At 37.6% G+C, this 60948-nt stretch overlaps 1 protein-coding gene across 1 annotated transcript; it reads right to left on the bottom strand.

Moving 5' to 3' along the window:
- Positions 1-5984: 5984 nt before the first annotated feature.
- Positions 5985-26542, bottom strand: si:dkey-33c9.6 (active breakpoint cluster region-related protein). The gene is made up of 22 exons (XM_067401738.1): positions 26383-26542; positions 26135-26247; positions 25748-25852; positions 24639-24896; positions 21440-21547; positions 21035-21089; positions 20905-20957; positions 20677-20814; positions 20445-20560; positions 20168-20324; positions 18469-18594; positions 16891-16966; positions 16707-16802; positions 16521-16592; positions 14215-14312; positions 13998-14102; positions 13487-13653; positions 12431-12570; positions 12192-12326; positions 11956-12061; positions 11673-11793; positions 5985-9698 (listed from the first exon to the last, which is right to left on the bottom strand). Exons 1-22 carry the CDS (start codon positions 26435-26437, stop codon positions 9609-9611), a joined length of 2490 nt encoding a protein of 829 aa, XP_067257839.1. The 5' UTR covers positions 26438-26542; the 3' UTR covers positions 5985-9608.
- Between the last annotated feature and the right edge of the window lie 34406 nt (positions 26543-60948).

The raw sequence follows: 60948 nt of genomic DNA, 5'->3' as shown, positions 1-60948 counted from the left end.
TTGTGGCTTGATTTCGTTGTGTTGTGGCTTGATTTCGTTGTGTTGTGGCTTGATTTCGTTGTGTTGTGGCTTGATTTCATTGTGTTGTGGCTTGATTTCATTGTGTTGTGGCTTTATTCCGTTGTGTTGTGGCTTTATTCCGTTGTGTTGTGGCTTTATTCCGTTGTGTTGTGGCTTGATTTCGTTGTGTTGTGGCTTTATTCCTTTTTGTGTTGTGGCTTTATTCCGTTGTGTTGTGGCTTTATTCTGTTGCGTTGTGGCTTGATTTCGTGGTGTTGTGGCTTTATTCCGTTGTGTTGTGGCTTTATTCCGTTGTGTTGTGGCTTTATTCCGTTGTGTTGTGGCTTGATTTCGTTGTGTTGTGGCTTTATTACGTTGTGTTGTGGCTTTATTTCGTTGTGGTGTGGCTTGATTTTGTGGTGTTGTGGCTTTATTCCGTTGTTGTGGCTTGATTTCGTTGTGTTGTGGCTTGATTTCGTTGTGTTGTCGCCTGATTTCGTTGTGTTGTGGCTTGATTTCGTTGTGTTGTGGCTTTATTCCGTTGTTGTGGCTTGATTTCGTTGTGTTGTGGCTTTGTTCCGTTGTGTTGTGGCTTTATTCCGTTGTGTTGTGGCTTTATTCCGTTGTGTTGTGGCTTGATTTCGTTGTGTTGTGGCTTTATTTCGTTGTGTTGTGGCTTGATTTCGTTGTGTTGTGGCTTGATTTCGTGGTGTTGTGGCTTTATTCCGTTGTTGTGGCTTGATTTCGTTGTGTTGTCGCCTGATTTCGTTGTGTTGTGGCTTGATTTCGTTGTGTTGTCGCCTGATTTCGTTGTGTTGTGGCTTGATTTCGTTGTGTTGTGGCTTTATTCCTTTTTGTGTTGTGGCTTTATTCCTTTTTGTGTTGTGGCTTTATTCCTTTTTGTGTTGTGGCTTTATTCCTTTTTGTGTTGTGGCTTTATTCCTTTTTGTGTTGTGGCTTTATTCCTTTTTGTGTTGTGGCTTTATTCCTTTTTGTGTTGTGGCTTTATTCCTTTTTGTGTTGTGGCTTGATTTCGTTGTGTTGTGGCTTTATTCCTTTTTGTTTTGTGGCTTTATTCCGTTGTGTTGTGGCTTTATTCCGTTGTGTTGTGGCTTAATTTCGCTGTGTTGTGAACTTATGTTTGCTTTTTAATTTTGTTGTGTTGTGGCTTTATTCCGTTGTGTTGTGGCTTTATTTTTTTTTGTGTTGTGGCTTGATTTCATCGTGTTGTGGCTTTATTCCGTTGTGTTGTGGCTTTATTCCTTTTTGTGTTGTGGCTTGATTTCATTGTGTTGTGGCTTTATTCCGTTGTGTTGTGGCTTTATTCCTTTTTGTGTTGTGGCTTTATTCCGTTGTGTTCTGGCTTTATTCCTTTTTGTGTTGTGGCTTTATTCCGTTGTGTTGTGGCTTTATTCCGTTGTGTTGTGGCTTTATTCCGTTGTGTTGTGGCTTTATTCTGTTGTGTTGTGGCTTTATTCCGTTGTGTTGTGGCTTGATTTCGTTGTGTTGTGGCTTTATTCCGTTGTTGTGGCTTGATTTCGTTGTGTTGTGGCTTTATTCCTTTTTGTGTTGTGGCTTTATTCCGTTGTGTTGTGGCTTTATTCTGTTGCGTTGTGGCTTGATTTCGTGGTGTTGTGGCTTTATTCCGTTGTGTTGTGGCTTGATTTCGTTGTGTTGTGGCTTTATTCCGTTGTGTTGTGGCTTGATTTCGTTGTGTTGTGGCTTTATTCCTTTTTGTGTTGTGGCTTTATTCCGTTGTGTTGTGGCTTTATTCCTTTTTGTGTTGTGGCTTTATTCCGTTGTGTTGTGGCTTTATTCCTTTTTGTGTTGTGGCTTTATTCCGTTGTGTTGTGGCTTTATTCCGTTGTGTTGTGGCTTTATTCCGTTGTGTTGTGGCTTGATTTCGTTGTGTTGTGGCTTTATTCCGTTGTGTTGTGGCTTGATTTCGTTGTGTTGTGGCTTTATTCCTTTTTGTGTTGTGGCTTTATTCCGTTGTGTTGTGGCTTTATTCTGTTGCGTTGTGGCTTGATTTCGTGGTGTTGTGGCTTTATTCCGTTGTGTTGTGGCTTTATTCCGTTGTGTTGTGGCTTTATTCCGTTGTGTTGTGGCTTGATTTCGTTGTGTTGTGGCTTTATTCCGTTGTGTTGTGGCTTGATTTCATTGTGTTGTGGCTTTATTCCGTTGTGTTGTGGCTTTATTCCGTTGTGTTGTGGCTTGATTTCGTTGTGTTGTGGCTTTATTCCGTTGTGTTGTGGCTTGATTTCGTTGCGTTGTGGCTTTATTCCTTTTTGTGTTGTGGCTTTATTCCGTTGTGTTGTGGCTTTATTCAGTTGTGTTGTGGCTTTATTCCGTTGCGTTGTGGCTTTATTCCGTTGTGTTGTGGCTTTATTCCGTTGTGTTGTGGCTTTATTCCGTTGCGTTGTGGCTTTATTCCGTTGTGTTGTGGCTTGATTTCATTGTGTTGTGGCTTTATTCCGTTGTGTTGTGGCTTTATTCCTTTTTGTGTTGTGGCTTTATTCCGTTGTGTTGTGGCTTTATTCCTTTTTGTGTTGTGGCTTTATTCCGTTGTGTTGTGGCTTTATTCCGTTGTGTTGTGGCTTTATTCCGTTGTGTTGTGGCTTGATTTCGTTGTGTTGTGGCTTTATTCCGTTGTGTTGTGGCTTGATTTCGTTGTGTTGTGGCTTTATTCCTTTTTGTGTTGTGGCTTTATTCCGTTGTGTTGTGGCTTTATTCTGTTGCGTTGTGGCTTGATTTCGTGGTGTTGTGGCTTTATTCCTTTTTGTGTTGTGGCTTTATTCCGTTGTGTTGTGGCTTTATTCCGTTGTGTTGTGGCTTTATTCCGTTGTGTTGTGGCTTGATTTCATTGTGTTGTGGCTTTATTCCGTTGTGTTGTGGCTTGATTTCGTTGTGTTGTGGCTTTATTCCTTTTTGTGTTGTGGCTTTATTCCGTTGTGTTGTGGCTTGATTTCATTGTGTTGTGGCTTTATTCCGTTGTGTTGTGGCTTTATTCCGTTGTGTTGTGGCTTTATTCCGTTGTGTTGTGGCTTGATTTCGTTGTGTTGTGGCTTTATTCCGTTGTGTTGTGGCTTTATTCCGTTGTGTTGTGGCTTGATTTCGTTGTGTTGTGGCTTGATTTCGTTGTGTTGTGGCTTTATTCCGTTGTGTTGTGGCTTTATTCCGTTGTGTTGTGGCTTTATTCCGTTGCGTTGTGGCTTTATTCCGTTGTGTTGTGGCTTTATTCCGTTGCGTTGTGGCTTTATTCCGTTGTGTTGTGGCTTGATTCCGTTGCGTTGTGGCTTTATTCCGTTGCGTTGTGGCTTTATTCCGTTGTGTTGTGGCTTGATTTCGTTGCGTTGTGGCTTTATTCCGTTGTGTTGTGGCTTTATTCCGTTGCGTTGTGGCTTTATTCCGTTGTGTTGTGGCTTTATTCCGTTGTGTTGTGGCTTTATTCCTTTTTGTGTTGTGGCTTTATTCCGTTGTGTTGTGGCTTTATTCCGTTGTGTTGTGGCTTTATTCCGTTGTGTTGTGGCTTTATTCCTTTTTGTGTTGTGGCTTTATTCCGTTGTGTTGTGGCTTTATTCCGTTGTGTTGTGGCTTTATTCCGTTGTTGTGGCTTGATTTCGTTGCGTTGTGGCTCGATTTCGCTGTGTTGTGAACTCACTGCAAAAAATGCTGCTCTTACTTAGAATTTTTGTCTTGTTTTTAGTCAAAATATCTTAAAGTTCTTAAATCAAGAAGCATTTTCTTGACAAGTATAAATTATTTTCTTGTTTTCAGGAAAAATAAATCAAAATTGAGTACTTTTTTCCTTAAAACAAGCAAAATAATCTGCCAATGGGGTAAGCAAAATAATCTTAGTCCAAACTGAAAACAAGATTATATAGCTTATTTTTGGTTTGAAATAAGATTATTTTGCTTACCCCATTGGCAGATTATTTTGCTTGTTTTAAGGAAAGATTTACTTAATTTTGAATTATTTTTCCTGAAAACAAGAAAATAATTTTTACGTGTCAAGAAAATGCGTCTTGATTTAAGAACTTTAAGATATTTTGACTAGAAACAAGACAAAATATCTAAGTAAGAACAGCATTTTTTGCAGTGCTTATGTTTGCTTTTTAATTTCGTTGTGTTGTGCACTACTGGGCTACCGTAGATAATATACCCACATTAAACTCAGATTCACAAAACCAAATCCCAGCCTACATTTTGTCTTGTTTGAGAAGCCATTTTATATATGTCACAATAGGGAAGAAAAGACCATCACAACTTCCGTTTCATGCTGACTTTAAAGAAAAATGGGGGAGAGTCAATTTTATTAATTAATTAATTTATTCTAAGGAAATCAATATTGTGCTACTATGCTGTCAACTGGGTTTATCTTGTATTGAACCAGGAATATTCCTTTAAGAACATAGAGAGTGAATGCATGTGGAATGAACTCTGAGATCCCGTGTGTTTACTGGCTGGCAAGAGGAATTTTTACGAGACATGAGGCCTACAGTACATTACAGAGGCAAAGTTCAACAAGCTCTACCGCACTCACGCTCACTCACTTTCCTCTGTTCTTTCTCACAGTGTGAGTAATGATACCGCAGATTGAACCTCACTCTTTAATAAGCCTTCCCGAACATGTTGCTAACACACTTTTGTTCAGATCACGCACACATATGCATAGACGGGCACAGGGAACCAGATACACACGCGGCTTCTGTTAACCCGAGAGTGAGGAGGTCAATCTAGTTGATCCCTTGCATGCATGCCTCTCATACGAACACATTGCGTCCATGGCAACAAGATTCCTGCTCGCTGTTAGCTCTAATAAAACTGGTGCCATCTGTGGTACATATATATCGTTCACTGTACCACACTGATAAACCTCAACAGAACATATACATACATAATATGTCAAATATACATCCAAACAATGACAAAATGGCAGTCGCGAGCTCAGTGGATTTAGGTTTGTAGTGGATCTGTATGTCATCAGGTTGCTCTGCTAGTTGGGTTTGCTAAAGTTAAAATGAACTTTGACTTTCCAAATCTTGATTAAGTGATTAGACGGACTGAGGGGTTATACTAAAAAAGAATGGAAACACCCGCCTTTCAGAAATGTTACTCCCATAGGGGGATCTTGTTTTTTCCGTACAGTATGTGCAAGTGAGAAAGCTTAATTTCAAGCCCCAGAAACTACATTTTCTGCAAAGGGAAAAATCAGTGTAAAGTTGATCATGACATATTGAATCTATTTTTATTCCAATAATATTGATAAATAATCATTATATATTCCAAAATGTAGTGTGCTTGTCTCTCCTTCATTGCAACAAACTTTTCAGTAAAGTTTTTTCTTTTTGTTTTAGTTTCCATTTTATGTGTAAAATGGAAATATCACATAGCTACAGAATGAAGCAGCGTTTCCATCCCATGTGTTTAAGAGGACAAAATTGTCACTTTCTGGGAAATTTGCGCAAAAACATGGTAAGGACTGCAGCTATGGCCAGATTGTCCAACTGGGCATGCGCACATCAATACTGCTTAATTTTTGTCACGCTGAATATCTGCATTATTGTAAAGGGTAGGGGTAGGTGTGGAAGTTAATAAAATTAATTTATTGTTATTTTATAGTGTGATTTTGCATCACTTCTGGCCACAACCGCAAAACATTTGTAACAAAAATGGAAGTTACTGCAATCGGGGAAGCCACTATGCCTCGTTTTTCCTCCATCATAAAAGATTTGCTTCTCAAGAATGCTCAGAGGAAATGCAATAAATGCTGTCATGTTATCTTGCGTTCAGATGTCTGGTGTTTGTGAACACAATCATGTGAGATGCTTCTGGGAGGGAATTAAACCAAATCATTGATGACTCTCTCAGGCTTTTCAGAATGATCAAACTAACATTTAAGATGCTGTGAAATGAAATTGGTCCACTGGTTAGTCCAGTTATCCAATCACATCCACTGAGGCAAAGACAAGGTTTGGTAAGAATCCAGGGATTTTATTCGGTAAATGTGTTTCCACTGAGTAGACTGTAAAAAAAAATCCATAATTTTTACAAAATAATTTTGGCAGCTGTGGTTGCCAGAATATTTTTGTAAAAAATACAAAACAACACATTTACAGAACTGTAAATTTTACAGTATAAAATTGTAATTTAAGGAAAGTTGAATGTAAACCAATAAATTCAACAAAGCAAGCACACAACTACTGAAATCTGTTTTGTACCTTTAACATATAATGACAACCACCATAATAATGCAGGTGGTAAAAGAGAAAGCCACATGAAGAATCAGAATCATATTTATACAAATATAAAGAAGGTGCAAAGAGTCATTCACACCAACGCAAAACGCCATAATGGTAACCTACAATACTTAAATAATGCAATAAACATTCATTAGACAACAGAAGATGTAAAATAAAACCATGTGCATAACTGATAACAAAAACTATTAAGAAACATGACTATTTAAACAAAATACTTTCAAATGTGGAGTGTCACACAGGAAATTGTGGGAATATCAGTTTACAGATTTTGACTGTAAATTATACATTGATTTTGTATTTTTTACAGTATTTTACTGTGAAAATTGCATAAATGTCTAGTAAGTTTTTCCCTGTATATAATACAGAAACTTACTGTTAACCGATTTAGCGTTTTTACAATATTTTATCGTTAAAATCACATTTTTTATGCAATACAAAAGCACGTGCTTAAACTATGATGTGATATTCCAAATTTGCGCATAAGTTAAATTTGCAACTTTGGATATAAACCTAAGCCGGGTTTCCATTACAGATTCGCGCAAAACTTTTGCAATAATTTCTAAATGTCGATAAAAACTATTGTGAATTTTTTTTCCTCTCGCAATGTCATTCCAAAAATCATGGCAACAGATGTTAGGTTTAAGTTTGTTCGAGATGCATTGGCGCTTTTTGTTCGGGATGCATTAGCGCAGACTGATCGGCATATGACATCAAAGTACCGCGAGAGCAATTCATAAGCAAGGAGTCCTATGTTCTCCAAACTCTCTTGCGGTACTTTGATGTCATATGCCGATTAGTCTGCGTAGCGCCGATGCATCTCGAAAAAGCCTACTGTTTTTAATCTAATGAGACGTAGGCATGTAATCCAAGCATTGATGGCAAAGAAACTTAAACTTTTGTTTCTGGGTGTTTCTCCCTCCTATCTGCTTCGAGGTCTTGATAAATTGTGGTGTTTCTTTGTTGTTTAGAATTCTTTTGTCTTATATGAGTTTATTAAAGAACTCTTGTCTCATCTTCTGTCATACACACTGCACCATCTTTAAAGAATGATCAACTTTTACATAGGCTACGCCAGGTCTGTTTCTTTTGCAGTTTTGCGAAATATTCCTTTTTTTCCGAATTGCCTTAAAAACCACCTCATGTGAGCATCAAAACCTTTTTTGTGATATATGGGAGTTTTTGCAAAATTGGGCATTGGATGTATTTTCAAATTGCAATTTCAATTTGAAGGGTAATGGAATTGAGTGCTAATTGAGTGCTTAAAGGGTTAGTTTACCTCAAAATGAAATTTCTGTCATTAATTACTTACCCTCATGTTGTTCCACACCCGTCTTTAGGCTTTTACTCGCATGTAAACATTGATCAGCGAACATAAGCAGAAGCTCAACCAAACTTGCTACACGCGCGAGAACAAACCTCTTTCAGAAGCTCAAACGTGCTGCATAACACACAAGAATGAACCTTATTAAATCATTTCAGATCTGAACCTAAATTAAATCTGTTCATCATAACAAGCAATAGATTCTCTTCTTAAAATTTGGACTAAACCACTCGATTCATATGGATTAGTTTTCCGATCTCTTCATGAACTTTTTGAAGTGTCAGTGGAAGTTGCAAAGGCAGTCAATGGAAGGAAATCTGAGCATTCTGTCATCAAAAAATCTTTATTTGTCTTCCGAAAAGAATGAAAGTCTTACGTGTGTGGAAGAATTTTCATTTTGGAGTGAACTAACCCTTTAATGAGCATTTTTAGAATTTATGCCCATCTTGACGTTTCCATCCAGCGTGTTTTTATGCGAAATCCTAAAATGCATATAAAAATAGAAGGAAACATAGCTAATGACTATAAAAACTGAAAGAAAAAAAAATGTTGTCTTTACTATTTTTCTAACAGTACAAATGTGTCATTAACATTTAGAGCTGATCTCTATATAATACATGCTCTCTCTATAAAAGGTGCTCCCTTGCATGCGGATTATCTTATTTAGAGGATGATCTTTCCTTGGCATCAAGATGTTTGAAAACCCCTGTACTAAAATGATCTGATCATATTTCATGAGGCTATTTTGTCTGTTAGCATCTGATGTACATTTCAAACTATGCCCTCAAATCCAAGTTTCAGTTCGACCCCCAAGAGAAGTACAGCCGTTGCTAATAATGTCCGTATTTCATTGTGCTTTTCCCATTCGATCCATCATTCACTCCTTTTTATTCTAATAGCAAGATCTTTTCCGATCATCCCGTCTGCGTTAGTGCTTAACCGCAGGAACCTGTTTTATTGGTGGCCGTCTTAGCGTGGGAGCACTGATTTTTTTCCATAACTCATTTGATGCTACGTTGTAACCGAGGCTATGTCTGGATGGCGTTACGGCACACATCTGACATCACTGCACTTTTCCTGACTGGAACGCTGGGAACGGGAGCGCTTTTCTGAGTTTGGATTATGGATCAAAGTCAAAATCAGGCCGAAGGAGGGAGAGAGAATCCCAGCCCGGCCAGGTGGGGCATAAGCTGAGGTGAAAAGCAACACCCAGCAACCGCGGGGGAGAGGTTAGGAAGCATGGATCTCTTTGAAGTGCTGGTGCATGTCATGGTGAACTTGGTCTTGTTGAAGCTGAACCGTAGCGGATTGATTTGCATGGAGGTGGGGGTAAGGGGGTTGGGAGAGTGGCAGAGTTATTGGTGACCCCCACAAGTGTGTGAGAATTGGCCATCTGTGGTAGGATATTACAAGTGTCTCACTTCACCTTTCTCCCCTTTTGCCCTCTCGGCCCACCCAGAGTCTCTGTTTCTGAGGTCCTAGTCGGTCGAGGCCTTTACATACGATACAAGAAGAAAATACTTTTCTGTCCTGGATCAAAAGACACTGGGGTTTCAGATACTCTCTCACTAACAGTAACCAGTTAGTCGGTTACATTTCAAAAGTGTCCACGATCTGACCTGTAGCTAAAGAAGTGGTCACGTCAACAAAAGTTAGGTGAAATTTTGCAGGCAAAATTGTCAACTCACAACACCTTTTAAACCAAGCAGCTTTCTGTTGGTCAGTGAGGCAAACTTTTTTCAAACTTGAAAATGAGCATAATTTGTGTGGAGAAATCTTTGGCTTTTATATGAAACTTCTGATCTCACACATGATTTTTGTCCCCATAAAATTTCACAGAGCATGTACTGAAACATTAAAACATGGTCAACTTGTGATCATGTCATTTTTTAATGACATTAAAAATCTTAAAATAAAATAATACACTGATAAATCTGTAAAATAAGGAGAGTTGAACATTTTTTTAAATAAGTGTACAGACAACCGTGAATACTCAGACAGATATGAGTATGGTTGTTGAAGGCTCATGTCTCTAGCTCATCAATGTCCAGATGTTTTGTGAGAAGAGCTTCTGGAAGGTTCTGACACTGTAGATAGAGAAAAATCACCTGAACCTGTGACCAGAAAAACAGAAACACAGATGTGTAGATGTGAAAAATCATGTAAGAGGACACAGGGCTAGGATTGGCTCATTACCCTGTCAATTCCCACCAATCGTAATCTCTTCTTTACTGTGATTAGCTGATTAATGTGATAAGTCACAACTGGTCTACAAATCATCCTGAAAGGGTTAAACCATTTTTTACCAAAAATAACTAATGGTCTGCAAAAAAATCTAAATAACAGTTGCATGGTTAATTAAAATAAAAAACAAAATCAGGATATTTTCAAATCAGCATGAATGCAATTTAATTAATTTATATATGAACCATGTTTCGCGGAGTGAATGTAATGAGAAGTGCTTAAAAACTGGATGTGGTCAACAAAAGTGAAGCTTTAATAGCTCCCTGTGGTTTTCCGGCAAAATACAAGATTGATATGATTTAATGTTTGAAAATAAACAAATTAAGCTATTAGTATTTGTATTGTAATTTTACAGTAATATATTATTATTTTTTTTTTTTTTTTTTTTTTTTTTTATTATTTAGATTAATATTTTATTTATCATTATAAAATCATTATATATCAAATTGATATATGATGATTTTTCATTCGGAATTGCAATTTTTATCAGAAAAATTGCAATTAGAATCATGCAGGCCAAAAAACCTATAAAGAAATATCATTTTTACTGTATTATTGTAGAAAAAGATTATTCTAAAGAAGATGCATTAAAGGTGCCCTAGATGCCCTGCTTCCTCTGCATAGTCAAATAACAAGAGTTCAGTACATGGAAATGACATACAGTGAGTCTCAAACTCCATTGTTTCCTCCTTCTTATGTAAATCTTATTTGTTTAAAAGACCTCCGAAGAATCTCAACATAACACCGACTGTTACGTAACAGTGGGTGTACCCCCCCAATATTTGCATATACCATCCCATGTTCCCAACATTATGAAAGGCATTCGACAAAGGCAGCCAGTAACGTCTGTATGTGCACAGCTGAATCATCAGACTAGGTAAGCAAGCAAGAACAATAGCGAAAAATGGCAGATGGAGCAATAATAACTGACATGATCCATGATATTTTTAGTGATATTTGTAAACTGTCTTTCTAATTGTTTCGTTAGCATGTTGCTAATGTACTGTTAAATGTGGTTAAAGTTACCATTGTTTCTTACTGTATTCACGGAGACAAGTCGTTATTTTCATTTTTTAAACACTTGCAGTCTGTATAATTCATAAACACAACTTCATTTTTTATAAATCTCTCCAACAGTGTAGCATTAGCCGTTAGTCACAGAGCACAGCCTCAAACTCATTCAGAATCAAATGTAAACGTCCAAATAAATACTCTACACTTTGTAAAGATCAATTTTGAGGGTTATATTAGCTGTGTGAACTTTGTTTATAGCTGTTTAAGGCAAGCACGAGCTCTGGGGGTGGAGAGCACAAGATTTAAAGGGGCCACGCTGCATAAATCGGCGCATTTATAATGATGCCCCAAAATAGGCAGTTAAAAAAATTAATTAAAAAACTGAAACTTCACAGACACCTTCAGGGGACACCTAAGACTTATATTACATCTTTTGAAAACATGTTCTTGGGCACCTTTAACTTGCTAAGATTTTAATGTGATTTTTAATTGGTTGATTGCTAAGATAAATAGTCCATTAACCCAAAATTGTGTAAACAACAAATGGAAAGAGTAAAAAAACAAACAAAACAACAACAACAACAACAACAAAAAAACACAGACAGGGGACTTTTCAAAGTTATAGTAGGGAAGATACGCTAGTATCCACTATGTGTAGAAATGTGCTGTTTCACTTCTTCTAAAATAAACCCCAGATGATCAGAATAGAAAAAAAATGCATGCATGTGCATCATTGGTCAGGCTTCAAGGAAATGTTCCCACTTATAATACCACAACCCAACACTGGACACATCAAATATTTGTTTTGTAATGAAGTAACATTAACTCACCTGAACCTCCACTTCTTGAGATATGTCGACTCGAGCCACTGGGGGGCGCAAAAGGCTGGGGCCAAACACTGTGGCCAAATTACTCAGAGACATTTTATTCTCTTCCTTCCTCTCTGCAACACTGAGGAACCCAAAAGAGAGAGAGAGAGAGATAAAGAGATAAAATATAGAAACATCTTTTTCTTATTTACATCCATCAATGGGAAAAGTGATTTCAGGTCAGTCTGGGGGTGAAACTAAATCAGTGTTTTGACAGTTACACAGTTCAAAGGATGTTATGTACCGTCTCAGGTGATGTAAGAGGAAGAGGAGAGTGTTGCGGTTAACATCTGGTAGATCCTGCAACAGAGTCAGCATGCTGTCTGCTCTGAGATATGGATCAGCAATGTCTGTCACAGCCGGATAGAGAGAGAGAGATACTGTCATTACAAATGCTTCAGAATCATGTACTCTGTTTTCATGTTGCTTGTGTAATTGCTGACCGTGGCAATTTTGCATTCTGGTAAGTGAGGGGCTCACCTAGTGCATCTGAGAGCTCCTTGAATTGATCAGAGGGAATAAGAGGTAAAGGAAGTTCTCTAAAGTACAGTTTTAGAGTGCCTGATACAGCGTTCACATCGACACTCCTCAGTTTACTCACAGCCTCGCGGTAATCTACAGTGAGAGAGAGAGAGAGAGAGAGAGGCACTCTTTAGAGATAAGTACTGTGAAAATCTTCTGACATTTTAACACAAACACACACACACACACACACTCACTAGTGTTGAATGCATGTTTAAGTGCCTGTATCTCGCTACTGGCTCCTGATATTCTGTAGATGCCCTCTTCTTTCAGGCCCCTCCTCTCAACCTCCTCCACACAGGAACGGACGATGTGGGGGACCAGCACGCTCTCATGTCTGTGAATACACAAAGACACTGTTAAGTCTTTAAACACTTCTTATTCTGTTTTCATTTTCCTCTTCCTTTTTTGATGACAAAACACCTCTATTTCTACATGTCTTAAAAAGCAGAATCACAAACGTGACCACCAGCACATGAAAACCTCATGACAAAGGAAGGAAGCTTATTAAAACTGTAACATACTTCTTCCTTCTAATTTACAGATTATTTCAACAATTATATCACCCTGAAATTGTATGAATATTAAATTAGAGGAAATTGTTGCGCTCTAAATTGACAAAAAGTTCCTTTTCTTTCAGGTGCGTAAAGCAAAGGAAATATTTGAACATGCAGATGGTTAGCATTCATCACATTATGGACATTCCATTAATGTTTCATAACCATGAAGTGTGCATCTACTATATCTAAATACACTACCGTTCAAAAGTTTGGGGACAATATGATTTATTTTTAAAGAAATGAATAATTTAATTCATAAAGGATCAAAAGTGACAGTAAAGAAAATAGTAAATTATGCAGTACTTAAATTAACTACAAAAATATCACTTATATCACCAAATCATGTGGCTGGAGTAATTGCTACTGAAAATTCAGCTTTGCATCACAGGAATAAATTACATTTTTAAATATATTACAAGAGAAAACAGTTATCTTGAATTATAACATTATTTCACAATATTATTGTTTTTTTTTTACTGTATTTTTGATCAAATAAATGCAACCTTGGTGAGCAGAAGAGACTTCATAAAAAAAGACATATTAAGATTTGCTTTGATATGTAAAGCAATAGCATTTACACATTGTGGCTTAAGTGTTTAAATACTTTATAGACAAGGATATTTAATAAATTTGGCAACTTCTTCACTGTATTAGTAAGTTGTGATCTGTAATAAAGATTTGGATCGTACTCACATTGCCACTTGTTCAATCGGCACACAGAACACTGGTTCCTGTACGAGAGGGCTGCTGCTAGGAGGCTCGAGAGGGTGGGGCACATACTTGATTGACAAGGTTACATCAACTTGGCCCAAAGAACACGTGACTTTCTTCCACTTCTTAAACATGTTGTCAGGGTCCAGCTGTAAAGTACACATATACAGTTCCTTTATACATTACATCACACATGATCCTTTAAAAATCATTAAATATGCTGATTTGCTGCTCAAGAAACATGATTATCAATGTTGGAAACAGTTGTGCTGCTTAGTATTTTTGTGGATACTGTTACATATTTTTTGGGATTCTTTGATGAATAGAAATTTTGAAAGAAGGGCATTTATTCTAAGTTCTAATTTTCTAACATTATGAATGTTTACAGTCACTTTTGATCAATTTAATGCATCCTTACTGAATAAAGGTATAAATTCCTTAAAAAAAACTTACTGACCCCATACTTTTGAAAGGTAGTTTATGTTAAACTCACATTTAATACCGCCCTGCCCACAATGTCATGCTGTGTGTCATTCTCATTCTGAGACACAAATACCAGGAACAGCTGCTGAGCTCCATCCACTTGAAACACAAGCTCCTATACATAACACATAACATTCAAATCAGCTCAGTAAATTAAATACATTATTGTAAATCACAGATTGCATGATCTGATTTCTAAAAATGTATAATGGCTTCCCACCACTCACTTCATCCCATTGTGGTGTGACACTGAAGGCTGAAAGGCAGGTTTGTTTTCGTCTTTCGTAAAACTCAAAGCCGTCTACCTCCACGCACACATACGCACCTGAAAGGTCAAGTGAAATTAAGACGAGGCTTATTGGAAGATACTGTTCATTGCCTACATATATTAATTAAAATTTCAGTAAGCAATTTCTGAGAAACACTGTTTCAAAGCCATTCAAACTCATAAACTAACTACCTAACTATCAAACTCTCTAACTATCTATCTATCTTAACTATCTATCATCTATCTAACTCTCTAACTAATTTAATTATCTATCCATCTATCATCTATCCACACACACTCACGTACTCACACACACTCACATCTATCTCATAGCAACCACCCAGAACTCCTAAGCAACCATATGGCAACCGCATAGAACATTAGAGCAATGCCCCAAAATACCCTAGCAACTGCATAGCAACACCCTAGCAACCATCCTGAGTTCCCTAGCAACCACTTAGCAACACCATAGCAACCACCCGAGTACCTTAGCAACTGCATAGCAAAACCCTAGCAACCATCCAGAATACCTTAGTAACGGCATAGCAACACCTTAGCAACCACCCAGGGTACCCTAGCAACCGCATAGCAACACCCTAGCAACCACCCTGATCACCCTACGACTGCATAGCAACACCTTAGCAACCACTCAGGGTACCCTAGCAACCACATAGCAGCATCTTAGCAACCATCCTGAGAACCCTAGCAACCACTTAGTAACACCCTAGCAACCACCCCAAGTAACTTAGCAACAGCATAGCAACACCTTAGCAACCAACCCAAATACCATATCAACTGCATAGCAACACCTTAGCAACCACTCAGGGTACCCTAGCAACCGCATAGCAGCACCTTAGCCACCACCTTGTGTACCTTAGCAACTGCATAGCAACACCCTAGCAATCATCCTGAGTACCTTACATAGTAATCACTCACTCACTCACTCACTCACTCACTCACTCACTCACTCACTCACTCACTCACTATTTCAAACTGAAATGCTTAAAACTTTCTGGTTAGGCTTTTTCAAGCCAACTTAAAGTTTGTCTATGAACTTTACTCATCTAGTTGCAATGTGTTATTTAGCTAACATTTTAAACATGCAAATAAAACTAGCAAATAGGCTAATACTGTGTGCATGTGAAGTCACATTGAGGCGGAGCAATTTGTTTCCTTCTGATTCCGTTTCATCCAATGACTTTTTGTCTGAGTCCGTTTTGTCTGATACCTTTTGGTCTGAGGCTGTTTCGTCCTATGCCTAATTGTACGAGACCTGACACCTGACGTTGTTTTTCCTTAGACCTGAAGCCTTTCAGTCTGAAGCGCGAGCAAAAGATGCAATATGTGAACGGCCCCTTATGAAGGTGTATGCCAACAGGGCAAAAATAACAATGAGCTCTGTTGGTGTCACATCCAGGGTTGTCTTCTCAATTGTGACGACATCAGACGCAGAGCACGTGCGCAAAAGTTTTAATCGGAATGTATATAAAACATATAAATGGATATTTGAATCAGATTACAATGTTTAGAGTACATGTCAACAGATCTACAATCCGATTCAATTAATTCAGATTGACGAAAACTGGTGCATGTAAACATAGCCAATGACACTCAAACTGTCCTGTTACTGTAGTTAACATTACAAAAACAGCATATCTTGGTTCTGTGAAACAGCAAACCCGATGTTACTCACAAATGGAGCAAAAATAACACAACCTCAGCAACCTTTTTCAGGACTTCCTACTTAGGTCTCTCCAGCGCTGGAAAGCTTTTCTAATATTAATGCGGGTCCTAAAGCTCTTGCCTGATCATAACCCTTCTTTTCCCAGTGATATTCCTCTGAGCTTTTCTCTTTTGTAATGTCCCTCAGTCATCTCTCTTTCTACAGTCTTTCTTCAAATCTCCCTCTTGCTCACTCTCTCTCCTCCCCCATCATGAGTGGACACACCAGGGGGTGGACACGGCTGAAAGTGTTTTGCGGTATTCGTTCCGATCCACTTTCAACAGCGTTTCTCAGAAATTGCATACTGCACCTTTAAAAGAATATGTATATTGATTGAAAACTGGTGTATGTTTAACTATTAATTTATTTGAAGCTTATTTAAGCATATTGTTTCTTTGTAGTGTGTTACTTAGAAAATAGCATTTTATGAAAGCAATATATGCTTCGTATTTAGAGCAGAATGTATGTGATGAGTTTGTGGGTTTAGTGTGTGGCTTGGAAACTTCCATTGTTCTACAAATAACGTGCGTTTTGGCACTTACTGCTTGGGTGTTGCAGACCACACGCAGATTGAACTATCACATATAAGCTTCCACATATGTTTGCGCTCTCATCTGTGAAATTTAGAAAGAGAGCGTGTTCACTGTGCACAAGTGTGATTGAAAGGATTGTGAGAACAATATTTACAGAATAAAAGTTACTGAGAAAAGATATAGAGGGGTCTTTACCGGATCGAATGCAGTTAAGGGGAGGTTGTTGAGTCATTCTGAGTTTGATACAGGAACCTGTGACAGACAGCAGGTCTGGAGGAACCGTCTCTATACCTGTGAAACACATACAGTACATACACATGCATATGATCATAAAATCAATCATCAGGACAAATACACAGTTAGATAAAGAGGCACTCACAGTTTCCACTCTGTTTCTCAATGGTTTCTTTCCACTCATTCAGGTCAAACAAAGAAAACAGTCGGATAGTGTGACTCTGTGGAAGGAAAAAGCTTTATTGACCACTAACAGGAAAGACACGTCGTTGAAAGGCTTCATGAACTACAAATATCGCATTTAGAGTCATTTTCTACTTAAAGGTGCCCTAGATTCAAAAATTGAATTTACCTTGGCATAGTTGAATAACAAGAGTTCAGTACATGGAAATGACATACAGTGAGTCTCAAACACCATTGTTTCCTCCTTCTTATATAAATCTCATTTGTTTAAAAGACCTCCAAAGAACAGGCGAATCTCAACATAACACAGACTGTTACGTAACAGTTGGGATCATTAATATGTACACCCCCAGTATTTGCATATGCCAGCCCATGTTCAAGGGCAGTCAGTATTAACATCTGGATGTGCACAGCTGAATCATCAGACTAGGTAAGCAAGCAAGAACAATAGCGAAAAATGGCGTGATAATAACTGACATGATATCATGATATTTTTAGTGATATTTGTAAATTGTCTTTCTAAATGTTTTGTTAGCATGTTGCTAATGTACTGTTAAATGTGGTTAAAGTTACCATCGTTTCTTACTGTATTCACGGAGACAAGAGCCGTCGCTATTTTCATTTTTTAAACAATTGCAGGCTGTATAATTCATAAACACAACTTCATTCTTTATAAATCTCTCCAACAGTGTGTAACGGTAGCTATAGCTGTTAGCCGCAGCATAGTATACTATCAAACTCATTCAGAATCAAATGTAAACATCCAAATAAATACTATACTTACGCGATTAGACATGTTGCATGACGAACACTTTGTAAAGATCCATTTTGAGGGTTATATTAGCTGTGTGAACTTTGTTTATGTTTTTAAGGCAAGCACGAGCTCTTGGGGCATGGAGCATATGAGAATTAAAGGGGCCGCACACCCTAATTCGGTGCATTTATAATGATGCCCCAAAATAAGCAGTTAAAAAAATCAGGGGATACCCTAGACTTATATCACATCTTTTAAAAACATGTTCTTCTGCACCTTTAAGAGTCACTTTCTATCTATCTGGCTAACATCTGTCTGTCTGTCCATCTGTCTATCCACAGACCCTTTAGACCTCAACGAAAAAAAAAAATCAAAATTTTAACACAAGGCTTTGTGTACGTTTTCTATGACAATTTCTATTCATTTGAATTCTGCTTCCTTGCATTTAAATTTGAATTGCACTTTATCTTGCATTCTGAATATTCACTTTTGATGTGAAATAGCTTTTAATCTAGTCATACTTGGTTCTTTGTTCACAAAAATCTGGTTCCTTTCAAGTTTCTTCCTCATCTAACTAAACATCTTAGGGAGTTTTTTTCTTTACTCTGCAAGCCTTTAACTACATTTCAGCTCATTTGGGGTATTAAACCTTTATTCTCTGTATCTATTCATCTGCTTTAGAACAGCATGTATTGTGAAAATGCTATTAAGTGTTTTTACTAAAAAAAGAATTAAAAGAGAGAGAGGATGTGCTCGCTTGTTCACGTGTGAGTGTTGTGGTTTCACCTTTCCACTGGTGCTGTGTAGATCTAAAGTAAACGATGGTGTGTTTGTTAAAAGCCAGATCTCACACTCTTCAAACTTCCTCCTCAAGCGATCAACAGCACAAAAAACTGATACCTTGCCTCCTTTCTGTAACAAACACACAATTATGAAGTTATCTAAAGGGAACTTCACTTCTGTTGTTCCATTTTTTTTTTTTTTTTATTAAAAGTTTATTTTTCTTCTTGATAACTTTTTTTTTGGAGATTTACCGAACCTCTGGACCATTGTCAGCAATATTCTCCAAAAAAAGTTGCACACTGATGCATTTACGCTCTTAAAGGTGCAGTAAGTGATATCTGAGAACCATTGTTGAACTCTGTTGATATTATAAATCAGCCCAAACAAACACACCCCTCCCTTCATTGCTCTGCTCCCAAAATGCACGAACACACAATGTAAGAGTGGATGTCTCTTTATAATAGCTGAAGCAAAGCAAAATAATGCTAATAATGCGAACGAACAACAAGGAAGAAAAAAATGTCCATATCGTACTGAGTATATACTGTATAAGCAAGAGTTGGTTGTTAGTCTCGGGCAGCTCCAAACAAACAGTGACACAAACTGTCCTGTTACTATAACTAAAATTACAACAACAGCATATCTTGGTTCTGTGAAACAGCTAAACCGATGTTCTCACGTATGGAGCAGAAATGACGCAACCCGTGTCCATTTTCAGGCCTTCCTGTTAAGATCTTTTCTAATATTAATGCGGGTCCTAAAGCACTTGCCTGATTGTAACCCTTCTTTTTCCAGTGATATTTCCTCTGACCTTTTCTCTTTTGTAATGTAACTCAGCCATCTCTCTTCTTTTTTTACAGCAGTGTTAAGTTTGACAGCAAGTTTTAGTTTTAGTCATAGTCTTTTGATAACTTTAGTAATTCTTTATAACAGCTTGCATACATAATTTTTATTCTTTCAAGCAGACATATTAGTATAAATTAAATATAATTAGTTCTTAGTAAAGCTATTAAAGAGCAGTGAATGCTTTTCTCTTTTGTTGTTTGAACATAAGGCCGCAGACAGCAGCAGGTTTATTAGGTTGCTGTCACTTTAATACCAAATGCACAGATTCAATGCACTGATGCACATCTGATATTTTCCCAACTGTTTACGTTCTCTTAAGACATAACCGACTGTGTTTACATGAATACTCTCCAAATATTTTTACATAATGTTGTGTGTAATTGTCTGTTCAGGTGCGAAAAGACGCTAAAGAGTGCTCATCTACCATGCAGGGCATCAGTTCTAACTGCATCTCTTCCCAAATTGTCCCTCCCTAACATTTTCATCTCGATTTTATTCGTATTATTGATATTTATTCGATTTTCATCATAGTTTTTGTGATTTATAACTGGTTTCTATTTAGTTCTTGTCTCGTTTTTGTCTGTCAAAAAATGCAGTTGATAAATTATTTGTAAACGAAATTAACACTGTTCTACAGTTTCTGTATCTCTTGCTCACTCTCTCTCCTCCCACATCATGAGTGGACACGCCCCCTATTGCTGATTGGCTACAAGTGTGTTGTGGTGCTCAGTCCGATCTACTTTCAACAGCGCTTCTCAGAAATCACTTACTGCACCTTTAATGTTGCTTATTTATATAGTTTAATGGCTCAAAAAAAAAAAAAAAAAACCAGTCAATCACATTCAAATTGCCTTACCATGTGTTGTTGGAGTACTTGTTTGAGCTGGTGCATTTTGGCTCTGGTTTTGCTGATTTTCATTTGGTATTCTGATGAGGGCAGATTTTCAGCTGCCCAATGCAGCTTCAGGCCAACCAATGGCAAGTACCAGCAAAATCTGTACTGTGCCTGCCTCCTTTTTATGAAAATACACATAAGCTCATACAGTACACATCCATTTCATGTTCATATATAACAGGATTTTTTCAAATAATGATGTCATATTTTTAACGAGCTGTGATTGGTGGAGGCTCACCCTGCACTTGTCAGTTTAGCACATAGCAGCATGTCAGTGTACAAAAAGAGGTGTCTCAGGTTGTGCCCACTCTCACACACATCTACCACAAACCCATCACGCAAAAGTTGACGTCTCTGTGGATATGCACACACTTAAATATGATGATGAATGTTAAATATTATAGTTTGGTATACAAGTTTAAAAAATATGTGAATAAACATGTGACTGTTACATATGCAGTATAAGGTACCTCTCCTCTGCTAAGCATGACAGATCGTTTGCACTGCGACCTTTCATTGACCCCAGACAGGAAGCTGCTGGTGAGACGGAGCGCTTCCTGCAGCGTGATGCTGTCAGGATGATCAGGGGGCGTGTGCTTCAACAGATCCTGAGGAGGATAGAGGAAAACGTTAATAAATCCATAAGTATGAATGAATATTTATAAATAAAAAAAATGTGATCCTGGACAGCGTCTCACATGCAACACGAGGGTGGTTTTCATCACTCTGTCTAACGGCTTATACAGGAGAGCTGTGGAGTAGAATAATAATTGAATGTTCCCAGCATTTAATGATTTATTCAAAACCATAAAGAAAAGTACTGTTTACCTTCAAAGGTGTACTTAGTTTTGACATTGTCTGACCCTTTGGAGGACATCATACTCTAAAGATAACAAGAGACAAAGGGATTTGTGCAGTTCCCCTAAAAGACAATAAAGTGTATTACTCACAATAAATGTGAGTGGTGCAAGCAGTGGCAAATCTCGGCAGTTGCCGGGGCGTTCTGTGTGACTGCAGAAGAGTCAAATCCCATGTCTGTATGATGTTCTGGTGCTGATATCACCTATTCATGATGTTGTATGGTTGCTAGGGTGCTCTAAACAGTTGGTATGGCACAGAGATATATGATCTCACAAATTTCGAGAGAATCTTAACTCTAGGATATTTTTGCCCAGAATAAGTATGAGAGATAACAATAGAGATAACAATAGTCGTAAGGGAAACTTGTAAGACCTCTGCAAGCGTCCTGAAACGTTGGTCTGACTGCATACACTTCTGCACGATCTCCACTGCATTCTCATAGTTGTCAATGAAGCCCCGATACACTCCTAACTGGTTGACCTGCAAATTACACCACAATAAAGAAATTAAAGGGTTAGTTCACCCAAAAATGAAATTTCTGTCATCAATTACTCATCCTCATGTCGTTCCAAACCCATAAAACCTTCGTTCATTTTTGGAACACAAATTAAGATATTTTTTGATGAAATCTGAGAGGTTTTTAAAAAAAAAATACTCATAGAAAGCAACGTAATTACCACATTCAAGCTCCATAATAGTAGTAAAGACATCGTTAAAATAGTTAACGTGACTACAGTGGTTCAACCTCAGTAGCCATGTTTACATGTAGTTTTTTTGTCATTCTGATTAAAATAATTCCGATTGAAAGATTCGGTGGACTGTTTATGAGACTTGATCTAATCCGATATGTTGTTTACATGTGCCGCGCACATTAACCCATTTCCTATTTGCTGCCTTTTATTCCTGTCAACATGGAGTTCCATTATTTCTTATGCGCGCTCTTTTTATGTAAAGTGTTGCTCTGAGGGGCCGTTCACATATCGCTTCTTTTGCGTGCGCAAGTTCGTTATTTGAAATGTTGGTGAGCTACAAGCGCGCTCATAATATAAGCTTGTTTTTTCCATGCTCAAAGATCAAAGATCAAAGAACCAGACGATTAGCTTCGGCCTTTCCGTAACAACATCGAAAGATCAGGGAAACAGCTGATCATAGCTGTACAGGGCGGGTTTTTATTTCTCATCTCCATAAATATATCTAGTAGTAAAGCTAATGCAAGTGCTAGAAATCAATTAATCCTTTGCTGAAACTTCCTCGTCATCGTGGAGAGCGCATTCCACGTGTTTTTAGACGCGACATGTGAACGGCCCCTTAATCAAGCTACAGCGTGAATTTGTAGCATATTACTGCTGGAAGGTATAAGGAAAAGATGGGCGCAGGAAGCTGACCTTTTTGGTGGCTGAGCCAAAGCCACTGGAAGGCAAGCCTGCAACCTTTAGCCAAAAAAGCGTAACAGCTAATGCTAACACTCTGGCGGTACCATAGACAGTAAAAGAAATGGACACAGCGACCCCATTGGAACTCAATTGAGACAAGTGAAGCCCATTTTTAGCGATTTTTAGCACTTCCGTTTCTGACGCGCAGACTCAAACTAAGCTTGATGACGTCAGCAACCTGTCTGACAGATGTAAATCTTCTAGTAGCTGTGCGTGCAAACTGCCATCGTTAATCTTGCAGAGACGGCGAGCTTGAGCGGGGAGTTCTTTGGAGTGAGCAGGAGTAAGTATTCTGATTAATTATTTTGTATAGTATTTTAAAATGTAACGCCAGTACGCCATATTAAGTTAATGCATACTATTGCCTGCGAGCTTCTCCTCCTGTCTGTACGGTAATTTCTCTACTGTGCGACAGAGAGTCAAGTGGTTATGATGCAATCGTTAGCCTATTTTTACAAAAACTGTTTCTACGGGGCCATAATGTAACATAGAAGGTAATGGAGCCCTTTATACATTGTCGTGTATGTTTAGAAATAAATAATGGACAAATGGAGTCTTAAAATGCCTCAGATGTAAAGTTATTCATTATATGGGAGTCAATGGGATGCTAACGCAAGTGAAGTTCTGCTACAAGATGGCGGCACGCGGCCGACTTCAACTTCCGGTCGACTTCCTTGGGCACTGGGCGGTACGGGCGGTACACAGGGAAGAAGCTTTGAACCAGCTAGCCATTACGCTTTCTCCAATGGTAAGAGATACAGACAATCTTATCTACCAATAATATATCTCTGGCTGTGGATCTCAAAGGAGCATCTCAATGCTACCCCTCCCTCCTCCGAAAAGCAGAAATGTGTGGATATAGGTCCGTAGAGTTCCTTCAGTCTATTTAATATGTGTTGTTTCAGTTTTACTCTAGTTTGATTTTGCCACCACTATTTTGCATTCTGACGGCCCCAGACCTCTTGACGTGATGAGTAATCGGTTTATCCCACCCCTCTCAAACCGATTACAATTTCATTTGGTTTGGGCATTTTTATTCTGATTGAGGTGTTTATATGGTGGACTTTTACACCGATTACAATGCTCCATATAAACCCACCTAATGTTATGAAGCGACGAGAATACATTTTGTGCGCAAAAACGCAACGACTTTATTCAACAATTTCTTCTCTCATCTGTCATTCTCCTATGCTGTTTATGTTGTTTAGACAGTGCAGCGCTTCCAGGTTCTACGTTGGAACGCTGACTAAGTATTGGCCGGCTCCTGCGTCAGCATCACACGCATTCGTTGTACAGTGTCAGCCAATACTGAGTTTATCAGTATTTGTTACCTGGAATCATTTACATATTTCTGATATGATGCACCACGATTATCCAGATCACAGCAGTGTTTGAATCTGCAGCGGTGTTCCTCACACTCTGCTCATAAAAGAATCACAACAATTCACGAACAAATGACTCTTTTGAGTCGGTTCCTTTAAAGAATAATTAAACAAGACTGAAGGGACGAAGTTAGTGGTATGAATCAGTCTGCAAATTCTTCCGAAGAATCCTTCACTTAATAAACTCACAATCAGTCAGAGCTGCTTTGGAATCAACATATAACTCAGTTATTAAACTACTATTCCATGACATTGATTAATGAGTAATACGACAAAAGAAAAGTTTAACAGACAGGTCTTAGACTAAGCCAGAATTAGGCCTTAGATCAATTAGGGTATTTAAGTAGCTTTTATAAATGTACCCTAGAAAAAAAACATTACTGGATGTTGTGCATCTTGAGACAAAACCATGGCAGTGACATATTTTAAGATATGTCAATATAAGTTGCTTTCAGTTAAAACAGCTCAAACATGCATTTTAGTCTAGGACTAGCTTAAGCATTGTCTGTGAAAATGGGGGTATAAGTTTGGTCGGTCCTGACATTAAATCTTTCTAGGTGGGAAGTATGACCAAATGGGTCAATAGAGTCAAATGTTTCATATTACACCAAAAATTAGGCCAAGAGAGAATATAGCATTTTTAGTTATCATCACTGTTGTTGTGAATTGTGAACTGTCAATGGTTGTAAAATAAGTTTTATGATCAACATAAACACATGTTTGCTAATAATAATAACAACAACAACAACAACTCACAAACTTAAGAAACAGGTCTCCCACTGATAAATAATGCTCTGCTTGGTTAAGTTGAATATCTGGGCCCTCCTCCCTCCCCAGGTCTTGTTGTGACTGCGGATCCATCACTTTCTCTGGCTGCAGTCTAGTCCGAAGGCTTGTGCAGAAGTCCTTGTGCAGATCTCTGAGCTCAGGGATTTGATAAAACACAGTCTGAACCTGCTCAGTGGACAACACTGGTTGAGAAGTACCTGCTGCTGCCCTCAAAGCTTTCATGGGCTGCAGAGAAAGAGAAATTATATAGAGAAACGTCAAAGAACGAAAGAAAGATTGGGAACTGAAATTTGCTTATGCTGAACTGATGTAGCCAGCTAAAAAATTACACACACTTGTGTAATGCACAAACTATAAATGCATTATAGTATTAACAATGTAAACAATAAAAGTAAACTAACTGAAACATTAAGAATAAAATATACTTCATTTAAAACTATATGTGAATGTCTGACACCATTCCTGTGAGGAAGTGGTTGAAAACATGACACTTTTCATGCATTCTGTACTTCAACATTATGTTGCATGTCATCCTGGACTTTTTGGAAACTATCTAGTTTAATCATAGCCACTAATGGTTTGACAAGAAAGGGAAGCAATACTTCACTAAGAGAAACAGAAGTTGACCTACAGGAAATGACAGATGGTTAGATTTTAAATAACGTGTATCTGAAACTGGTATGAATCTTTAAACACAACGTGCTAAAGGGCATCTTGAGCATGAGACAAAACCCTAACTGGATATGGACCAGAAAACTATGAATAATCCTGATGTGTTTGAAAACAAAGCAATAAATTGTAACCTAGTCAACAAACAGCATTGCATTCAAGCTTTTTTTTTTTTTTCATATGTAGGCTTAGCAATATATGCTAAAAATAACATATTTTTCCTTTTGTCATCTCTGTTATTCAACCACAGAGGTTTTGACTTCACAATCTGCACATTCTGGAAAGTAAGAGTCTTTTGACACCATACTATAGAAGTGCTTAAATGTGAATGTTTATATACGTATGAATAACATGAATGACATCTAAAAATGTCCACTGACATCTGTTTAAGAGTCTTAGCATATTACCGTGAGCAGCGTCTCAAGCTCTGTCAGGTAGATCTCCTCACTGATTAAAATCCCTTTCAAAACCACCATTCTCTTCTGAAGCAGGTCATCTGGGCTATCGATTGTCTGGGAAAACATTACAACATTGTCCTCAAGCCTCATAACTGAATGGTGACCGTGCTGAAGATTCACATCACTCAAATAATTCAGCACTGAGAAAAATCCATGATCAACTAAGTAGATGATAGCATATAAATCATGTATTAAAATTTGTCTTGTAATTCTGATATAGACCTGCAACAATAACGTACGACAACATACAAGTATAAATACAACAACTCACTGATAGATAATTCAGTTTTGTTAGTTTATATTCATCTTCTGTAAAGGTTTGAAATGCAGACTTACTGGAGTGGATGGCAAACCTGGTTCAGTTTGCAGTGGGCTGTGAGAAACCCACTCTGTCTCCTCAGCGAACACATCCTGTAGTAATTCAGAATCCACCATCTCTTCCTCAGTCACTGTTAGAAACACATACCATGATATTTAATACATACACTATAGAGAGAGAGAGAGTAAATAAAGCAAAAAAAAAAAAAAAAAAAAATATATATATATATTTTAAGGCAACGTGAATTTGGTTTAAACGGTCTTACCAGGAGAGATGCCATAGGCGTTCAGATAGTCTATTGCCTCCCTATAAAGCTCCATATGCAGCAGACAGCTGTCCAGAGTCACGGCACACAGCTCTATAGTTTGTCTATGATGTGAAACCTATCGCTTTCACTCACTGACAGTTGTTTGTGGTTTAACAAGCTCACGTTCTTCCTGCTTCTCAGAAAACTGCAATAAGAAATAGGCGGGGGAAGTCTCATGTTCATTCAAATAGAAAACAAGTCACATTTACAATGACAATTAAGCCAGGGAGAAGCAGTGTCTGCTCATTTGCATTGAAAAAAAGAGAAAAGGGCAAGCATCTCGGGCAAATAATAAGACTGTTGCATATTCATATCCCAACAACAATAATAATTTTAATGTATTAATACATCTTAAAATTGTATTTATAACTGTGATCAAAGCTGAATTTTCTGCTTCATTACTCCAGTCTTCAGTGTCAAATGATCCAACATTTCTTATTATTTTCATCAGTTGAAAACAGTTGTAACCTTATAAATGTCTTTACTGTCACTTTTGATCAGTTAAATGCGTTCTTGCTGAAGAAAAGTGGCCTAGTCATTACTTAAAAAATAAAAATAAAAACTCTTACTGATCCCAAACTTTAGCTGTAAAAATGTAAAATATATAGCTGTTTAGCTTTCATTCCGTTTTTCACCTAAGCAATAACAACAACAACAACACTATTTAAATCTATTAATTATAATATAAAAAAAGAAAAGGTGACAGGACAAGTCCTGTTACCAAAACTTGTGTGAATGCAGTGAGGCGTTCACTCACTGTGTAACACTGCCACCTACTGATAGAATACTGAAATTACCACAATCTATTATCTCCCCCACATCAAAGAATATACCCTAAAAGAAGCGACACTCAATAGAGCGTTCCATTGCAACACCGGCGCCCAGCAGCAGCCCTGCGTTTCCGCCATTTTGTGGTGAAAGCGAGTCGGCAGCCCTCTAATTTCTATGGCGATATCAGCTGCTTTGTTAAAACAAAACGTACATTAATGCTGAAATCCAACCTGAATGATGACAACACAGAATAAAATACTATCACTAGTGACCATCAAATCCTTTTAACAGTTTATTTTACACACTTTGTGTTTAAGTTTGCCACTTTTTTTCACAAATACTTTGCTCTCTAGAAACCCAGTAAGTTTGGGTTAAAATTCTTTGAAGTTCAAGTATAAGCATTATAAACACTGAATTGATACCAACATATGAAATTAAATTAATTAATCAGAAAAATTGGGAATGTTGGACAACAAATGAATAGAACAGCTTGTTTTTGCAGTGTTGTCTAATGTCCGTAAAGCAAAAGTGTCCAAAAGGAATTATGGAATAACGGACACAGCAATGCATCATGTATTATAAGATCATTATGTTTGTAGCCTGATCCATTAAAACCTACAATAAACTTATTTCAATTCAGACCTAGATATTATTACTATTACTCTAATAGCCTAGGTCTAAAATATATTGTTAGCTGCAAACATGATGATCTTAAATGTGTTAATTATTAATTTACTATTAATAAATGTGCAAAGATGCATAAAATGGAAATACTTAATAAAGTAGGCTAACTCAACGTTACCTCAGATGGTTGAATGGTTGGATTCCACAACTGGTAAAATAAAACATATTTAAGACAATACATCATTTACTGTAGGAGCCATACAATTTATTGGTGACTTAATTTAAAAAACTGTTCTATTGCGCTTCTTTGGCAGTGAAATTCGCCGATTTTGGGTGCGTAAGGTGAAGGATTCTGAGGTCCATTTAGTATTTTCACCCCATAATCTAGTGGCTGTTACCCAAAAAGTATCAAAGTGTTGCCTCTTGGGTTCTTAGCTCTTTGCCCACATACAAAATGCCAGCTTGAATCCACTTTTAGAGCAAATCAGAAACAAGTATTGAAAGACTCTCGTGTGTCAATACTGTTAGCTGGTCTCAAAATGTCCGATTTTTAAAACGTTGTTTACTAAAAGCAGAACGTTGGTCCTATACGCCGAGAGGCTTTTCGGAAACACAGCCCAGAACAATGTGTCTCATTTTGGAGGCTGTATCCTCGAGAGGTCGCATTTGAAGGCTGCATACGCATACGTCAAAGGATGTCTTAATAAGTAACCGTAACAAAATTGACTGTCATTACTTGTGAAGTGTAAAATACTGTAAACCTTTCTTACATTGCAATCTAACGGTTACTTTTCTTAAAGGTGCGAATTGAAAATATAATTTACCTCGGCATAGTTAAATAATTAGAATTCAGTACATGGCATACAGTGAGTCTCAAACACCATTGTTTCCTCCTTCTTATGTAAATTTGTTTTTTTGCAAAAGACCTCTGAAGAACGGGCGGTATTAACGTCTGGAGCTGCACAGCGAGTCATCAGACTAATGCAGGTAAGCAAGCAAGAACAATAGCAAAAAATGGCAGATGGAGCAATAATAACTCACACGATCCATGATATCATGATATTTTTAGTGTTATTTGTAAATTGTCTTTCTAAATGTTTCGTTAGCATGTTGCTAATGTACTGTTAAATGTGGTTAAAGTTACCATCGTTTCTTACTGTATTCACGGAGACAAGAGCCGTTGTTAGCTTTAGCCCTGTTAGCCGCAGCATAGGCTACTAAATTCATTCAGAATCAAATGTAAACATCCAAATAAATACTATACTTAAGGTGATGATACACAGGGCAACTTTTTGAGCAATGTTGCTGGGCAATGTTGCCGTCAACAGGCAACCTGATGAGACACAGGGCAACTAATTAGGGCAACAGACAGTTGGCAGCAACTAATCAGAGAGGAGCAAATCTATTGCCAACTCAATAAATACTTTATTATAAACACTTGTTAGGCACTTTATTTCAACTTTTCAAATATTTTCTTCATTTTTATAAAAAATAAATGCCTTTCCGATCTGATTTGTGACAGGAAAAGGGAGAAGAGCGAGTTCAGCAAAAGGCGGATTCGAACCCACGTCGATCGCATCAAAAGCTATTCATGTGTCAAACGCTCTACAGCCTTCACTACTACAGCCATTAAACAAACCCCGTCTTTTTAGTATTTAACTGAAATCATTCAATGGCTTCATTACAGCATACACACATTTCTTCGGACAGTTGTTGGTATTTTAAGCAATATATGAGGTAAATTCCATGTTTTGGGTTGACGCATGGCAACTTACTAGCGTAAAAAGATAAAAGTTCACACTCCTTTTCTCCACTCCACTGCCACTGAGGGGCTGCCATCTTGTTTGAATTTTTCTGAAATCTCAGAACCGGTCACGTGATCGGCTGCTAACATTCTGATTGGAGGATCTCAAAAAATTGCCCACGACCAATCTAACGTATCCAGATATATATATTTGTTGCTCATTCTCAGTGGGAAAGTGCCCAAGCAACGTTGCTTGGCAACAATGCCCAGCAACATTGCTCAAAAAGTTGCCCCGTGTATCATCACCTTTACATGATCTGACAGGCTGCATGATGAACACTTTGTAAAGATCCATTTTGAGGGTTATATTAGCTGTGTGAACTTTGTTTATGCAAATTATTATAGAGTTGCGAGTTTGGGGGGCGGGGAGCGCGAGCAGTTAAAGGGGACGGGCACTGAATCGGCGCATTTATAATTATGCCCCAAAATAGGCAGTTAAAAAACGGAATAAAAAAATCTATGGGTTATTTTAAGCTAAAACTTCACAGACACATTCAGGGGACACCTTAGACTTATATTACATCTTGTGAAAAAGCGTTCTATGGTACCTTTAAATGAGACCGCCTCAATGATGTATGCAGCCTTCAAATGCGACCACCAGAGGACCAGCCTCCAAAATGAGACACAACGATTAATGAAGAGGACAGAAAAAGATAATATGTTTGAGTTATTTTACAATAAACAAATTTAAATTGTAGTCTACAATTTGTGCAATTACATATTTAAATCAAATGTTATCATTGTTATAGGTGTTAACTAATGTATTAAGTAGGCCTATATTAACTAATGTTAATATAAATCATACACTATCAGAAATAAAAAAGGTTGCATTTTATGGGTGCAACAGCCTGTCACTGCCTGGCAGTCCCTCGTGAAAATTAACTATGGTTTTACTACTACTTTTAGGCCATGTACAAGTTCTCTTTGCATTTCACCGTTCTGACCAGTAGGAGTCACCAGAGGGTGGTGTTTCAAGAGCTTCTAAACAGTGAATCACTTTGCGAAGCTTTTTGAAAAGCTTTGTTTTTGCTAGTTTTCTCAGAGATGGTTTGTTGGTTCCTCTCAGCACACAGAGCTGCATTTCCAGAGATTGTCTTATTATTGGCAGATGAGAGGGTCTGTGGCTCTTACCATTGGAAAAAGCGTAACGGCTAACTTGGATTATGTGAGGCACCTCAAGGTGCGTTCACGCCATATCACAATTGGGCCATTCCACCGAATCGGTGCCATTTCTGTCCCCAGGACATTTTATGTATAAATATGCATGAAAAAGAACTCTAAAATATATTTTATTATTAAGCAAAGTGTCCTAAACATTAATCTAACTGCAAATTTAAAATATATAATTTAAAACATTATTTAAAAACTACTGAGAATACTAAAAAATAGCAGTGTTTCTCAACCAGGGGTCCATGGACCCCTAGTGGTCCTTGACATAATGCCAGGGGGTCCATATATCACTTATCTGAATATGAATTTTTGTTTATTTTGACATTTGACATGGTCCCATAAAAGAAGAAGATAATATATGCATAATATAACTGACGATATGACTAAATACAGGAAAAGTCAACTAACGTAGTCAAGTCAAGTCAAATTTATTTATATAGCGCTTTTACAATTGGTAATTGTTTCAAAGCAGCTTTACATATTAGAAACACAGAAAAAAAAAGGTAAGTGGTTAAAAATAAGCTGTACAAACAAGCGTGGTAATATGTAACATATACAAGATGGTGCTACATTAAGCCAATGTCGGCTGACTCCCAGGGGTGGAAAAAAACCCCTAGGAGAAAAACCCAGCGTGCTAGCACTGGGGAAAAAGTCCTAGGAGGGAAAAAACCCCTTGGAAGATATATATATGTAAATGGATATGGAGATCAAAATCTGAATTATACATTTTTATTATAGAGATTAAAAATAGATTATATATAAATATGTAAGCGGATACGGGGATTAAAAATCTGAATTATAGATGCAGCCAGAACTGGATCTGTAGGCCCATTGTCTCCTGGGCTAGTTGTAGTCAGGTCCAGACACAGGTTCTCCATCTGATCTGGTTACAGCCTGGATCCAGCACCCGGCAAACCTCAGGATAAGCAGAGAGACAGATATTAGCGTAGATGCCATTCTTATTCTGATGTACAGGTATATCTAGTGTTATAGGAAATGTTCTCGGTTCCGGCCGACCTAAATTATTGCAGCGTAACAATCCTTTAACGGATTTGAAAAATGTTAATGTATTGATAATGTGTTATGTGTATGCAAGAGCAAAGAGATGTGTTTTTAGTCTAGATTTAAACTGACAGAGTGTGTCTGCTTCCCGAACAATGCTAGGAAGATTGTTCCAGAGTTTAGGTGCTAAATAGGAAAAGGATCTGCCGCCTTCAGTTGATTTTGATATTCTGGGTATTATCAACTGGCCTGAATTCTGAGATCGCAATAAACGTGAAGGACTATAATGCATTAAGAGCTCACTTAGGTACTGGGGAGCTAAACCATTTAGAGCTTTATAAGTAAGTAGCAAGATTTTAAAATCTATACGATGTTTAATAGGGAGCCAATGTAATGTTGACAGAACTGGGCTAATATGGTCATACTTTCTGGTTCTAGTAAGAACTCTAGCTGCCGCATTTTGGACCAACTGTAGTCTGTTTAAAAGCCGAGCAGAACAACCACCCAGTAGAGCGTTACAATAATCTAGTCTTGAGGTCATGAATGCATGAACCAACTGTTCCGCATTTGTCATTGAGAGCATATGTCGTAATTTAGATATATTTTTTAGATGGAAGAAGGCAGTTTTACAGATACTGGAAACGTGACTTTCAAATGAAAGATTGGTATCAAAGAGCACACCCAAGTTACTAACTGAGGACGAAGGTTTAATGGAGCACCCGTCAAGTGTTAGAGAGTATTCAAGGTTTTTTCGTGAGGATGTTTTTGGTCCAAAGATTAGGATATCAGTTTTTTCTGAATTTAATAATAAGAAATTTCTTGTCATCCAGTTTTTAATGTCAGCTATGCATTCTGTTAGTTTTGTGAATTTGTAGGTTTCGTCAGGGCGCGAGGAAATATAGAGCTGAGTATCGTCAGCGTAGCAGTGAAAACTAACACCATGCTTCCTAATTATCTCTCCTAAGGGCAGCATGTACAGAGTGAAAAGTAACGGTCCTAGTACTGAGCCTTGTGGTACTCCATATTGAACCTGTGATCGATACGACATCTCTTCATTAACTACTACAGACTGATAACGGTCAGATAAGTACGATTTGAACCATGACAAAGCATTTCCACTAATGCCAATATAGTTTTCAAGTCTTTTTAGAAGAATGTTGTGATCGATAGTGTCAAAAGCAGCACTGAGATCTAATAACACTAATAGAGAAATACAGCCACGATCGGATGATAGGAGTAGATCGTTTGTAACTCTAACAAGAGCAGTCTCAGTACTATGGTATGGTCTAAATCCTGACTGGAAATCCTCACAGATTCTATTTCTTTCTAAAAAGGAGCACAGTTGTGTTGAAACTGCCTTTTCTAGTATCTTTGACAGAAGAGGTAGATTCGAGATTGGCCTGTAATTTACTAAATCTCTCAGATCTAGTTGAGGTTTTTTAATAAGAGGTTTAATAATAGCCTGCTTAAAGGTTTTTGGCATGTATCCTAGTGTTAAAGATGAATTAATTATATCAAGAAGTGGACCTACGACCTCTGGAAGCATTTCTTTCAGTAGTTTAGTCGGCATTGGGTCTAGCATACATGTCGTTGATTTTGATGATTTGATAAGTTTAGATAATTCTTCCTCTCTTATAGTGACGAATGATTCTAGTTTTACCTCAGGGACACTACAGTGCACTGTCTGAAGCGAAACTGTAGACGGTTGCATGTTTTTAATTTTCTCTCTAATATTGTCAATCTTGCAAGTAAAGAAGTTCATAAAGTCATTACTGCTGTGCTCTATGGAAACGTCAGCAGTTGAATCTCTGTTTCTATTTAATTTAGCCACTGTGTCAAATAAATACCTAGGATTATGTTTGTTTTCTATTAAGAGATTTGAAAAATAAGTAGATCTAGCATTTCTTATAGCCGTTCTGTACTCAATCATTTTTTCTTTCCACGAAAGGTGAAAAACTAGTTTTGTTTTCTTCCAACTACGTTCAGCTTTTCTAACAGCTCGTTTTAGAGCCCGAGTGTACTCATCTCTAGTAGTAAATTATACTGTATCGCATTTGGTTGTCACAAAGAAATTAATGATACCAATAAGCAAATTTTATTCTGGGGTCCTTGAGGATGGTTCCAAATATGACGGGGGTCCATTACTCAAAAAAGGTTGAGATTCACTATGTTACATGTCGCCGCTAACTAAATCTAAATTTTATCATGAAATATAATCATTAAAATCTTTCAGAAATCTTATTATTTTTGCATTGTTGTGTTACTCCATATACCATCTATGCTAAACAAAAATAAATTTCATAAGAAATCCATAATATGTTATATAAAATACACATTTTAGTCGTGTCCCCTGGTTTTCACTCAGTCCTGTTACCCTCACACATTTCTCCCTCTAAAAAACTTGGAACATCCCACAAGACACATTGGCAACAGGAAGCTGCATCATCTGGATCTTATGCAGGCCATGAGAAGACCAAAAGTTCTTTAATTTTAATTTCTGTATATTTGGTGAGATTGTAACTATGACTGAGAAGGTCAATCTCAACGTACTGTCCTGTTTCCTAAATTATTTCTTTGATGTTATTTGTTTATTTTAAAAATATTAAGTTTAGGTAAGTCATTAGTATTTGCTTAGTGTCCTCATGATATTAGCATGTACACCATGTGTCCATATGTCATGTATTTTATCATTTTTGCTTAAAAACTCAATCCTGTTACTTTCAGTCCTGATACTTGTATGAAAAATAACAGGACTGAGTTAAGAGTAACTCAGAGTAAAGGAGCGAGTAGAGTCCTCTGTTTTGTTATTTAATAATGTGAATATTAGCTGATATAATACTATTCACTTGTATCATGAGTTTTACAGTTGAAATTACTTAAATTGTAGTTTTTTAGGATTAGTTTTACAATATGAATCCCATACATTGCAGGGAGCCAGTCCACCACGACGTGACTTCATCTTTTTGTCTTTCTCTTTCTTACCTATTGTAGAAGATGGAGAGAACCCATACTTTGCAGGTGTAAGAAACACACACCCATGGCATGCTGCAAGGGAAGGAGTGAAACACACCAGCAACCGTATCATTTTCCCCCTTTTTTGTCTTTTCCTCTCTCTTTTCCTCGCTCTCCTTCTTTCTCTTTCCACCTCCTTCACTGTAATGTACTACTAGCACATAGAACATCCCTTCAACACAGAAATCTCACTTACACACATGCACACACGGCCATGAACGCACTCTTTTTCTCACACACATACACACACATATGGACACTCAGTCCTGTTACACAGTGTTCATTCCTGTTACAAAGTGCTCAGTCCTGTTACTAAATTTATTTATTTTTCTAGAAAAATAAAGTTAAACCACAGTTTTTATCATTTTTGTCTGATCCATCATTTACACAATTGTTAAATAAATTTAATTATTTTAAAACAAACTTGAAGCTTTTGTCTTCTTTTAAATGAGAAAATTGTTTTGCGTTTTTTATTAAAATACACCTTGCCTTATAATAAAGTGATTTTTTTTGTCACAAATATCAGTTATTTGAACACATAATCAACCATTTCTTCAAAATAAACACTTTCTTCAAAGGAATTAACTGACATGCTTTTAAACATGATTTTTAAATGGCACGTGAGTTTTGGTAACAGGACTGAGAAAATATGCATCCATCTTCTGCGTTGAAACCTTGTAAAAAATTAAATAAAGTTGCCTGAGATTGACCAATACACATTTTGAATAGTTAAAAATGTGTAGTATTAGATTCAGTGTTGAAAAAAAGATAAAAAATAAAGTTTAATTTTGAAGAGTTACAACAAGCAAATGGCACCCATTCGGTGGAATGGCCCAATTAACAACGAGATTCTGGCTCGTAAAAAGCGTTCAAGTCCTCTTAAAGCTCGTAATTACAGCTTGTGAGCTGGGAGTTTTCTGAAAGCTCCCAGATGTACCACGTGGCTGCTGTACCACCTGACCGCTGCATATAGAGGGTATGCATTGACGTCATTCCCGGTGGAACGCGCTCCCTCAGCTGGACTGAGTGGCAAAAGAACCTGCTGCGTGATTGGATTTAATAGGGGAAACTGCGAAAACGCCAGTAAAACAAACGAATTACACTAAAGGTTGGAATTGAATGTGTTCCTTACAAGTTGTCAAATAAACAGGAGTCCAGGAGTCGTGTTTCCTGACATTTATATGTGCCTGATTTGACGCCAGGGAAATACAAAGCAAATCTGCCTGTGAATATTTTATGTAACTAACTATAATATAGGTAGGTTTAAATCGACGTGATCACTTATATCAATGTTATATCGTCATATTGTCCTGCCCTAAAACATATATAGTTTATATAGTATCGTTTTTGTCAGTGTTGTTTATTTAAAAACACCCAATTATGGAGAATATAAGATGGAAAATATTTCATTGATGAGTTGTCAACATAATATATAACAATACAATATATACGGTATGATTTTACCTCAAAATCCAACAATTTGACACAAAATGATAACTGCAAATCGTACTCGGTTACAAACGCAACCTCGGTTCCCTGAGATACGGGAACGAGTACTGCGTACGGGGAAAAGGTCCTTTTTTCCTCTTCGCTGAAGCCTTTTTTCAATAGTGCAGTGTAACTGCATGTCTATTGGTTCAAAGAAGAAAACTTTTTGAACCAATGACTGCGCAGCGTAGATGCGCGAGCCTATGGCGAAAAAGTGCGCCAACTAGCCCGCCAAAACGGGTGGGGCTTATGGCTATATAAGTGGGCGTTTCGCCATAGGTCATTCGACTGAAGTGACGACACTGAGCCACAGCCTCGTGGCACGGCATCAAAAGCAGTACTCATTCCCGTATCTCAAGGAACCAAGGTTACGTTCGTAACCGAGTACGTTCCCTTTCGATACTTTCACTCATACTGCATATGGGGAACGAATACAATCGCGCTGTACCACGGCAGGGAACGACTAAGCATATCTTGTGCGCTTAGGGGCCCAGAGGATATGTGAGGGGGCCAGGGGCCGTCGAACCCTTAATGTTACACTTTTAGAGGGAGAAACTCCCTGACAGTGGCGTGACTACGGAGCTCGACAGATGCCGTCGTGTCACACCGAGTCACACCGAGATGTCCAAATTGTAAAATCTGACAAAAGTGGATGGCGAGGACCAGCCGGCCGCCTCACAGATGTCTTTGAGAGAAACACCTCTAGACCAGGCCCACGAAGAGGCCATACCTCTAGTGGAGTGAGCTCTTACTCTTATGGGGCAGTCAAGGCCCATAGAGGAGTAACAGGCGTCGACAATCCAACACGAGAGACGTTGCCTTGAGACCGGAGACCCTTTGGTGCGGCCACCAAAGCAAACGAAGAGCTGGTCAGACTGCCGGAACGGCTCAGACCGCTCAATGTAGGTCCTCAATGCCCTGACGGGGCAGAGTAATTCCACCTCTCGCTCGTCCGCGGAAGGAGGTAGCACTGAGAGGAAAATGACCTCTCAAGAAATGCACAATGAGGCTGTTTCTTCCCACCGACTGGCCAGCGATGGGAGCGTGGAACGCTCCGATGGCTGCTACATACACCTTGAGGATGGAGGGCGTGAGGCCCCTGTCCAGCCGCTCTTGGAGAAAAAAAAGACAGTATCTGTGATACGTCACTCTCCACGGGGTCAAAATTGCGTGCTGAGCACCAGTCAATGAAGACTGACCACTTCTGGGCGTAGAGGCACCTCGTAGACGGAGCTCTAGCCTGAGACCTGAGAAAGGTCTCAGCTGGTCCTCTGCGATGCCTCTTCAGCAGCGGAGAGAGCTCGTTCCAGCGGCAAAGGCGTTCAGCGGGATGCAGCGAAGAGAAGTGCAGTCGCCGCTGAAGGAGAGAGAACTGAAATCCTACGGCAAAACGCCCGCTTATATAGCCATAAGCTCCACCCGTTTATACGGGCTCGTTTGCCGTGCTTTTTCACCATAGGTTCGTGCAGCTACGCCGCAACGTCATTGGTTCAAAAACTTCTCTTCTTTGAACCAATAGACATACAGTTACACTGCGCTATTGAAAAAAGGCTTCAGCGAGGAAGAAAAAAGGAGCTTTTCCACGTACGCAGTATGAGTGAAAGTATCGAAAGGGAACCATGTTTCTCTGCCTGAAGTCCAGCTGTTTCTGTGAATTGCAGTGATCCATTTGCTTTTTTTATGTTGCTTTCTGCAGTTTTTAAATATATACCTCAGGTTTTGTGTTACATCTATTTGTACAGTCAATCACAAAGCTCTTTCTCGTTTTGGATTTGTTTTGTGTGTTTTTTGATACATTCACGCTGAAAACCAATGCTGCCTCTCACTCTTTTGCCACTCAGCAGGTGCGACCGCAGTTGTAACGGTCGGCGGTGACGTCACGTGCATACCCTCTATAAATTTAGGTGTTGATAGTGGTGCCATAGAAACACATAATTCCCAGTCAAAGGACATGAACAGCTCAGAATATAACGTCACGTGTTGTCATCTCAAGATTCCGGTAAATACAAGGTGGCGTGAACGTCATATAATGACAGTGACGTCAGTGGCCAGCGTTCAGAGTTTTATGACAGTCCGTTACAGTGATACATTACAATAAGATTCATTAGTTAAACATTAGTTAATTAACTAAGATGAACCATGAGCAATACATTTGTTACTGTATTTACTCATCTTTGTTAACGTTAGTTAATGAAAATACAGTTGTTCATTGTTTGTTCATGTTAGTTCACAGTGCATTAACTATGTTAGCAAGATTTTAATAATGTTAGTAAATGTTTAAATTAACATAAACAAAGATTAATAAATGCTGTAGAAGTGCAGTTCATTATTAGTTCATGTTAACTATGTAGTAGTTAATGTTAACTAATGAACCTTATTGTAAAATGTTACCGTTACACTTTACGTTATACAAAGTTTATTGTGGATCGTTCTTGTGGATAATGTTCTATATTTGGTGTTATATTGATAGTAAACATACAGTAGGACTGCAGTGTATGTGAATGTGCTGTACTGAGCGGGAAAAAGAGCGCGAATTGCTCTATTAACTGTAGATTACTACTACAGTGTGCATAAAACCAAATTTAAGATAAGATTTGAATCTGTTCATTTAAAAAATGAGCAGTGATACTAGTAGCCTAACTAAACATGTAATTGTAATTTAATTGTTTAAATCTGGGAGCCATAATGCATTTATTTAGCCTATTAATATTTTATATTTTGTTACCTTCATTTATTTAAAAAGCGTTATCCTTATTAGACATACACATGTAATCATTACACAAATTCTAATTTATTTGTTGAAACTTGGAAGCCATAGAGAGAACACATTATTTTATTTATTTTTTTCAATAAACAACAATATAATACAATATTTATAATTAAATCATTAATATAATATCAGCATGGTGCATGGCAGTCATCAATATTGTTTTTCTTTAGACAATATGTAATATCACTCACTATTACACAATGCCTATTATTAAATACAACCCAAAAAATGAAAATTATGGTTTACTAATCCCTCACTCTGTGGGAAACATCAAAGAAGATATTTTGAAGAATGTTGGTTTCCAAACAGTTTTGGTTTCCATTGACTTCCATTGTACAAAAAACTCTCAAAAACATTTCTCTAAATATATTCTTTTATGTTTCACTGACGAAAGAATATTGTACAGGTTTGGAAGAACACGAGGGTGAGTAAATGATGATAAAATGTTATTTTTTGCATGAACTACCCCTTTAAAAAAACAAGAACAAGCAACCAATTAGATAGGGATGCCCCAAATTTAGTAATAATTTTAATCATTTTTCTTCTCTGCTTTTGTTATTTTTATTTTGTATGCATGATATTTTTATATCTTATTGTGATTATATTGTGATTATTTTAATTCCTTTTTATGTAAAGCACTTTGAATTACCATTGTGTATGAAATGTGCTATAGCTATAAATAAACTAGCCTTGTTATGGCCTTTCCATGAAAGATCCCGTATACATCTCTTTGCACAAGTTTAACGCAAGGCCTTTGCCAAGTTCTTTATACTATTATATCTCTGTTTTCAGTGGCTGATTGTGTCACTGTTATCTATCAGGAAAAGATGAGCACTAAGCTAACATGATGCAGTGTATCCTCTATATTTATTTGCAATTCAAATTTGTTACTTCACCTACTGATGCTCCATGCTCAACTTTCAGTTGTGGTTTGTAGTTTGAACTGAAAAGTAAGTGAATGCATCTGTGTATGCAACATTCATTTGATTTTCAAACTCTCTTGCGTGATGTCGGTTAGAATCAAATTCAGGACTGTTTCTGATACACTGTGGTTTCCTTGTTTCTTTTTTAAATGGAGGTAGCTCATTTCCTTTCTAATGGTGAAATAGCTTCCTATAGGTACCTTCCAAATCAATAAAGCCAATTATATCCTAATGAATATGTAAGTCACATCTCATCTGGGGATAAGAAAAAAAAGAAAAAGTTTTTCAATGTTAGTTTTTGAGTAAAGTATTTGAAGTCATTATTTTAATTATATTTTTTTTCCTTCTTATTTTATCTTTTTTTTTAAACACTTTTATTTTAATTTCTTGTTTATTAATCACATTTTTCTATATTTTTCTATTCTAAACTGTGAAAACACTTTATGCATTTTATGTATGAAAATTGCTATACAAGTAAAAATGTTTATTTATTTGTTTGTTTGGGCTATATACTGTAGAAATCCTTGTCATCAGCAACACTGGTGGCCATCAAGTGAATTGCAGCCAGAAACTTGATGCTTCTCCTTCACTCAAGCATGTAACAAGAACGGCAAGCCGTTTTAACATTTAATCCCATACCTTTTAAAAGATACAAGTACTTATTAATGAACAAGTACTTATTCATTAGATACATATTTTTAAATACCAGTACTTATACATTAGATACTCGTACATATTAAATAGATACTAGTACTTTTTCATTAGATACACATTTATTAGATATTCCAAATGTTACTAAGATTTTTTATTTTACTAGTAAGATTTTTAATTGAACTCTACAGTGACTCGTCATCCCATAAGATGAGTAAAAAAGCTTACTATAACAATTACAAAAGATGTCTAATAAATAAGTACTAGTAATGAATAACTACTAAGTAATAACTAAGAGTATCTGATGAAAAGAAACAGTATTTAATAATGTTATGTCCTCTGACGTATATAATATTATACTGTGATTTGTGGTTATGTTTTCTCTTCCCTTTTGAGTTTCTCTCTCCTCATTGCTCCAGATTACGGCTGCTAATCATCTGGGAAAGCGGATTGGCTCCTATCTTGGCATCGCATCCTTTAAAAATGCGCTTCTGCGCAATACAGGCGTGGTATCAGCGTTCCTCCAGCCTGTTGTAGTAGACTGTTGCATGCCTAACGTTGTTTTCCAACTGCTTTCCCCACCATCTTTTTCTTTGGTTATTTTTGCTGATTCATTTTTTAATATTGTATCGGTATTAAAAGGTAATCTGTAATTAGAGTAATGCCACTCTTGTAGGAAATGGGTGCCTATTTTGTTTAAAAACTATATTTTCTCCTGGTTTTGAACAGATAGGGAGATACGGAAGTGGGATTCATTTTTCTTTGTTAGGATAAGGTAGCCTTTTAAAAATAGCTAGTTTTTGTTTTGTTTGTTATTTTGGTTCATGCCCATTTCTGAAGCTGACATAGTGGCTAGTAAACGAACGAAACTACCAATTGTTTCTACAATAAATGCAAACCTACACTTTCCTTATGTGACATTCTTCATTTATGTCACTCCTCAATGCTCCTAGACTGAGACGTAACAATAAATAAGTAGTATCTAATGAATACTAATATAAAAATAAAAAAAATACTAGTCATTATTGAAATAATTACTAGTCAAAAATTAATAGACAATATATATATAAAAAAATAATAATAATAATAATAATAATAACCACTAGTACCTGTTAATTTTGAGATATCTTCAGCCTCATAAGGAACTATTGAGAATGTATTTGGACATATCTTCATTCAAACAGATTTGAATTAATTGCATGCGTTAACATGATTATTTTATCTTTAAGAAAGTACAAGTACCTAAAGAATAAACATATATCTAAATAGTGGATAAGTAGTACCTAATGGAATAGATACTATCTAAAAAATAAGTACTAGTATCATGAAAATAAATACTAGAAATTTTTAAGGATTTAATGTTAAAACAGCTACTAGTATCTAAAATAAGCTATACCTAAAGAATAACCACTAGCAATTGAATAAAAACTAGCACCCGATGGAAAAGATACTAGTATCTAAAAAAAAAAAAAAAAATACAAATATTAGAAGCATGAAAATAGATACTAGAACATTTTAAGGATTAAATGTTAAAATGGCTTGCCGTACTACACCCTATGACCCTTTGCAAGAGTTATGCGAGTAACATCCGTTAAACTGTAAACAATTAGTGAAAGGCTCGCTCTGCATGCAGTAAGCTTTTTTTTTAGTGGGTACAATGAAATGACATTATTCTACTCGCACTTCAACCATCAAACATTAAAAGGAAACTTAAACATGTAAAAGTATTAACATGATTAACGTGACTACCCCAAAAGCTCAGTTATTTACATAGCAATATTATGGATGTGTTAAATATCACTGTAGTAACATATGTCTGTATTATGTAACATACATTGTCTTAATCGGACCTGTTCATTAACTTTAGCATTGATTGATAATATTTCAAAGTGGTTTCCGACATTTTTACAGATTTATCTGATTTAGAAACATTCCAGTAAAAACTGCTAATAGGGATTAAAAGCGAAAAGAGAAGACAATTACATTTGAAAGCATCCGTGTGAAAAGAGACATTAGATTTGGGGAGAAAACAAGAGATTCTTAGTGCATATATTAAAGGGTTAGTTCACCCAAAAAATGAAAATTCTGCCATTTATTACTTACCCTCATGTCGTTCCACACCCGTAAGACCTTCATTCATCTTCGGAACACAAATTAAGATATTTTAGTTCAAATCCGATGGCTCCGTGAGGCCTGCATAGGGAGCAATGACATTTCCTCTCTCAAGATCCATAAAGGTACTAAAAACAAATTTAAATCGGTTCATGTGAGTACAGTGGTTCAATATTAATATTATTTAGCGACGAGAATATTTTTGGTGCGCCAAAAAAACAAAATAACGACTTATTTAGTGATGGTCGATTTAAAAACACTGCTTCAGGAAGCATCGGATCATAAATGAATCAGTGTATCGAATCTACTGTTCGGAGCGCCAAAGTCACGTGATTTCAGCCGTTGGCAGTTTGACGCGATCTGAATCATGATTCGAGACACTGATTCATTTATGCTCCGATGCTTCCTGAAGCAGTGTGTTGATATCGGCCATTAATAAAATAAGTCATTATTTTGTTTTTTTTTGGCGCACCAAAAATATTCTCATCACTTTATAAAATTAATATTGAACCCCTGTACTCACATGAACCGATTTAAATGTGTTTTTAGTACCTTTATGGATCTTGAGAGAGGAAGTGTCATTGTTCCCTAGGGAGGCCTCACGGAGCTATCAGATTTCAACTAAAATATCTTAATTTGTGTTCCGAAGATGAATGAAGGTCTTACAGGTGTGGAACGACATGAGGGTGAGTAATTAATGACAGAATTTTCATTTTTGGGTGAACTAACCCTTTAATGGTATATAGTAAATTAAATCGGGAGAGAAAAAGAAAAAAGAAAACAATCAGGAGGGAAAGAATGCAGCAACTAAAAAGAGCTCTTGCCAAAGATATTCTTGTGATACAATGTTACATTAAAATACCAACTGTTACATTATTCTTCTGACGTCTGAAAATAAAACACAGACAAGGCTTAAGCCTATAGTGCCAGATTAAAATGCATGTTTGAGCTGTTTTAACTTAAAGCAACTTGCACTGACATATCTTAAAATATGTCAATGGCATTGTTTTGTCTCAAGATGCACACTTTTCTAAGGTATGTTTAAAAAAAAGCTACTTAAATGTCGTAATTGAACTAAGGCCTAATCCTGTGAGGCCTGTCTGTGAAACCAGGCTGAAGGAAAATTAACAGCTTGTTCAATCAAACTGACTGATAAGAATTATTTTTAGCTCAACCTTATAATTTGAAATGATTTGTTTGTCTTTTTGAGTGGAAAACCGGAAGTCCCTCCCATAATCTAAAACAGGAAAAAGGTGGATACTCACAGCAAAGTTCTTGTTCGTTCTTCACTTACAGTAACAGTACAGAATGGCTCTTTTGAAAATCCTGAACATTGTATGAGCATTTGTTTCATATGCACTGAACAGAAGAGAGGCTTTCAGGAGTGCATTTTTTCCAGGCAAAAATGCCCCAAGTCATAACATGAAAATTCTTACACATGCAAAGATACATACTACAACACTGCTGACATATGACCATACAAAATTATCATGAAAGTGCCCAAATACTTGCCAATAAGATGTTTTAATTTGTTATTTTCACTAGCTTAAACCAGCTAAACATACATTTTTCTGTAGGGAGGACATTTACCTGCGGCACCCCTAGGAAAACTTAAGAGTGCTTTCAGTTTTATTCCACCATGCAACAAGACTAAGGATGCAAACTCTGTATCTCTCTATTGATACTTTCACTGTACACCTCACACTTGTTCTTACAAGTCCAACCCCTCTACCATTGTCAGCACTCACAGTCATGTGTCAGCACCCCACGCATTCCTCTGCACATGCACCATGCTTTAAACACCAAAAAAGGCAAACTACAGCTGCCCACTGTAAAAAAAAAAAAAAAAAAAAAAAAAAAATAGTAAAATATTATTTTAAAATATATTATTTGTTATTATTTGTAAAATATAATCTACAGGAAAAACCTGTTAATATGTTAACAGTAAGTTCCTGTACTATATACAGGGAAAAACTGTAAAAGATCTACAGTGCATCCGGAAAGTACTCACAGCACTTGACGTTTTCCACATTTTGTTATGTTACAGCCTTATTCCAAAATTGATTAAATTCATTATTTTCCTCATAATTCTTCAAACAATACCCCATAATGACAACGTGAAAGACGTTTGTTTGAAATCTTTGCACATTTATCCAAATCACATCGACATTAGTATTCACAGCCTTTGCTCAATATTTTGTTGAAGCACCTTTGGCAACAATTACAGCCTCAAGTCTTTTTGAATATGATGCTACAATCTTGGCACACCTATTTTTGGGCAGTTTCTCCTATTCTTCTTTGCAGGACCTCTCAAGCTCCATCAGGTTGGATGGGAAGTGTCGGTCTCTTTTCAGATCTCTCCAGAGATATTCAATCGAGTTCAAGTCTGGGCTCTGGCTGGGCCACTCAAGGACATTCACAGAGTTGTCCTGTAGCCACTATTTTGTTATCTTGGCTGTGTGTTTAGGGTCGTTGTCCTGTTGGAAGATAAACCTTCGCCCCACTTTGAGGTCCAGAGTGCTCTGGAGCAGGTTTTCATCAAGGATGTCTCTGTACATTGCTGCATTCATCTTTCCCTCGATCCTGACTGGTCTCCCAGTTCCTGCCGCTGAAAAACACCTCCACAGCATGATGCTGCCCCCACCATGCTTCACTGTAGGGATGTATTGGCCAGGTGATGAGCGGTGCCTGGTTTCCTCCAGACATGACGCTTGCTATTCAGGCCAAAGAGTTCAATCTTTGTTTCATCAGACCAGAGAATTTTGTTTCTCATGGTCTGAGATTCCTCCAGATGGCTGTCATGTGCCTTTTACAGAGGAGTGGCTTCCGTCTGGCCACTCTACCATACAGGCCTGATAGGTGGAGTGCTGCAAAGATGGTTGTTCTTCTGGAAGGTTCTCATCTCTCCACAGAGAAATGTTGGAGCTCTGTTCGAGTGACCATTGGGTTCTTGGTCACCTCCCCTGGAGGCCATTGTGCTCATTTAATGAGCAGAAATCTTTAATGCTGCAGAAATTTTTCTGTAAAATATTACAGAAACAACACTCTTAAAGGGGACCTATTATGCCCCTTTTCACAAGATGTAATAAAAGTCTTTGGTGTCCCTTAGAATCTGTGTCTGTGAAGTTTCAGCTTCAAAATACCCAACAGATAATTTATTATAGCTTGTCAAATTTGCCCTATTTGGGTGTGAGCAAAAACGTGCTGTTCTTGTCTGTGTCTCTTTAAATGCAACTTTTAGAATACAACTAGACGTTTCTGAATGGTTAGTGGATACATTTATGTAGTTGCTGTGGAGTTCAAGTTCAAGTTGTTCATTGTCATATGTACAATGAAATTCTTATTTTGTTCCTCCTCACAAGAAGACAGGATAGAAGGGGAAAGACATTGATATAAAAGAAAATGCAAGATTATAAAGACAAGACAATGCAATGTATAAGAATATACCATAAGAATAATAATAAAATATAAATAAATAAACAATGGCAAAAGTATATACACTACAGTGCTCAGTGTAAATGAGTACACCGCCTTTGAAAAGTAACATTTTAAACAATATCTCAATGAACAATTTCTAAAATGTTGACAAGACTAAGTTTGGTCGTCGTGCACTTTTCCAACATGACAATGATCCTAAACACACATCTAAGGCCACTGTTGGATTTCTGAAGAAGAACAGTGTGAAAGTGATTCAGTGGCTCCTGATCTGAACCTAATTGTGGGGAATTCTGAAGAGACGAGTTGAGCATCACTCTCCATCCAGCATCCAGTCTCTAAAAGAGGTTAATCTTGAAGAATGGAAAAAGATAGATGTTGCAAAATGTCGCCAACTTGTTCATTCCATTCGTAGAAGACTTGGTGCTGTCATTAAAAATCATGGAGGCCATACAAAGTACTAGATGCAGTAGTTTTTGTTGTGGGGTGTACTTATTTTTGCATCACCCTAATTTGAGTAAAACTGAAAAATGTTTAATCTAAGTTATATTATTAACCTTACTTTCATGTTATAAGTTAAACAGATATTAAACTTAGTCTTGTCAACATTTTGGAAATTGTTTTTGTGTTCATTGAGATATTGTTTAAAATCTTCACAGTATAAAGATGCAGCATGTAATTAAAGCTGCAAGCAGCGATGAAAGGGCCCTCGCACCCGGGCTCACCGCCACCCGTTGGCCTTAGGAAAACAGAGAACAGTGGTCGACATGCATGTAAGCGAATGAATACAGGAGAATTATGCCATTGAGTCATTTCGAATTGCCACACTTCCTGCTTTGTGGCGCTTTGACCATAACCAAATATTGCGACATAGATGTGTTCAGACCCGGACTGTTATCAAACATGTGAAGTTTGGAGCAGATCGGACATCATATGCCTGAGTTACAACAACTTCCTGTTTCATGGCGTTAATCGCATACATTAGCACTTAGCCAAGTGTTGCATGATTTAACGTGTTTCTAGTATGTTTGGTACTTTGTGGCATATTGAAATGTGGTTCTGGGAGGGAATTACAAGGTAAAGCATACCATTTCCTGTTGCCAGCAGGTGGCGCTATGACTAACGGAATATTGGCATATAGATATGTTCAGGCCAGGACTCTTATCACACATGTGAAGTTTGGAGCAGATCAGACATAGTATGCCTGAGTTACAACGGCTTCCTCTTTCATGGCGGAACAACAGACTTTGTCAGGCCGCCACGGACACGCCCTTCAACGAAAACTCTAGATCTTCGCAATTTAACGTCACAAAGGCCTTTAGATTAGACTGACAAAAAATGACATTGATCTAATTAAATCTCTAGGAGGAGTTAATCACAGTGTAAAACATGTCATTTCCTGTTGCCCCCAGGTGGCGCTATGACTGTAACTGAATATTGTCATATAGATGTCTTCAGGTCAGGGCTCTAATAAAACATGTGAAGTTTGGGGCAGATCGGACATTGTATGCCCGGGTTACAACAACTTCCTGTTTCATGGCGAAACAACGTACTTTGCCAGGCCGCCACGAACACGCCCTTCAGCGAAAACTCTAGATCTTCGCAATTTAACGTCTCAAAGGCCTTTAGATTAGACTGACCAAATATGATGTTGATCTTATTAAAGCTCTAGGAGGAGTTCATTAAAGTACAACGCCTGGAAAAGGCAAAAACTGCCCAAATTTTGCAAAGAAAATTCAAAATATCTCACTTCCTGTTGGTTTTCAGATTTCACTCCAAGAGACTTTTTTGTAAGTATTGGGCTGTTACATGTGTGTACCAAATTTCATACCTGTACGTGAAACGTAGTGTCAGGGGCTATCGAGCCATTTTGCCACACTTAATTCTGAAACCCATATCAGACGTAAATTTTCACCACTTCTGACGCATCTGCAAAGTTTCATGAGTTTTCGAGTATGTTTCGGCCCCTCAAAAAAGTGATTCACCTTACATGGCGAAACATCAGACTTTGTCGGTCACCACGGACACGCCCTTCAACAAAAACTCAAGATCTTTGCAATTTAACATCTCAAAGACCTTAAGATTAGACTGGCCATATATGATGTTGATCTGGTTTAATCTCTATGAGGAGTTAATCACAGTGTAAAACGTCATTTCCTGTTGCCCCCAGGTGGCGCTATGACTGTAACTGAATATTGTCATATAGATGTCTTCAGGTCAGGACTCTAATAAAACATGTGAAGTTTGGGGCAGATCAGACATTGTATGCCCGGGTTACAACAACTTCCTGTTTCATGGCGAAACAACGAACTTTGCCAGGCCGCCACGGACTCGCCCTTCAGCGAAAACTCTAGATCTTCGCAATTTAACGTCTCAAAGGCCTTTAGATTAGACTGACCAAATATGATGTTTGATCTGATTAAAGCTCTAGGAGGAGTTCGTTAAAGTACAACATGTGGAAATGGCAAAAACTGCCCAAATTTTGTAGAGAAAATTCAAAATATCTCAATTCTGTAAATTTTCACCACTTCTGACGTGTGTGCAAAGTTTCATGAGTTTTTGAGAACTTTTAGGCCCTCAAAAATGTGATTCATTTTGGAGAAGAAGAAAATTTTGGCTGAGCAATTCCAATAGGGTCCTCACACCATCGGTGCTCGGGCCCTAACAATACGGTTGCAGCAATGTTAAAGTGAATGTTCTGGCCGCAATGCTCCGGTACCGCTTCATGAGGGTGAAGAAATTGTGGGTGGGATGAGTGGGGTTGCTGATAATATTACTTGCCTATTTGTAAATCCTTTTTATCATAAATATCCTGCAAAGAGGTGAGTTCTGTCCCTGTGATTTTCTGTGCCATCTTCAGGATCACCAACCTTAAAGGCCATAGAGTGAGCACGAAGACTGTAACGGACCTGAGCAGTAACCCATGGTTTCAGATATGTGCAGATATGTATGATATTCTCTATGCATGTGCTGAGGTAGGCCGTGATGTTGTCGCATATTCATCAATATTAACTGTAGAATCCTGCTGTGTTGCTGCTGTTCTAAATACATCCCAATCAGTACATGCAAAGCAATCTTTCAGTGTTTGTTCAGCTCCCTCAGTCCACACTCTGATTGGTTTCATTTCTGGGAAAATCTGTTTTAACTTCTGTTTGTAAGTTGGGTATAGAAAAACCGTGTTGTGATCTGAACGACCAAATTGCGGTCGGGGTTTAGCTTTATAAGCTCCCCTAATCTTTGTATATACATGATCCAGCTTATTTTTATCTGTAGTAGGAATCTTGATGTGTTGATAAAACTCTAGAAGAAATGATCGCAGTTTAAACTGATTAAAGTCCCCAGCAATAATAAAAACAGCATCTAGAACTGTGGTCTCGTGTGTACTGATGGCATTGTGAATAACACACAATGCTGTCTATGTATCTGCTTGTGGTTGAATGTAATTCGCTGTGATAAAAATAGCACTAAATTCCAATTTGAGGTGATTGCTTTGCAACAAAGTGGAAAATTAGTGAAAAAACTAAACACGCACACAAGTGAAAGATGGAGAGATATCAGGGAAAATGAAAGTGAAGGTGCAGTTCAACAGTTCAAGAGAGAACCTTTATATATTTTGCATGGCCCCAGCCTAAAGATTTAAACCTTTTTTATGTGATGGCCATAAAAAAATAGGGTTGTCCGTGGTTTCAGAACTTGTTGTGGGTGTATGGGATGGCCTGGATGAGTGTGAGATTTCCCGGCCTGAAATTTTGTCTCATTCTGGCCCTGTTCTACATGGTGGTTGTTCAACCTGGATATATTCATTAGCTAACACAATTTGAAATGTAAGTTCTACTGTATTAATATGATGTGAGGTCCAGTTACCACAGTGACCACTGTGGTCCTAAATGGTCAGCATTTCAACATCAATAGTTCTATGTCAGGTGAACAGTATTTGGAGTTGATTCAACTCATCGACTATAGCATTCCGTCTTTTTTACGTATCGTTTTTGCAAATCCAGTGTTGTACTGACCCTCGTTTGTAAAGCAGTTCCGCGTAAAATGATTTGCACAAATGTATAACACTCGGCCGACTTTCTTTGGCACATTTCCTTCAACCACCATTTTGCATAATAGGTTCCCTTTAACAGAAAAAATATAAGTAACAACTTAAAGTATAAGCAACAACTTAAAAAAAATATGTTGTGGCCACAGACTGTACATTATCAGTCTCAAGTCTCAATTAATTCTCAAATTTAATTAACAAAAAAGTAATTTACAAAAGATTGCATTGATGCAGTCTGCATGCAGTTTCTATGTGAGGCATGCACTGACATGAGATGTTGAGCTGAATGCAGTTTTGTTTTGTTTTTTTACAAGATGTTCTACATGAATAACCACCAAACCACACAGACACTGGAGTCAGCCAAGTCTCTGAGAGGCAACCAGCCAACTGCTCTTTGTTGACATACTTGGAATCATTCACCAAAGTGTTCGAACTTTTCACCTGCAAATAACCGCTCAAATAATTAAAATTAGTTGAAAATCTGAAAAATGCAGATATGGGCCTATACAATAATGCTAGAATGAAGGAAGGAGCAGCTACATCTTTTATGTTTTTAACCCCGCATCTGTTCTGATCTGCACTTCACACGTTCACCTCCTGCAACACCCCTCTTCCCCTTCCTGCGCTTAAGGTCTGAGTGGAGGACGTGTGCAGGGCCTTCGAAAAACAGACTAGGCAGAGATGGCAGAAGTACACAGATACTCAAAAGACTCTGGTAAAAGTTAAAGTACTGACTGCACTTTTTTACTCAAGTTAAAGTAAAGAAGTATGGGCTCTGACATATACTTAAGTAAGAAGTAGCCATTACTACTACATTTTTAGTGTCACTGTGGTAACTGGACCTCACATCATATTAATACAGTAGAACTTACATTTCAAATTGTGTTAGCTAATGAATATATCCAGGTTGAACAACCACCATGTAGAACAGGGCCAGAATGAGACAAAATTTCAGGCCGGGAAATCTCACACTCATCCAGGCCATCCCATACACCCATAACAAGTTCTGAAACCACGGACAACCCTATTTTTTTATGGCCATCACATAAAAAAGGTTTAAATCTTTAGGCTGGGGCCATGCAAAATATATAAAGGTTCTCTCTTGAACTGTTGAACTGCACCTTCACTTTCATTTTCCCTGATATCTCTCCATCTTTCACTTGGGTGCGTGTTTAGTTTTTTCACTAATTTTCCACTTTGTTGCAAAGCAATCGCCTCAAATTCCACATATAAACTATCTCTCCATCTTTCACTTGGGTGCGTGTTTAGTTTTTTCACTAATTTTCCACTTTGTTGCAAAGCAATCGCCTCAAATTCCACATATAAACTATGGTTAATGTAGCAAAACCATTGTTCATTTGTGGTTTTACACACAAACAATGGTTTAACAATAGTAAGCAAGGTTTTTGGTTTTATAAAACCATCATTAATTTTTGTAAGGGTTGTGTTGTTGTCTGCTCTAGATCCCTCTAAACCTATTATAAAACCATGTGAATATTTGTCTACTAAATTACTATAATTTTACAATAGATAATAATGATGTCCTTTAGCATACAGTATTTTGAATGATGATAGTAATGGGTTGCTACTGCTAACAGTTGTTACAACCCATATAAATATATTTGTATTCTTTCATGCTAGTTGTACAAATGAGGGTAATTTCTTACCTCTTCGCACAATCTGACGTCTATATATAGGCCTTCATTGTCACTGTAGCTTGCATGTGTCCAGTCTGTTCTGTTTATGCAAGTTTTCTTCGACTACCTTGTGAATCGACGCCCCCAGGGCATGGTTGTCACCTTGTGGATAAACTAATTGCTGCAAAAAAATTGCGACCTACACTGTGCCATCTTTACTTACTTGCTCTCTTTCATCACTTTCGTTTTAATTTTCATGCACTGACTGGGCAAATTCCCACTGACGTGAGCCCGATGAGAGTCGACGCGTGGAACTAGCCCGAAAGACGTTCGCCGATGGCAGACCGTCAGCTTGGTGTGTCCCGGCCTACAGACAGGCAGCAGCTAGTGAGACTGCATGGGGAAACTCACATCCAGGACTCTTACAATCAGCACTGGTGCCTCCCAGGGTTGTGTGCTCTCTCCACTGTTCTTCTCCCTGTATATGAATGACTGCACTGCATAAGTTGTGTCTGTGAAGCTCCTGAAATTTGCAGATGACACAACAGTCATCTGGCTTATCCAAAACGGTGACGAGTCGGCTAACAGACTGGAGGTTGAACAGCTGGCTTTCTGGTGTAGTCACAACAACCTGGAGCTGAACACACTCAAAACAGTGGAGAAGGAAGCCCCCTGCACTCCCCCCTCTCACCATCTTGAACAGCACTGTGGAAGCAGTGGAGTCATTCAGCTTCTTGGGCACCACCATTTCTCAGGACCTGAAGAGGGACTCAGTCAAAAAGACCTAACAGAGGTTTCACTCCCTTCGCCAGCTGAGGAAGTTCAACCTGCCACAGGAGCTGCTGACACAGTTCTACTCGGCCATCATTGAGTCTGTCCTGTGTTCCCCTATAACTGTCTGGTTTGGTTTGGTTCAGCTACCTTACATTCAGAGAGAGCAAAACAAAACACCGGTCATGAATTAGAAGTCTAAAACGAGAAATTTTAATGAGAAATATCAGAGGATTTCGATATAAGAGAAGTGGAGCTTCAGTTTGTTGCACAGCCCTATTTGTTTGAACTGTAAGAAGCGTCTAAGTTTATGATACTTAGATGCTTATGATACAAAAGAGGTTTGGTAAGTTTATATTTACATTCCACACAGTCAGGTGATCAATTTGTCGGAGAGTCAGAGTTAAAGAGTTGTGTCATTGTTGTTATTGTATTATTAGAGCTATATTATTACATTATATTAGGTTATATTAGGTTTGTATGGTATAATTTATGAATAATTAATTATCGGTGTGTGTGTGTGTGTGTGTGTCTGAGCCAGTTGTCTCTGCACAAGTAAAGTCAGACAGAGAAAGATACATATTTTATTTTATACCCAGGCAATGCACAAATGTCTGTTCAGGCCATAGGCTCAGGATTAATTTTGTCTGCTATTTCTTTGCACAGTAGCTAGGTGTCACTAGTGAGCAATGCTGAATGAAGCTTCCGGTAATGAACCTTTTGGTGAAGCAATGGGTTGCGAAGCCTCAGTGCTTCATGAGGCTTCATTTGCCCATCACTATCAGAAACTCATGACGTGGAGTGTCTCCGAGGGCGTTGTCGGTACACGATCCGTTCTACGCATGCTAGTAGACTCTTTAGAAAACGCACATGCGCAAATGATAATTCTGTTTTGCGACGACCTGCACGATCCGTTCTGTGTGTGTGTGTGTGTGTGTGTGTGGGAGAGAGAGAGAGAGACTGTGTGAGTGAGTGTGTGTGTGTGTGTGTGTGTGTGTGTGTGTGTGTGTGAGAGAGATAATTTTCACTCTTAAATAAAACTTCTGTGTGCACACATGCAAGTCATTTCCATTGTCAGTTTGATACTCTATAACGTTTCCCCACATTTGTTTGTATTTCTTTCTTCAAGTAAGTGCAGATAGTCTTGGCAGAAATGCATATTATGTTCCTTATTGTCTTCTGTAAACAACATTGAAGGGGTTATTTTCCTCATTTAGATTATATAGATATATATTAGCCTATATAGACCCATACTAATACAAATTACTCAACATAAAAGTTAACTATTAGCAGCTTTTAATTAAAAAAAAAAAAAAAACGACCATCTTTGACAATACTACTGACCTCAGACCAAAACACAGCAAGTTAAGTAAGTTAAGCCTTATACCAGCAATGAATCGCAAAGGAGAGTATGAAGGAAACTGATCGTGTATGTTCATGTATCGACTCACAACTCCTTTATTATTTTGGATTGGCAACCACGTAAACACATTGTAATGCATATATAGCTTAAGCTACATTTAAAAGCATCGGATTGTGCAGGTGGAACGGAACGTGTACCGACAGGCGTGTCTACCCAGAGGATGTATTTATCCTTTTCTGATGAGGAGGAGATTGAAATCTGGCGCCTTTCCGATCCTGGAGTGTGATTGGCCACTGGTGCCTGAAGTAGCCACGGTGTTGCCCACCCTAATGTGGAACTCATTTGCATAGCATAATTGTTAAAACAGTGTCTTTAACATTTTACTCATGCATTATTTCTTTACCAAACCTCTTTCAAATTATTAAAGGCATCGTATGGAACAGAGAGAGACAAAACACGATAAACGGTTAAGTCATCATCCATGCATTTGTTTATCTGTTAACACAGGTCATGGGACAAACCTATTAACAGTCAGTAACCATTAACATAATCTGGGCTTTGCATGAAGATGGAGTGGATGTGTTGCAGTTTAAATCAAATTAAGGTCTCCTAACATCTATGAATGATTAAGACAGATCTCTGTGGTCTCTCTTTCTTTCAGTCACTGCTGCTGCATCCAGGAGGGCTTAAAGGAATTTTTATGGCAGCTCTTGTCTAAACCTTAGGAATGAGATTGGTGGTTAGAGTCAACGTGTCATCCAATGAGAAGTCTTCTCCTTGGTTGTGGTGGGTGCAGAAGGTTCCCCCTTCCTGCCCTGTTTGACAGTTGTCTCAGCATCTTATCTGATGTTGCTGAACATTTGTTTATGTTCATGCACCAAAGATCCAATCAGTGGCACATCTTCTTCCACACCGGCAGATAGAGAGGGGCCCTGCCATAAACTGGTCTCTGGAATGCCATCTTAACTTTATCATTTTCTCACCGTCATGTCAATTCAAACCTGCATGACTTTCTTTCTTTCTGTGAAAAAAAAAAAAAAAAAAAAGAAGATATTTTGAAAAATATCTCAAAATGTGTTGTTCACACAATGGAAGTTAAAAATCACCAAAACTGTTGGTTACCAACATTCTTCAAAATATCTTCTTTTATGTTCCACAGGAAAAAAAGACAGTCATACGGTTTGGAAGTACATGAGGGCGAGTAAATGAAAGTGAAACAGAACGTTTATTTTTGGGTGAACTATGCCTTTAAATGAAAGTAACACTGTTCATAATTTGAATTTAAACACATGAAATTCCTGTACCATGAAGTGGATTTGGTTGTTGAATGTGTTTTACACTCAAAACAATGAACTTTCACTGTTGTTATTTTCACTCAAACCATACTTGTTCACATTACTTAAAGCTGCAGTAGGGAGTTTTTAGAAAACGTTGACTTAGCCAGAAAATTTGAACAAGCACAACTCACAGGTCACTCCCCCTTGCTCTCTGCTGCGCTACAGCCCTCCCTCCACAGCTCCTCCCCCTCACAACGGAGCCTGCCGTGAACGCGCAGGCTGGTAAGCAAGCAGGGCCACCGATGACGGCGGATAAACAGTTATAGCACATTCACTGATATGGACAAAACATCAACAATTTGATTTACATTGACTATGGCCTTCCCATACTTTGACTACAAACTTGGTCCTCAAAACATTACGTATTTTGCAATACATGTAATGTAACTATATGAAGTGCACTATTTCTATAAGTAATACATAGCTAGTAAGATAATATAACGGTTACAGTACGCAAATAACTGGCTTCTCCGGTTATCTCTGTATGTATAGTTTAGCCAAGAATAAAACAAAATTTGTTATAAACCACTCTGCCTCTTTTCGTTTTATTTAAAGAAACAAACAAAAACATATTAATAGCCTCAGGCAACGAGTGATTAATTATCTGCAATGTCTGCTTAACAAAACGAAATATTAAACAACCCTGCCTCTTTTCGTTTACATTTCAAACATATTAAATGTAATACTATTTGTGCATACTCTAATTATCTTCACTGTAATGAAATGAAATAGACTTTAACATAAAACACAACCTTCTCTTTTTGTTAAATGTCAGTTTTAATGTTCAATAATAGCCATTATAAAAGGTATAAAAATATACAATAAGAAATAAAGCAAACAATTCAGTCAAGCGTATAAAATCAGCGCTTTAGTATGATACAAAAGTTAAATAGCCATATAAATTTATGAAACGTCACGTTGCCCTCAGCCAAAACGGAGCCAGCGGCAAATGTCAGAAGGATTAGCCGAGGTAAGGCTGCCCTCGGCTGGGCACATGAGCGCAGAGAGTCCGGTGATCGCCTGGATCTCAAAACTCCGACAACGTCAGATCAAATTTTCAGAAAGGCGCTATCTTTATCAATTAACCACAAATTTCAGCTTTAAACCAGCACATTCTCGGCTGAAAAAATCTTAAAACTGCATATCATGACTTAATAGAGCCCGATCACACGAAAATGCGTATCAATAGTACGAGTTTGTAACCTCGTAGAATATATACATCAAAATGAGTTTTTCGCGTGCATAAGATACGCACTTTATGGGGTATTATACGTACGAAACTGGATTGTTTGTCCGCCATAAGCAAAGCTGCTGCACACCAGTAATCTTGAATTTGAATGCCTGTACACGCTGTGCACTATGGCTGTGCATGACAGGAGTGTGATCAGTGCCCAAGGAAGTCGACCGGAAGTTGAAGTCGGCCGGGTGCCGCCATCTTGTAGCAGAACTTCACTTGCGTTAGCATCCCCATTGACTCCCATTCATTTTGGCATCACTTTGACAGCGAATAACTTTACGTCTGAGGCGTTTAAAGACTCCATTTGTCCATTATTTATTTCCAAAGATACACGACAATGTATAAAGGGCTCCATTACCTTCTATGTTACATTATGGCCCCGTAGAAACAGTTTTTGTAAAAATAAGCTAACGATTGCGTCATAACCACTCGACTCTCTGTCGCACAGAAGAGAAGTTACCGTACAGACAAGAAGAGAAGCTCACAGGCAATCGGGGAGACGTCAAGAGAGAAGCCTACTGGCGTTACATTTTAAAATACTATACAAACTAATTAATCAGAATACTTACTCCTTCTCACTCACGCCAAAGAACTCCCCGCTCAAGCTCGCCGTCTCTGCAAGATTAACGATGGCAGTTTGCACGCACAGCTACTAGAAGATTTACATCTGTCAGACAGGTTGCTGACGTCATCAAGCTTAGTTTGAGTCTGCGCGTCAGAAAAGGAAGTGCTAAAAATCGCTAAAAATGGGCTTCACTTGTCTCAATTGAGTTCCAATGGGGTCGCTGTGTCCATTTCTTTTACTGTCTATGAGTGTGATCAGCGCGCACACGAGTTTGATTGACACTGCTAAGACACTCCTCCTGACTCTGATTGGTTGGTTCTTACCGGGAGCGGTGTATTTCTGCAAATGGCAATAGGACCACTGGGAGGAGCCAGAGGAGCTTGATTTTTTCACAGATTATCTGTCTCATATTCTACTGTCAGGACATAATGACAGGTTTAACAAATTTGCAAAAAATACATTTTTACAAAAGTTACCTACTGCAGCTTTAAAACTCATATAACTACATGAACTTAATTTAACTGATTTGTTTCTACTAAAAATTAGTATTGTCAGCTCTACTAAAGTGTTTTTTCAGTCAACTTAACATTGCTGTTGACATAACTGACTGGGCAGTGGATCCGTATTTCCCAGCATGCTTTGCAAGGGACTGTATCAGGAGTCACTTTAAAGGTGCTAAAGAGGATCTTTTTGTCGAGTGTTTACCACCGGCATTCGCTGTGTCCTGTTAGTGGATTCATTATGTCGGACTCACCGCAAGTAACTCATAATCTGCATTTGTTACTCCTGAAAAAAACATTGCATGCGGCGCCTGTGGAAAGTTACTGGAGTGCGCACGTCTCTCACAAGGAATGTAATGGCAGTGATTGACAAGCCAGAGGGCCAATCGTTTACGCGATGATCACGTAAACGATTGGCTGATGTTTTTAAGGCCCTACCTCGTGCACAGATGATGTATATTAATATTATTCCTTTCAGTGCCTCTAATAAATAGTCTTTTATCAGTTAGTAAAGACAGTTTTAAGTAATATTGCAAAAATGTATAAAACAAAACATCCTCTGTAGCAGGTTTAAGGATTAAAGTGTTATTTTATGTGTTTTTCAATTAAGGGAAAGATGTTGTTAGTTTATGTTAGTGTTTAATGTTCAGTTATGTTGGACAACAAATGAGTTAAAAAAAAAAAAAAAAACTTTCTGCACTTCGAAAAGAAAACAACTCTCTTGTTTCATCTGTTTTGCCCAGGCTTGAAAAGTTGCGTGTTTTCTGAAAGAACAAGCAATTTCACTATAAAAGAGCTTATCTTGATTCATCTAACTTCTCCCACTCACTACTCACATTTCCTGCCTCTCCTCCTTTCTCTCCCAGGCAGGCAGCGGTGGAGAGATTGCGTAAGGACCGTGGGAGGGACAGACTATGATTAGCCAGTTCCATCTTGAGAATAATGGATGGTCTGATGGCGCAGCTCCAAACGAAAAAGAGAAAAGAAGAGCTGCAAACAGTAGTCCTTTATTAGCCTGGGAACACAAACCGTGAATGTGAAGTGATGATGTGGTGTTGCACAGTGATGGTGCTATGCTAGTGCTAATTTTGTTTAAGTCTGGAAAAATAGTCTAACATAAATATAAATTCTGGGTCAAATAGAGAGAAGGAAGATATAAAAATACAGTGGCTTGGGTTACAGCAACTACTCCCTCTGCCTCAAGGTCAGTTAGACAGATAGGAAGATGTCCAACAATTCAAAGTGTAGCAATAACTCGTTTCACATGAAACGAAACTGTTTCCTGTAAGGGGATTAAACTGTATTGCTTGACGGATTCAGATACAGGAAAGTGGTTGTTCTTAGTTTGCCTCAGGCAAACTTGTAAAAGACATTTTATGAATGTATTATTAATTTAGCATACTGAGCCATTTTCATGATTTCAGTGTTTTGTTGTGATGTTTTGTTCCCACATGGCCAAACCTCTCAACCCACATGTCTAACAGAGTGTGTTGTCCTTGATCTTTGGACTATTTCATGCATGAGGTGTTTTTGATGGTCCATATGAGCTAATGTTTTGGGAAAAGACATTATTTTTCAGGTGCATTCCTGTGGTTCCATGAAATTTCACACTGTAAAACAATGTTAGTAATTTTTGCAGGAAAAAAACAACAACAGAAAAACACTACAGTAAAACCTGTTAATTGGTTAACTGCAAGTACTTTAAATAGTAAAAACTATGAATTACCATATAATTCATGATGAAAACAGTAAAATGGCATTCCCATAAGTCTCTGTGTGACATAACATAACTGATTTATTGTTGACACTTTAGTTTAGGGTCCAGTTCTCACTAATAACTAGTTATTAGCATACATATTACTAGGATATTGGCTTTTTATTGATACTTATAAAGCACATATTAATGCCTTATACTTTTGTGTGCAATATCTATGTATGAGTATTGGCCATGTTTTATGGACAGGTTATCAGTACATTTTAAGGTAAAAAGCAGACTTTGACAAATCCAGTAGATTGGATTATTAACATTTTTTCATTTAAAAATACGGTGAAATATCCAGGCAAATATGCATTCTCATTATACCAAAAAACAAAAATTGTAACCAATTCTTTTTTATTTTTTTACAGTATATATATATATATATATATATATATATATATATATATATATATATATATATATATATATATATATTTGCTTTTCAGAATTTTGTGGCATATTGCAATGTGTAGCCAAAACATTAAATGATAGACATATTAGTGTTCGCCTGAGACCACCTGCAGCTTCCTAATGTGGGACACTGAAAAGTCTATGATAAAATGCCAAAATCATCTCGATTTATGTAGAATAGTAAAATCTTATTTAGTTAGTAATTTTCTTGGTTATGGATGGAAGAAACATGGATAATTGAACATTATCAGACAAATAATACAATATAATAGTTTTGATTCATTTATTATGACGTCGTTAAGCAACTTTATCATAGGCCTATGTCATGTCATGTAGATGAAAAGAGGTGAATGCAGAGTCAGAATTCCTGACTGTTCTCTAGTTCGTTTTACTTAACAACAAACACATACAACCACAGGCCTAAGCCTATTTGAAGGCAAAACACAAAATCTTGCGACTTGCAAAAAAAACCAACAACCTACAGCTTAAACAAACTTTAGGATAGATTCAACCCTGAGTCAGAATTCATGAACGTCAACTGCAGTTAAAAACATTTAAGGCCATTTGACTTAATGTTTTCTATTTTACTAAACATCAAACACATACAATCACAACTGTATTTTTGAAAACCTACAGCCTGCACAAACCTTGAGAACTACATTAATTTCAGAGCTTTTTTTTTCATTTTAAGACACACTCCCTTCACACACACACACACACACACCCAAAGAGGCTTCAAACCGCCATCCGCCAAGAATAACATTTTCCCATGACCTTAAACATCTGCAGTAACAGCATTCTAATAATGCATGACAACACTAAAACCCTGCACTGAAAAAAAAAACGTACTTAAAATCCTCGTAACAATTTGTTCTGTAAAAACAATAAAATAAACAGTAACTACTTACTATTGAATGTAACATTCATAAAGAAATTAAGTGAATATTACTTATTTCACTTAATTTAACATAGAATTAAGTAAAATCTACTTAACTAAATTAAGTAAATTAAACAAAGAAAATTAGTAACTTGTAATAAAGTTTATTTCAATAGTCTTTGCTCAACTAACACTGAATTAAACCATGCTTTTAAAGTGTATGCTTTACTTACAAACATCTAAGTAAATATAGTGAAGAC

This window comes from Chanodichthys erythropterus, chromosome 11 (genome assembly GCF_024489055.1).
Source record: "Chanodichthys erythropterus isolate Z2021 chromosome 11, ASM2448905v1, whole genome shotgun sequence".
Classification (NCBI taxonomy): domain Eukaryota; kingdom Metazoa; phylum Chordata; class Actinopteri; order Cypriniformes; family Xenocyprididae; genus Chanodichthys; species Chanodichthys erythropterus.
The sequence above is the reverse complement of the archived record's forward strand: the minus strand, read 5'-3'. Positions and strand labels throughout refer to the sequence as shown.

Coding starts and splice junctions, on each gene's coding strand:
- si:dkey-33c9.6 (XM_067401738.1), bottom strand. CDS start 26,437: ATGGAGCTTTATAGGGAGGCAATAGACTATCTGAACGCCTATGGCATC. Junction 20,325..20,444: donor GCTAAACTGACAAGTGCAGG/GTGAGCCTCCAC, acceptor TTTCATAAAAAG/GAGGCAGGCACAGTACAGAT. Junction 14,103..14,214: donor TCACACCACAATGGGATGAA/GTGAGTGGTGGG, acceptor TGTTATGTATAG/GAGCTTGTGTTTCAAGTGGA.